A 72,089-nucleotide genomic window follows, 5' to 3' on the forward strand; every position below is an offset into this window, starting at 1 on the left:
GCATCTGCTACTTAAACAATTCTGCACGAATCAAACATCACTTTTTCATACCCAACTTCAATTTTCTCTCTAATAGCGGCGCATCCATAACCCTAATCGACCTAAATCAACCCAAAACTTCAAATTTCATCAATTTTCTTGCAAATCTTCATCATCTAACATGGGAAAAGTAAGAATCTATCACTTTAATTCATTCTTTAACATGATTTGAATGATTTTTACTCTTTTTCTCTTTATGCTTAATTCGTAGATTTTGCTTGATTAATGATGTTATTGGTCTATTTGTTGATGAATCTAGACTACATTATTGTTTATTAACATGATTTGCATGTTTAGTTACATCGATTCCAACTTTGAAATTCTAGGGTTCATCCAATTTGGGGGTTTTCGATTCTGAGCCAAATTGGAGTGTTAATTGATGTTGTTGATGCTTAATTGTTAATCTACCCTGATTATCTGGCTTTGAATCCATCTTTCATGCTTGTTTGAATTGAAATTGCAAATTAGGGTTCATAAGTTAGGGTTTTGACTTGGTTTGACCAATTTGAGCATGTGATTAGTGATAATGTGCTTGTTTGCGGTATATTTATGTTATAACATGAAGGATTGATGTGATTTGATGGTTACTCTATCTTAGTCAAATTTTGAACAAATTAAGCTTTGACTAGGGTTGACTTTTTGCAATTGGTTCATGTTGACCATGTTTGACTAAGATGAGCTTAATAGTTGAATATAATGCATGTTTAGCTTATGATGCTACATATTATTGACAATTAATTGCATAAGCTAAATATTGCAACCTTGTGTAAAGTTTGAAATTTCACCAAGTTGTTTGTCTTGTTTGATTTCACATATTGACCATGTCTTAATACAATTGTTTTACTCATGTTTGATATCCACGCACATGTTTTGCATTATGAAACTAATTGTGGATCCTTGAAATCAACTTGAAAATATTGATTGGAGTTTGAAATCGAATTGTTTTTGTGCTAACTTTTATTTCTCCACAATGTTTTTCTCTTGTTGTCTTGTTTTGTAGACTAACCAACCCACGAAGTCGCATGGTGGCTCAGCAAGTGGAGCAAAATTCTAAAAAAGTATTGGAGTAAAGGGTAGGGGCAAACTCCTTGCGGAAGAAGAGGTTGAGGATGAGTAAATGCCACAAATCACGGAGGATATCCAAAGGCTATCATCAGACCCGTGGTTATAACAAATTGTGCTGAACCCACGTTTTAGAGCAGGCTTAGAGCTTAGGCTCAAGGATAGTTTCTATCCGGGAAAATACATTGACTGGTCTCTTTTTGACGAATCCGGTCTAACTGTTGAGGTTGAGGGTCTTTTTGCGGCTCCATATAGGTACTTATCAATCAACCCTTGGGTTCTAATCTTTAGGTATAATGAGCCCATTTACACTGTCCCGACCTTAGAGTTCACATCTACCCTGATTGTCAATTTTAGGGTAGCAAAATTCACTGACCAAAATTACATGACCTTTAACTTGGGCGGGCAACAAAGACAGATGAGCATGCTCCAACTTATTAGAGCTCTGGGAATTTACACCGAATTTAGAAACACCGATGCACTTTGGGATTTCCTTTTGGCTTGTAAAATCCCCAACACCAACCCTCAAGAGTTTAATTACCCTGCAGCCTGGCACCAAATAAGTGATGGGGCCTTTTGCCCCTGTAAAACTGTAGCCAACACCCTTAAGACACATGAACTTTGGATAATAGCCCGCTTCATTGCGAACACGGTCAACTACCGTTTCCATAGCAATGATAAAATGTCTCATTTAGACATTTGGCTCACTTATCGAATTGCCAGTAGGAAGCATGTTCATGTCTCCCATGTGATTGCTGACTATCTTTACGATAAAACTGGGACTAAAGGGAAGAAAGGCACGGTGGGTGGTGTGTTTGTGACAAGGATAGCAAGGTATTTGGAAATTGATATCTCGAGGTTCACGGCCAATGAAATGGCCAAATTTGGGTATTCTGATTTTAAAGGTGGTAAGATTCTGAAAAGGGACATGAACAAATTTATGAGAAAGTGGTTTGATCTAAATGTCATTGGGAGAGATGAGGAAGAAGAAGACGAAAGGGTGAGACATGCGTATGAAACGGGTAATGTAGGAGCGAATAGTGGATCACAAGGTGCGGAAGGTAGTAGTGGTGCTCCGAGCGGTTATGACTTGGCTTGAGAATCAATTTAATCAAATCAATTTAAACCAAGCAAACCAAGCATACAAGGCAAGTTACCACTTCTCGGGGCTACGTGCGGTGTCGCAATGGCAAGTCCATTGTGGTCAATTAGGCCACGTGGACCCGAATGCACCCCAACCTTTTCCTCCAACATACAACTCGTATAATCTTGAGCAACCTAGAACCCAACCTTTCATTGACTATGACCCGAACGAAGCATATAGGAGAGTTGAGGAATTTGCGCATTTTGAACGTTTAAGGCAACAACAACAACAAGAGCCAAATGAGGGGAATAGGCCACCCAATTATGACGACTATGCAAATCCGGACCAATCTAGAAGCTCTTACTCTGGTGGGTATAGTTGGTGGTAATTCCTATGGTTGTGCTCTCGATCTCTCTTTGCTTGTGGTTTAATTAAAACATTTGTTGGTTAACTTGTGAAACTTTTATTTGATTTGTGGCATGTAATAACTAAGGGAGGTTGGTTTAGGAACGTTGGAACAATTCGATACTTTGTTGTGTGTGGCGAAAAAAATTTGGTTTATGTTTGATTGTGTTTATGCTGGTAGTAATTTGGATGTGGAAGGCTTGTAGTTCCCGGATGAAACAATTTGAATTTGAATATTGCATGTAATAACTTAAAACTATTTAGGTTTGTGATGTTTTAATTCATTGTTGATTGTGCGTATAATGTAGATTGTTTGAGGATTAATTCATTGGATTATACTTATGTGATGTTGATTATTGATATTTTATGCTTGGTTGTGGAAACATGGAACTTACATTTTACTTATGATATTGTCGGTTGAGTAATTTAGTTGCATATCTTATTGTGTTAGTGAATGTTTGTATGATTTTGTTGATATATTTGGAGCGTTATGACTTTATTGTGGGCGCACATACTCCTCGGAGTATGGCCTCACACATTTTGTACCTTGCAAGCATACTTCAATTGTAGGGAATGCCATATGCACTTGGCTCCTTCTTTTGGCTCATCAAGTGGTACAACGACATACAAGCGACTTTGGTGACTACATATTACTCGAATGGTAACAACAAAGATCGTTTGATCTTCGCCAGTTTTTACTTTCTTTCCTCTAAACTTCTCTATTTCAAAATGTCCCTCATTTTCACTTACTCTACCGCTTTAATGCAATGAGGGCATTGCATACGCTAAATGTAGGGGGGAGAGAGTTAAAATTTCGGGCCATTTTAAACTTTTTCTGGTAAATATATCACATATGCTACAAAGTTTGAAGCTTGCTATGTCGATCAATTTTTGGAACAAGTTTTTAACCAGTTGTAATCATATCATAAACATTAAATGGTTAAAACTTGTATGATTTTCAAAGTTTTAGGGAAAAGTAAAGTCTTTTCCATGTTCTTAAAAAACTTAAGGAAGTAAAGTCTTCCTTTTGTTTCATTCTTGCGATTCACTAAGTGAAAGTAAAGTCTTTAACTCATTTTACTTGGTGTAGGAGACTTCCTAATCTACACCATTTCATATTGACATTGGTTTTCTCATCATTTCATGATGTTTCAATCGATGTATCATACCGCGGGAAGAGGAGCCACCGAGCTTCACCGTGTGCTATCTTCTTGATGGAGAGCAATGGCTTCGTGCTAGTGTTGCTAGACAACACAACCCATAGTCAAAAGCTATGGCACCCCGTTGATCTTTCAACTAACGGAAAGGTAGTAACTACTTCCTACCTTTTCTTAAAATAAGCATAAAAGCTTGTTATGTGGGAAGTAGAACAACACTTGGAAGTAAAGTCTTCCAAGTATTCTCGTGTACCAAACTTGAAAGTAAAGTCTTTCAAGTCAAAGTTTTTGTTCCAAGCTTAGAAGTAAAGTCTCCCAAGTTAAACTTTATCATTTGAAAGGATGTTAAAGTCTTCCTAAGTGCTTCAAAATTTGGAATTGGCGGACTCTATTATTTAGCCACGTGGGGCCCTAATTCCACGAACCTCCGTCAATGCTTTCGCCCTACTATGAGAGAAACCATAGAGTTGTGATAGAAAGCTTGATGAGTGCCGGTTACCCCGTTCCTGGGTAACCAAATAAAGGCGGGGTATCCAGTCCCTTACCTTTGGCACACCCACCTTAACCCTATACTTGGAATTGACGATTATCAATTGAAATTAATGGCATATATTTGGAATTGACGAAAATAGGTGTTTTGGGGGCATGGAGGCGGAAGAGGGATAGCCATTGCGGGTTGATGAGGTGAGCATTCTTTGTGGGAAGCATACTCTTTGCACGATGCATTATTTCATGATTGGTGATGATGCGTACGATTTTCATGGCCCTTATTCATATTGGGTGCATCTTACATTTTTAAGTACACTTTGATGTTTGTTTGAGTAGGCTTATATTTGATGTGATTGATTTGGTTGATGAGTTTATGGCTATCCCGTAAATCCTACATATTTGGTCAAGATTAAGGAGGTCAAATTGAGTTTGTATAGATTTGATGCTTTGTAATTGATGTTGGATGACCTTCTCGTAGATGAAGCTGACTTTGACCAGGGACGTGATTGGTTCGGGTAGAGTTAGGCTTGAATTATGTTCATGATTTTGTTTGAGGATTGAAGATGTGAAGCTATGATATTGAAGAGGTTAATTGGATCTTGAGTTAAGCTTTTGATTAGTAGAAGAAGAGGATGATTGTGCTTGGTCCTAGCAAGTGCAAGCTTTTGGAGAACACTCTAGCCATCAAGTGCATATTCATGAAAGGTATCACCTTGAGCCTAAACTTTTTACGCTTAGGCATTGTTCACTTGTTCGTTCTCTATCTACAAAGCTTGTTTTGTAATTGTTTGCTTGAGGACAAGCAAAGATTCAAATGTAGGGGGTTTGATATCACTCAATTTATATATGTTTATCTCGCGATATCCGCCTCACTTTGCTCAGTTTTTGACTATCTCGGAGCCTATTTAGTATGTTATTGAGCTAATTGGCAAATTAACGGCTAAGGAGTTGATTTGGTGTAAAATTGACCAAATATTGGGCAAAATTAGCTAAGGAAATGACAAGTGCAGGAAACAGCTCAAAAAGCGCCGCTCCTGTATAGGAGCGCCGCTCCTGAAGGCCCAAAAGCGCCGCCTCATAAGTAAAAGCGGCGCTATTATACACAATTTGTCTCCATTTTTCATCAGTGAGCAGAAGCGCCGTTCTTCGAGTCAAAAGCGTCGCTCCTGATCAGCCAAAAGTGTCGCTCCTCAACAAAAGCGTCACCCTTGTTCAGAGCCAAAAGCGGCGTTCTAAAGGCAAAAGCACAGCTCCTGATGTAGCCAAAAGCGCCGCTCCTGAAGTAAAAGCGGTGCTCCTGACTTTGTTTCAGCCCAGATTTTCAGCACTATAAAAGGAACGAGATTAGGTCATTTTTCATATGCATCTTAGAGAGCACCTGCCTAAGTTCCGAATTTCACACATAAAACCCTAATTTCATCATCCATTGGAGATTAAGGGAGGATTCAAGGAAGTTTGTTCAAGATTCATCATCATTTAGCTTAGATCTTCATCTTCTTTACACTTTGAGTTGTAATCTTTACTTTACTTAATATATTTTGCATTGATTACTTGTAATAACTTGAAGATGATGATTGTTATTGTTTCTTTGATTATTATTAGCTTAATCTTAGACATGATTGGCTAAATCTTTTGTGTTTGCTTATCTATGAATCTCTAATGCTAGTGTTTGTCCCAAATCAATTGAATATTGTTGTTTGAATGAATTACATGATCATGTGTTGTTGTGTTAGCTAAAGATCTATTGCTATGAGTTTGTTTTAGGCTTGACTTTGATTACATATGTTGAGTAGCTCTCTTAGTGATTTGAGAAGTGAATCAATGTGTGCTTCAACACCTTAGGTGATCTAGACAACTAGATAGGGAATTGCAAGTGATTGTGTTCTTGATCTAGGTTGATTTTCAATTGGCCTTTAGTCAACATAGTAGTGATGATTATCTTAAATGATTTCGATATGGGAGTTTTAAGTGATTTTAACTCAAGCTCAATCTTAATGATCAAATCATGCTTAACTCGATCTTATGATACAAAGCTTATGTGGAGTATCATTTGATTTGAGGTCTAGAAGTGATTCTAAACATTTAATAGTTCAACAACTTATGAGATAACAAATAGGCAAAACGGGGCAAGTCAAGCTTAGAGAGAATTAGATAAGTGAACACGTCTTAGTTAATTTGATTTAAATCTTTAATACTTTGCTACTTGCTTCTTGCTACTAGTTAAATTGTTAATTTAGGTTTGTTTAATTGCACAAGTTTTAGTTGTTAGTTAATATCAATCGAAACCCCCCAATCAAACAAACCCTAGGACATTTAATAGTTTCAAATAACCAACTTACACCGCTTCCCTTGGGACGAACTTGATAAGAATACTTACATCATAGTGCTATAATAACCGGTTTCTAAGTGCTCGTTAGTTGTGTGTGTGCTTGATTGTAGTGTTTAAGTCAATTATAAATTTAGAGGGTAAAAGATGTATTGTTACGCACGCATCATGTAGTGATGTATCTTTGTGATTAGTGCAACTAGTCAAAGTGTTCTCAAACTAGTTCAATGGAGTTGTAACAAGGTTTCAATGGGCAAAATACTTCCATTAAAGATGAAGACAAGGGTTTAATGATTTGGGTAATGAAGTTTGGATGCTAGTGCTTTGTCAAGGGACAAAAATCTGCATTTACCTTATTAAGAAATCAATGACAATGGTCAAGGACATTGGACTTTCCTCTTTATCTAGCACATTTCAACCTCCATGCATATGTCCAAGATCAAAGGGGTAATGGAGTTAACTTCTAGGTGTATTAAGCATATTTTGAAGACTCTATATTAGGTAAAGAAGTCAAAAATTCAAAGAAAAAGGAGCTCAAACGGATTTGTTGAAATGCTGACAGAAGTTGTAAGGCTGGGTGCAAGGTCGACCGTGCTTAGAACGCAGTTTTTTCTGACAAGTTTTTTCTTGGAATATAAATACACCTCTTTGCCAAACTAAAAGACCACCTCTTTCCAACATTCTTTCAAAGTCATATCAACTAATCTCCCAAGTCTCAAGCACACATCTATGGAGAGATTATAAGAGAGAAAGAGAGATTCTACTTACACTGAGTAGAATTGAAATGTAAACTTTATGTTTATCATTTGTATCTTTAAGTTTACTTTGTAAGACACTTCCTTAGGGGGTCAAGGAAGTTAGATAGTTCTTATGATAGGAAACACCATCTTGCTTAATGATTCAACTTCCTTAAAGGGATGTAGGAAGTTGATCAATTCTTGAGAATTAAGTTGGTATGACCTATTGAAGAACTATGAGTGATTGTAAGCTTAGCTATAAGTTCACTTGTAAGCTATCTTCTAAAAGGGATCTAGAAGGTAGTTGTGATTTCACTAGGCTAGAGCATTAAGATCTTGTGGTAAGAGCATTTGGTGTTTGTGAATTCTTCAAAGGGACGTAAGGGTTCATAAGTAGCGGCTTATCGAGGAACTAGTGTTGTATCAGGGTACTCCACCGGGTTTGGGGTATCATAGTGAAGAAAAATCTCAATTCGTAGAATTGAGGAGTGGATTAAGGAGGATTAGTTAACATCCTCCTGAACCACTATAAATCCTCGTGTTTGTGCACTTACATTCTTTACATACTTGCATTAACAAACACGAACTCTTCCACGCTTAAAACTTATCTTTTAATGACTAATGATTACGAAAAAGTTTTAAGAAACCAGTAAGTAACTATTCACCCCTCCTCTAGTCACTTACAAGTTAGATAAAATTGTCAAAACCCTCAAGATAAATTGAAACTTAATATTTCCAAATATGTTAGATATTGCTACCGCATATGTTTTCAATACACACTTATTATTTGTGACTTGAAAAGTTAACTATTTGCTTCAACTTTTATTATTTTTAACCACAAGTTTTGTCATCATCCATTTTTTTTTAACATTTTGAGATCACTCATGGGATTAAATCACTCATGCGTATCGTCCATTCAACTCTATCTATACATCACAACAACTACCCATAGTCAGCAATATTACTTCTTTTTCACACTGTAAAGATTCCTTAAGTCCGATTCGTCTATTACCAAGTTGACGTCCTCGAGCTTAACGATTCATTTTTGTCTTCTTAATTTTGTATTAATGGTACAAGACTACAAGCTGATAGTTTTACTGCATACACAATGGTCCCCCTCCCCCTTCTTTGCTTAAACAAGTACACCCACTAAATAATCAGCCTTCTTTTGTTCCCATAGTGCCTAAATTATTTGCTTTTTACCAAATGACTAGATGAACATGAAGTGTACAAATATGAATGTCTTTATATTAAACCAAAAACCCTATTTCTCAAAAGATGTATATTTAATAAACCCTCATGTTGTTGGCATACTTATAACCACAAACTACTTGAACCCAAACCCAATAATGTGTCAGCAAGCCATTAGTTAATTAACCACCTTTATTGTCCATTACACATACAGACAAGTTGATTTGGAGAATCCATGTTTTTTTGTAATCTAAACATATTGGTATAGTTAAAACCTGCTATTAAGGCTTATAGGTATATATCAGAGTTGCAAAGTCACGTTCATGCATGATTTGGTAGTTACAAGATGCATGTTTCTTTTATCATTTTATCATATAACTCATGTTTGAATCATACTTCAAATACATGTTTATGTAATTACACTTGATATATATACTTACAAGTTTAATTAAAAAATAATACTACTGTTCTTTTGTAAGATATTGCTATATTGCTATTCCATGAACTATTTTGGCAAATCATACCCTTGTATCATATTCTACTCTATCCTCTATCAAATAACAAACTTGAACTTACAATAACTTATTTGATTATCAATTTATCATAAATCTCATATTTTCTTAGCAGTAATTACTGTATCATATTCTAGCCATATCTGGTTTCAATTGAATAATTTGGATAATAATATGTATATTAAAGCGAAAAAGTTATTTTTAAAGCATGTCTCTTAATGACACACTAGGGTTTATAATTTAATTTTAATAAGGTTTCAAACATTAAACAATTATATTTACGGAAACAATAACCCATAAAGAGACCTTGAAAAGCCCTAAAACAATTTGAAACTTGAAAGTTCTAGAGGCTCCCTCTCTTTCCATTACAAATTGCAAAGGAAAAAAAATAAAAAAAATAAATTTTTTTTCAATATTAAAAATATAAAAATACAAATTTTAAGAATATAATAGTTTAAATAATAGAAATAAAAGCAACACATATTCTATCAGTCTTAAAATAAGTATCCACTTTCCTAATTGAGTTTAAGCTATTGAGTGGTCATATACTTTTCATTTTAGTTCAGTGTAGGCCATAAACTCAAAAAATATTAATGTATGCTATATATTTTAAAAGAGTGTGTGCATATAAACCAACATAACTTGTTAACTTGTTTCGAAAAATCTTCATTGCCATATCAGTTTTTCGGTCATATTCTCCATTCAAATTCCGACAAAAAAATTCCAGTTATTAATAAGATCAACCCATATGTTTCAGATCGAAAGTAATTCTTACTCCGTATTTGATTTTAATTTTCTTACTCCGTATTTAATTCATACTCGTCAATTTTTATTTTTTTCAGTTTAGCACGAATCCGAAAAAAATAAATATGAGGAAAGTTTAAGAATCATCTAGTGAATGTTTCCTCAAAATCTCAGAGGAGGCTAACTCAAAGTTTTCATCAAGTTATGAGCATTTTTTGTTTCGCAAAATTATTACTGAAATCGACTTGTATCAGTAATTTGGTTATGTGTTTGTGAAAATCATCAATGGGTTTATATCTAAAATGATCTACCGCAACTAACTGCAAATTTTGATGAGTTTTAGTCAAGTTTTGAATTGTTTTTTATTTGCACTACCATAAGCCGCCATGGATGGATATGAAAATGACCACATTTTCTGTAGAAGATGACGGTTTAACAGGTAGCATGTTAGCTTTTGTATACATCGATACACTTTCTGAAAGTATGTAACATATATTGATATTTTTTGGGATATATAGCCTACATTGGAACAAATGAAAAGATATATGACTATTGAGTAGCATAAACCCTTCCTAATTACATATGTCTTAATTATCATTTTTGGTAATAGTAATAATTAGTCTTCTCGTTCGATGATTTTTTAGCATATTTTACGTTAAATGTTTTGCAATATATTTGAGAACTATTTTTACTATATATGGTTAATCTTTTATATGTTTTGTAATCGCAATAATATTATTCAATTCCTATAATTTCGCAATCTTAAAATTCATATTTCCAATAATTGTTCACAATTTTTTGCCTCCAAAATTAACATTTTTGATGAACGCTAAGCACTTGTCTCCCGGATTTTTTAAATCATATGGGTTTAAGCTACTCATATGGATTTAAGCTACTTAATAGCTATATACTTTCAATTTTTTTTCAATGTAGGCTATATACTCAGAAAAATATTATTGTAGGCTATGTATTACGAAAAGTGTGCTAATATAAACCAACTTAACTTGCTAACCTGATAAATAGGAGATTGGTTATACATGCTAACATTGTTAATTTTTCCGTTAAAGATGATTAAGATTCACTCCTATAGCAGTGATTAATGTTTTTTAGTAACAATCTTCATCCATAACAGCATCAAATTCGAATTTAATTACAGATCAGAGATGTGTTCTTCATTAAAAAGCTTGAAGATCAAAATTATAATTCAATCTGTTTCAGTTAATGAGACCAACACAGAATATTCTCAAAATCATCTAGTGAAAACTCGTGGATCCTCGGATTAACTTGAGCACATCCAGAATTCTCGAATTGACTTGTTGACCGAAAGTTCATGAAGTTTGACTTGAAGAATTTGAGCTCTATTTGGCAAGTTAAGATCTGAGATTTCACATATTGTTTCACGAGATGGATTAAAACGTTTCTGCATTTTTACATTTCCTCAAATCATTGTCTAATGATCTAGAGGCCAAAACAGACGAAAACTTTCGGTTAAGAATGATGATTAACAAAGTTGTGATGTGGTCCAGCGGTTGGTGGTCTGCCTCCTTTAGGGGAGGTCAGGGTTTTACTTGGCCGTGCCCTTGGATCGGTTTCAAGGTTTCCTCCCGGGCAGCGATGGGGGCGGGGTTATTATCGCTGCATCGGCATAGTCGAAACGAGAGATGATCGCAACGGGTGGTTTAGTCCCCCTCGGGTGATTTCAATCGCTATAAAAAAAAAGAATGATGATTAACGAAGCTTTAGTTTCTGATGATGATCATGTTTTAGTAATCAATTTGTGGTTTGAATCATTGAATAATAAACTTGAAAGTTATGTGAGATGCTTGGTATCTGATTCGATTTAACGGACTTTTTAACATCCGTTAACTTTAGGGACTTACAAAAGGAACAAACCACGGAGACTATAAGTGTAATGTTTTCAATTTTAAAAAATGACACATAATTAGTTTAACCGGTCAAGCAGGTAACCGGTCACCTTTTGTTTACATTAGCACACTTTTTTAAAGTATATAGCCTACAATAGTATTTTTTTGGTATATTTTTGACATTGGAACAAATAGAAACTATATAGCCATTGAGTAGTTTAAACCCTTTATTTTAAGGTAAAAATTACAATAAACATGATGACCATTGTTTTATTAGTATATAGTAAAATGTTGATGTGGCACAATCATGTTACTTATCACAATATAATACTGGTAACTTACTATTAGACCATTTGTTATGCAGCGTTATTGCCTTAAAATTCACCCCATCACGCCTTGATCGCGCTCCTATGCAGTCGGATGGACCCAAAATATGTATGGCGCGATGGTTGGATCACAGGAACATGGTACAGGTTTTCTTTGTTCTGATTAGCCAATGTAAAACTATCCGTTGCAATTTGAAGTTGAATATATCCGTTAGTATTTTTATTATTACTATTAAATGAAAAATGTTTTATTGATAATAATCCCTATAAATATAATACCACCCTTCACTTATTTTTTACAACACAATCACAATTCTACTATTTTATTTCTCATTTTCTCTACATAATATTTCATATTTCTTAACAATGTCTCAAAACCCAGATTCAAGTGAGGCCGGTTCCAGTAATCTATACAACTTCGGGTCACTAACTATGCCCGGTTCGAGTTCAAATTTCTCACAAAATGTTCGGGGTTTTCGACCAATTGGTGATGTCCGACAACAAAATCTTCTTCGTGAATTCAATAATGTGGCATTTTTTCTCAATTTCTACAACAACAACAACAACCATTTCAACAGCTATTTCAACAACAACAACAAAATTTTACAACTTTAAATAACGAAGAAGTTGAAGAAATTCATGGTGAAACGCAAGAACCACAAGTACGGGTCCGAACAAGTCATAGACGAAAAGGAAAAGAAGTTGCAAATTAAGAAATTGTGGACTCCTTCCGAAGAAATTTGGTTGGTGTCGTGTTGGATTGATTGTTTGGAAGATGGAGTTAAAGGTAATTCACAAAGAGGTTCGGCTTTTTAGCCTAGAGTTCGTAATTGGTTTAACAATAACGATAATGGTTGGTTACGAAATGACGATCAATTAAGTGGGAAATTGTGTCATATGGATAAGGCGTGCAAAGATTTCACAGCTTTATATAATGAATAAGACCATAATAAAGTAATTGTATTAGGAATTTTTAATTTAATTATTGTATTTTTTTTTTAGGACTTTTATTTGTAGTCGTTGAATTTTTTTTTAATTTAAGTGTGTTTTTTTGATTTTATTTATTATATATGTATTATTTTTATACATAAATAAACAAGTAAAAAAATAACTTAAACTAAAATGAAAAAGAAAATAAAAACGTGAGATCAATTACCTCATCACATACCCATCACGTCATACCAGTACAAACTTCATCACGCCATCACCTTTGCCAAATCAGCACTATACCTCACAAAAACACCCAATGGTCTTAAATACTAAATGTGCAGAAGCAAGTAAAAGGAGATCAACTTATCTACTTAACCATCGTAGTTACAGTAAACGTCCTATGATGAAAGCTACTTAACCATCATAGTAACAGTAAACATCCTATGATGAAAGTTACTCAACCGATCCCATTTAATATCGATGAAGCCTCACATACTGACATTCAAAGGCAACAAATACGTGGTATCTAATCAGATGACTGCAACAATACATAAGTCATAATCATAACAGATTTGATTCTATCTGTTAGGAATTTACAGGCCCATAAACGTTCACCAGTCAAAGATTGTCACAAACAATAAACGGAACAAAATTAACGTACGAAAGTAAATGGTACATGGTTAAATTCAATCGTTGTGATTGATTTAGTCCACGACCAACTAAAGAACATTTTTATTGATTTTTCGTGCTTAGTGTTATAGATTACATATAGGTCATATTTATAGTGCCAAACAGATAAGAAAACAAAAATCGAACAACTTTTTGCGCAATAATCAACGATGATTATTGACCAGTTTTGCTCATATATTTAATATGTTTTCAAATAATATATTATTTTCATAAGATATTACTATTGCTTTGCTTAGAAAGTTAATATCTTTTTCAAATAATAATATCGTTACTAAAGAATGCTACTAATTTATGTTTACAAAGAAAATATTTATTTAAAAATAATAGTCTTACTAAGGAATACTGACTTTATTCAAATTCATTCACGATTTATACCTTAAAACTTATAATCACACACAATTGTATCTAACTCTAAACTAAAAATCAATATCTTCCCTAAATATCAAATAAACATCAAATGAAAATTTGTTGTACATTCATTTTATAAAACAAATCACAATTATATTATACATCAACTTTATTGTTTTGAAACAAGTAAAAATCAAGGGACTATAGTGTCAAATACTACTTTCCATATTAAATCTTTTTAACAATTAATTTCACATCTTTAAAAATGTGAAATTTGTCTTTTTATATCTCAAAAAATTCAATCAAACCTAAAAAACCATCAAGCATTCAAACATATTGTAACACCCCAGCTTAACATGACCACAATATTGTCCGCTTTGCCCGCAGGCGCACGGCTTTTTCTTGGCGACCACACACGAGAAGCACTTTCCCAGGAGGTCACCCATCCTGGTAGTGCTCTCGCCCGAGCACGCTTAACTGCAGCGTACTCACACATCTGCTCTGCCTGTGGTCCCAAAACGCGTTGTGTCATTTAAGCGTGGGTATTACCTTATAATCCCATGATCACTCATGTCCGTGGGCGATGTGGGATTTTCCTAGGGTGTTACATTCACCTCCCCCCTTAGGGACTCATCGTCCTCGATAAGGTTTGCCCCATCACCCCCAACATGGGCGATGTGGGATTTGCCTAGGGTGTTACATTCACCCCCCCTTAGGGACTCATCGTCCTCGATGAGGTTTGCCCCATCACCCCCAACGACACATGAGTGGCTCTGATACCATTCTGTAACACCCCAGCTTAACATGATCACAATATTGTCCGCTTTGTCCGCAGGCGCACGGCTTTTTCTTGGCGACCACACACGAGAAGCACTTTCCCAGGAGGTCACCCATCCTGGTAGTGCTCTCGCCCGAGCACGCTTAACTGCAGCGTACTCACACATCTGCTCTGCCTGTGGTCCCAAAACGCGTTGTGTCATTTAAGCGTGGGTATTACCTTATAATCCCATGATCACTCATGTCCGTGGGCGATGTGGGATTTGCCTAGGGTGTTACACATATATTATTATTATTATTATTATTATTATTATTATTATTATTATTATTATTATTATTATTATTATTATTATTGTTATTGTTATTATTGTTGTTATTGTTATTGTTATTGTTATTGTTATTGTTATTGTTATTACTATTGTTATTATTATTATTATTACTATTATATTACTATTATATTATTATTATTATTATTATTATTATTATTATTATTATTATTATTATTATTATTATTATTATTATTATTGTTGTTGTTGTTGTTGTTTGGTGTATTGGTTGAATTTTAAGTTTATTGGTGAAATAGTTTGATGTATTTGGTTGTAATAGTCTAAGGTCTAATGTCATTTGTTGGTTTAGAGATCATATAATTTTTTTTAATCAGATATCGATACTCATTTATAACACTACTAAATCTTTTCATTTTTATTTTTGTTAAATTTGTTTTGGTCAAAACTACAAAAAAATTTGACCGCGCGTCGCTGCAGTTATATTCAACATGCGGTCGAATTTGGATATATATTGTTTGGTACCTAATATATCTAATAGGTTGAGTTATTGTTGTACTTGTATGTATATGTATGAAATATAACCCGAAATATTTAGTGTTTTTTTAACGATGTCCGTTTCGCGCGTAGTTAGTCCCGTTGTGCTCGTTATATTTTTTCGAGTTGAACGGTGATTTCGAAAAAATTTAACTCGCACCGAGCGAGAAGATAGGGCACGTTAATAATTCGGGTGGAGTTAGTTTATTTTATTTTAATAAAATTATATATTTACACTTTCTACCCCTGAAATAGTGTAAAGTTGAGGGGCCGTTGTGTAAGTTGGACCGAATTTGGGGGGCCGTTTGTAGTGTGAACGCAAACTCAAAACGAAAATCCGATAAAACTAAAACTGCATCTTTTGCCATGCATTTTAGTATATAGGGATAATAATAATAATAATAATTAATAGTCAAATGTTACTCACTACATCTACAATAACAACAAAATCCAATCTTACATAAGTGGAGTATGAGAAAAGTAAAATGTTGACAATCATTCCCCTTTCTAGAATAAAGAGAAGTCATTTCTCCACAAATACCCCAAGAGTAAAGAAAGTCCCCACTCTCAAAGTTCTATGGATAGAGAGATTGCTTCCGAATGTACCTCCGACCAATAAGTAGGTTAAAAAAAGTGTGAGACACTATGAAAATGGTAGAATCAAATTTTCATGAGTTTTAAACCTGCCTAAAGTTCAATTTAAGCTCTAAGCGACAGTCAAGTCGCTAATAAATCGACGTTTAATGTTGACTCGATTGATATAGTCATGTTACTCACCACATCTAGAGATGGTAATAATACCTGTATTCGATGGAAAAATCCGAAACTGAACACTTTTGAGGCCGGCTCAGGTCCATGTATATGAGTTTAGGGCAGGGTATGGGGATGGTTTAAATTTTTTTACGTGTTCGAGGACTGGGTTACATGCAAGCTGCATACCCGACCTAATGGGGATTTCAATTCCAATAGTAATAAAATTTAATAACAAAAAAATATAAACTACAATGTGGTATTGTATTCGATTTTTATAATTAGTCATTTAAGATTTTGTACTCATTTTAAGAGTATTATTATTAAAAAAAATATATAAAAAAAAATAGGTGAATGATGAATGATTACAACGGGATATCCGATATGCACAGAAAAATCTGTTAACTCGATTGTTAGTAAGTAAATGGGGATTTTCGTTTAATCGTGGAAAACCCCAAATTCGATGGTTAATAAGTAAAACGGGGATCTGAAAGGTATATGTCCTAATTTAGAACGTCCGGCCCAAACCATGCCACCCCTATCCGATCAAACCTGAATCATTTTCTGAAGTGTATATCTGTCTCGGGTCAATAAGAAAAAAAAAAAAGACCAATAGACCACGATGTTTGATTAAAAGATCATGAAGACTCCAGAAATGACGCCGTTTAATTACATAGTGGTCGACTTGTGTGTGTAATCGTCGAGGTGCATTCTCAAACGATTTCCAATTCCTGTAACCACAAATTAAAGTTCTCGTTTCAGAGTAAAACCATAAAAACCTTCTTATTTTATTTCAACTTTTTATTTTATTTTATTAAATTATTTATTGCTTAATTGTTATCGCTTAATTGCTTATGCTTATCAAGCTTGTTACTACTCATCATCCTTTAACTGTGTATATACTTGTGACTGTTGATTTAGAATTTTCTAGAACACTAGAATTATTCATTGAATTATTAAAGTATACGTTCTAGCATTATCTGAAATTAGTACTCTGTTATCTGAGCATGGATTATATCTTCTCTTGATCTGTTAGTAAATGATCAAGTGTTATTATATGTCAACTACTTTGCAAACTGGTCCACTTTGTACGGATTTATAATGTAAGACAATGATAAACCGTGAATATTATTAATCACATAAGCAACTATTTATAGCATACATGACCTAAACCTAATGAAACCCTAATGGACCCTAAGCCCATAATACATATTGGACTTGGGCCTAACATAATCCTCTAACACTCTCCCGCAGTCCGAACGGCGAAATCTCGAAAGTTCGGACTGGAACAAAACACTAAATATTAAATTAAAGAAATAAAATAAACACTTTTTTTTCATTTGTTGCATCGAATAGACTGATACTTGTAACAACCCAAACCGTAACCGACCAAACACGACGAAATTTCAAACAAAAAAAAATTTTGCTGGAAGACTGTTTGCGCGCCGCGCGCCCCAGCTTGCGCGCCGCGCAAAAGCTGGCTGTTGCCGGTTGCCTTTAATGCGAAAAAGATGAGCGACTTCCCGACACATTTAGCCAAAACGCTTTTAACCGTACATTAATATATGTAAAACTAGCACATAACTAAGGTTTGAGCGAGTTTTACAAAGTGGGGCCCACACGTGCCCAAATTACCCTTTAAGTATCAAAATACAAATTTTAGACCATAAGACTCTTAATACAAAACAAAGCCGAGCATGGCGATTGGGGATACACTACCCAATCCTAATAAATCCAAAAGCAAGCCTTCTACGCAAACTATGCAAGTCCTCTAATCCTCGCGCTTACCCGAGCCACCATCCGCATGCAATCTATAAAAAGAGTCAACAACGAGAGGGTAAGCTAACGCTTAGTGAATGATAATATACTACATACATATATATGCATAAAATTGACACGCCACATAGATAAACAAATACCGCATACCGGAGCGTCCAAGCCTAAAGGCAAGCTAATCTAAGTATACCGTACGATCACTAAGCAACAAGCTAATAATACCATCAATAAGGTAAGTTCACCAACGTCAATGTGAACAACGCCAATAACTACACCCGGAGGGTTAACTACATCACGACAATACAACATTAATCACGAATTAGCAATTCGACAATCATGCAACATATCGTGCATATACCAATAACCGCAAATCCACATTAGCTAGCAATACCAATAGCATATAGTTCATAATTAAATATGCCAATACATAATTCATACAACCATGGTTAACCAATTCGAACAAGGGAAACGGTACTTACAAGACCGTTGGAGTTCATAACATCCACTAGTGTTACTTACACACCGCGTAATCACTAATCCCCCGGGTGATGTCTTAAACACCGCGACTAACTCACCCTTACAACAATGTGGCGTCTTAAACACCGCGACGAATCCACACTTCATTCAATACAATGAGTGGTGTCTTGAACACCGCGACACTTCCACTCCCATGACATTGTGGTGTCTTAAACACCGCGACAATACCACAAGTCAATTACACAATGAGTAGTGTCTTAAACACCGCGACAATACTACTCGTTTCATAGAACGTGGTGTCTTAAACAACGCGACAATACCACATTCGTGCAACACAATTAAATACATTACATACATATACGCATAATTATTCCACTCACAACCACGTGTGATAACGTACACCCAAAATGTGTACTTTGCTAAAGGTAGTCAACCAAAACGCACAACCGTGCCAATTGGACCTATGCACAAGTCCATCAAATCCACCTATATGTGAAGTGAGCTCTATAGCCGAGAATCACTTCACCCGACCCGCACCCATCCTACACATACATATGCATATAGGATATTAACACTCACCTTGAAGTCTTGAAGAAAGCTTCCAAGTAAACCGCAACTCGCCAATGGAAAATACCTATTCCATTATCACAATTACAACAATACACTTAGAGTGGATTCACAAGTCAACCCAATTCGACACTTAGTGCAATTTGACCCAAATGCACTACCAAGTACAAACCGCGCCCAAACTAACCAATAATCACTCACACAAGTGAGAATGGTCCTATTATGCCAATTAAACCCGAACTCAAGTGTCAAACACGTGTCATACCCATTTTGATACTTAAACCCTAATTTTGACCCATAAAGGCCAAAATCTCATCCTTTACAAGTTTTGACACCAAAACACATTTAACTCGGTTCTATACTTCAACTTAATCCATTTTAAGTTTATAACCTCATTAAATCGCCAATCGGGTCATAATCACCACCAAACCCTAATTTGACCCAAAGTCAAAGTTAGTCAACCAAACAACCTCAAATGGGTTCCAATACTTCCATAATCGCTAACTAAAGTGATTAAACTAAATTTCAAGTTCTAAACATGGCCAATTTGTTCACCAACCCAAAATCCACCAACAATTTACAATAAACCCGATTACTAGCATCACTAAACCCATTTCATCACCTAAAAGGGTATTACAACAAATTAACTCAAAACCCTAACTTGAATATCAAATTAAATAGATGAAATTCGGAGTTTGAGCTTACCAATACTATCACCGCGTATCCGAGAACGAAAGGAACAACTTTAAAACCCGAGACTTTGATCGATTCGAGCTTCTTCTTCCCCAAAACCTCAAATCTCTCTCTAGACCTCTCTCTCTCTCTCTAAGAATGGATGAGGATGATGAATGGATGTGAAATGATCCAAAGTTGGATCTAAACCAACTGATAATGCCCACAAATCCGGCCCCATGTGAAATTACCCAATTGCCCCTCATTAAAACAATTAAAATAAAGAGGTTTCTGTCAGCGCCTATTTGCGCGGCGCGCGGCCTCATTGCGCGGCGCGCGGAATGCCAGCATCAGATCCTTTTGCTTTTAAATTAAATATAACGAAACCTCATTCCCAAAATGTCATTAATACACAATTACGCGAGATAAATATTCGGGTCTTACAACTCTCCCCCACTTAAACTCGATCACGTCCTCGTGATCCTCATCACTTAATCAAAAGGACCTCACTCAACGGTACTCATCATAAGTCCCAAATCCGACTCCCCTAGGCAATTCTTCCCAACGAATCGCCTTCAACAACTAAATCGTCACCCGTGATTTATCCAAATCACCATCCGAGCACTAAAACCATGCTCATTCCCTAACATCGGGGAAACTCAACCAAATCTCGTATCGAGGTATAAATCCCTTAGCGTACTATTACCGAGTACAACGCTAAAGCGACCAAGTCTCAACTTGAAGTCAACAATCCGAACGTTGAAGATCGAACCACATGAATCCTTACGGGTTACACTTACCACTAAACATCCTTTGTAGCGTGCAATATAACAAATATGCCACTATCCTAACATCATAAGCAGCGGCTAAAACCAAAAGCGCCCAAAACGACTAAGGCAACGCTAAACCTAAGGTGTACAAAATCGACTATTGTCACACCCGTAACAACATGTGAGCGAAACACGGCTATCACATCACTAATCACACAACATGGTCCTCACGATCCCACCATCGGCGTATAAACAACCGATAGTTCACTCAACACCGGATGAAGTCAGCGGACCCTGTCAACGGTCATGCTTCATCGATATATCACTACTCTCATGATGAAGTCAGCGGACCCCGAAGGTCATGCTCCACCAATATAACAAATCCTAACGGATACCACTAACCATTCACGCTATCGAGCAAGAACCACCTATATCAAACATAGGCACAAAACACTATTTCTCTAGAAGAGAATCCGATACGCACATCCCTTAACCGAGGGATTTCAGCTTTCTCGCCAAACACGTCCATTATCTCTCAACGAGATTTATCACATTACCACCTCGGTGATAATTTAAATCCAAACCATAAGTACAATTTTACCGAAATTGTACTCTACCCCAAATCGACCAAAACTAGGTCTCGACAAAATTTTCGGATCTACCAAAAACATCATCCGAAATATCATACTAAAACTCCCTCATGCGGGAGTGCGACTCCCCCACTTAGAACCATGTTCCTATATCACAATTCGTACAACCGTACTATGCTACCAAAGGTAGACTTTACCAACGATTGGGTACGCACGACCCATCACCACACCTTGCTCCAACCTTGAGCACACGAAGGATTTCAAACAATCCTTAGACACTTCGAACGAAAAGTGTACCACGATTTCACAAACCATACCCTCGCAATCATCCAATTGCTTAATTTGTCGAATTTCAACCTAGTCACTCATGTACTTAAGGGTTTCTCCCGGTACCCTACGTACAATGTAACTACAACACAATCGGAGTCGACATCACGCTAGTAGGTATAAAGCACCTAATGTCGCGTTATGAAGACTCCATTACCAACATACATCGAGATTTTAAACACTCGGTCTCAAGGGTTCCAATCACCCGACGAACCTCATGGTTCATCACTTCACATAAAAGCGAACACGCGCTTAACAACCGAAAACCAAAACTCATTTCCATGGCTTGGTAGAAACATTTTCCAAATACTAAGGAATGCTTGGTTGCACCAAGACTTACGCCCTTCGCCCGTCAATCAAACATCAACATAGGGTACTTCCATTAGGAACGTCACCCGTAACCACAATATGCATAACACATGGCATTTAACAACTCAAACTCAAACGACATCGAACATTCCCAAGACTTGTGACCCCTCATGCCACCATTGTAACATCTAGACGCGCTAGAATTCGATATACTCGTCCGCGTACCACCCGTGCTCACACTCGGACCCTTAGTCCTCTTACTCGGAGCACCATAAGAAACAACCCTTCTCTCCCTTGAAGGCTCACCCTTCTTCGATCGTGTATGCGACTCAAAACCCCTAGCCGAGTCGAATAATTCCGAAAACGATTTCGCTTGACCATTACTAATTTTACTTTTCAAGTCATCATTCAAAGTCCGATAGAAATCCCCCATTAACAAACGATCATTCCCCAAATATTCCGGACAAAAACGAGCCTTCGCCATAAAGGTCGTCTTGAGAGTACTTAAATACATAGATCCTTGTCGCAAATTTCGCAACTCATTACGCAATTCCCACAAGTCGGCCGAAATCCGGAACTCCTCAAAGAATTCCTCCTTAAATTCGTCCCACGTTAAGGCCATAAACGGTTCGCCACAACTCTAGCGTTAAACTCCGCGTCATTCGCCTCGATCTCGTTTCGCGTCGTCAATCTCAAAATGCAAAACGATTAGTCCTCGAACGTATAAAATCGCACGCACAGCACCGCCCCATCTTGCTAAACACTCGTCGTACATCACTCGATAGACACGATTTGCACCCGTAATAAGGTTTGCAAGTCCTTATTACGCACACACGCCGCATCGACTCGTTAGTACAACGACCGCCTCGCTCGATGATATATGCAACCACAACATAAACAAAGCACAACGCAAGAATCAATATCACAACACAATAGCATATTTATATTATCCGCATTACTAATATAAACGCTAGTCAACCTATAACAAGGCACTAACTAAACCTATTCCGACCCGTAATCCTACAAGTCCCGCAACAAATTAAGCACATACAAAAGTCTAAGTCTAGGCACCTATCTCAAGTCACCTAAATCCCTTAGACCATGCTCTGATACCACTTGTAACAACCCAAACCGTAACCGACCAAACACGATGAAATTTCAAACAAAAAAAAATTTTGCTGGAAGACTGTTTGCGCGCCGCGCGCCCCAGCTTGCGCGCCGCGCAAAAGCTGGCTGTTGCCGGTTGCCTTTAATGCGAAAAAGATGAGCGACTTCCCGACACATTTAGCCAAAACGCTTTTAACCGTACATTAATATATGTAAAACTAGCACATAACTAAGGTTTGAGCGAGTTTTACAAAGTGGGGCCCACACGTGCCCAAATTACCCTTTAAGTATCAAAATACAAATTTTAGACCATAAGACTCTTAATACAAAACAAAGCCGAGCATGGCGATTGGGGATACACTACCCAATCCTAATAAATCCAAAAGCAAGCCTTCTACGCAAACTATGCAAGTCCTCTAATCCTCGCGCTTACCCGAGCCACCATCCGCATGCAATCTATAAAAAGAGTCAACAACGAGAGGGTAAGCTAACGCTTAGTGAATGATAATATACTACATACATATATATGCATAAAATGGACACGCCACATAGATAAACAAATACCGCATACCGGAGCGTCCAAGCCTAAAGGCAAGCTAATCTAAGTATACCGTACGATCACTAAGCAACAAGCTAATAATACCATCAATAAGGTAAGTTCACCAACGTCAATGTGAACAACGCCAATAACTACACCCGGAGGGTTAACTACATCACGACAATACAACATTAATCACGAATTAGCAATTCGACAATCATGCAACATATCGTGCATATACCAATAACCGCAAATCCACATTAGCTAGCAATACCAATAGCATATAGTTCATAATTAAATATGCCAATACATAATTCATACAACCATGGTTAACCAATTCGAACAAGGGAAACGGTACTTACAAGACCGTTGGAGTTCATAACATCCACTAGTGTTACTTACACACCGCGTAATCACTAATCCCCCGGGTGATGTCTTAAACACCGCGACTAACTCACCCTTACAACAATGTGGCGTCTTAAACACCGCGACGAATCCACACTTCATTCAATACAATGAGTGGTGTCTTGAACACCGCGACACTTCCACTCCCATGACATTGTGGTGTCTTAAACACCGCGACAATACCACAAGTCAATTACACAATGAGTAGTGTCTTAAACACCGCGACAATACTACTCGTTTCATAGAACGTGGTGTCTTAAACAACGCGACAATACCACATTCGTGCAACACAATCAAATACATTACATACATATACGCATAATTATTCCACTCACAACCACGTGTGATAACGTACACCCAAAATGTGTACTTTGCTAAAGGTAGTCAACCAAAACGCACAACCGTGCCAATTGGACCTATGCACAAGTCCATCAAATCCACCTATATGTGAAGTGAGCTCTATAGCCGAGAATCACTTCACCCGACCCGCACCCATCCTACACATACATATGCATATAGGATATTAACACTCACCTTGAAGTCTTGAAGAAAGCTTCCAAGTAAACCGAAACTCGCCAATGGAAAATACCTATTCCATTATCACAATTACAACAATACACTTAGAGTGGATTCACAAGTCAACCCAATTCGACACTTAGTGCAATTTGACCCAAATGCACTACCAAGTACAAACCGCGCCCAAACTAACCAATAATCACTCACACAAGTGAGAATGGTCCTATTATGCCAATTAAACCCGAACTCAAGTGTCAAACACGTGTCATACCCATTTTGATACTTAAACCCTAATTTTGACCCATAAAGGCCAAAATCTCATCCTTTACAAGTTTTGACACCAAAACACATTTAACTCGGTTCTATACTTCAACTTAATCCATTTTAAGTTTATAACCTCATTAAATCGCCAATCGGGTCATAATCACCACCAAACCCTAATTTGACCCAAAGTCAAAGTTAGTCAACCAAACAACCTCAAATGGGTTCCAATACTTCCATAATCGCTAACTAAAGTGATTAAACTAAATTTCAAGTTCTAAACATGTCCAATTTGTTCACCAACCCAAAATCCACCAACAATTTACAATAAACCCGATTACTAGCATCACTAAACCCATTTCATCACCTAAAAGGGTATTACAACAAATTAACTCAAAACCCTAACTTGAATATCAAATTAAATAGATGAAATTCGGAGTTTGAGCTTACCAATACTATCACCGCGTAGCCGAGAACGAAAGGAACAACTTTAAAACCCGAGACTTTGATCGATTCGAGCTTCTTCTTCCCCAAAACCTCAAATCTCTCTCTAGACCTCTCTCTCTCTCTCTAAGAATGGATGAGGATGATGAATGGATGTGAAATGATCCAAAGTTGGATCTAAACCAACTGATAATGCCCACAAATCCGGCCCCATGTGAAATTACCCAATTGCCCCTCATTAAAACAATTAAAATAAAGAGGTTTCTGTCAGCGCCTATTTGCGCGGCGCGCGGCCTCATTGCGCGGCGCGCAGAATGCCAGCATCAGATCCTTTTGCTTTTAAATTAAATATAACGAAACCTCATTCCCAAAATGTCATTAATACACAATTACGCGAGATAAATATTCGGGTCTTACAATACTCATTGATAGTGTTGCAGAATTCTTGACGGCTTCTCCTTTTCCGTAGCGTTTTTTTTTTTTCTTTTACGCCGTGACTTGTTGTGCCTAAGGATCAAGTACCGCTTTGATATGCTACTTTGGTACAGAATAGAAACCCCTCTCCCTTTTATTGATTACATTAGTCACTATATATAGGCTTCATAACCCTAAAAACATAATGGACCCAAACCCACAATCAGGTTGGGCCTAACTTATTATCTAACACTCTCCCGCAGTCCGAACGGCGAAATCGCAAAAGTTCGGACTTGAGTTAAAAAAAACTAAGATATAAACAAAAGTGACATTTTTTTTGTTTGTTGCACCGAATAGAATGATATTCGCTGATTTGGTTGCATTGCTTGACTGCGTCCCTTTTTCGTAGCGCTCTTTTTTTTTTGTTACGCCGTGGCTTGCTTTGCTTAGCCTAAGGATTGAGCAGAATTTGAGCTTAGAACTTTTATCACCAATATAATCTTCTTCAACGCTGCAAAACAAGATAGTATTTTTTTTTTATTCCTCTTTTTTTCGGGGTTTGGAACCTAGTAAAGCTAGACGGCCCAGCTCCACGCCGATCAAAATTAAAAATTGAAAATAATAATAATAATAATAAACCTAATAAAAATAGACATTATTCAGCCGTAGGATTAGATAACACAGGTGGGAAGTAGATGATTGAATATTTTATGTGGCTTGATATAATGGAGATCTTTGAACGGCTACAAGTCTACAATTCATCTTTGGTGGTTTTTGAATTTTGTGTGAAATTGAAAACAAACAAAGAAAAAGTGAAGATAAAAGGAGGAATTAATTGATTTACAGAAAGTAATCGGTGTGGTTTGCTATTGTTGCGTCCGTTGTCGACTACGGCCACTAAAGAAAATAAGTAATAAAGAAAAAAAAATGATAACGAGAGAAGATGATAAAGTTGGATCCCTCCGTATCACCACCAAGTGATCTGAGGATAATGAACGCGAAATGAAAACGGGTCACATAGCTAGTGGCTCTGATACCATGTAAGACAATGATAAATCGTGAATATTATTAATCACATAAGCAACTATTTATAGAGTACATGACCTAAACCTAATGAAACCCTAATGGACCATAAGCCCATAATACATATTGGACTTGGCCCTAATATAATCCTCTAACAAATAAGTGTATCATTATGTGTGAAATTATGCTTGAAATAAACATTCATAGATAAGTACCTATGTTGATGGTTGTACTACTAGTGCCATTAATCTATAATCACCTTTGCTTGTGATTATTATGCTAGTACAACTGTATAAGTGCTTAATATTAAGTATGATTAGCTGAACCCCTTACGTTTTGTTATTTGTGCTTTCAGAATTTTCCACTGACCGGTAGTGATCCGATGAAGAAATAATTGACGTTGGAAGAAGGTTTGATTCCATGTCTTTTACACATTTTAAATTTACATAACTCTAGAATCCACCCAAAAATAAGTAAATCATTCGAACCCCTCTCAAGTATCAGTTTGACTCTATTTTTGCATAAAGGGATACCTATCTGACTATGTTTAGCATAAATGGATTCACTAAAGAATATATGTGTAATAACATATGTATCTTGGAGTGTTATATAAGTGTTTAAGCTATATGTAATCATAAAGTATAGCTAAATATGACAATTAACAATTGATTGGTGCTTAAGGTACCGGCTTCTTTCCATTATAATTATAATACTTGTTATTTGGTTAAGTGGATAACTTGAGCATGGTGCTTGAAACTCAAAGTAAGGACCTGTAGCTTGTAATACTACTCGTACTAAACATTACAACATATTACACATAGTACATAGTTTATTTTAACAAATTAGGAGTACATTTTGGGCAAGACTCTATGAGTTCCTCATAGTTTTGCATTTTGGGCCACAACGGTTCGTCCTTTTTATCATTATGACCCTTGGTTCGAACCTCCTCCCACCATTGCTTTAGCTCATTGTCATTTTGTATTTCTTCATTGTTCTTGTAGTAGACATAAATCTAATCCTTCACCCATGACGTTATGGAGAACCATATCTAAAGCCCGTCAACCGCAAAAGGATAGTCTTCTATGAGAAGACGAATACCATGTGGCGAGCTCATGTCGTCCATAGCCACTCCTCCGACCAAAGAAAATACGTACGGGTTAATTAAACGTACCAACACTACAACTAAGCTTGTAGTTTTTGATACTTTTTGAATGAGTTTTTCACGCTTAAAAGTGTAAATGTAAGTTAGAAGCATGAAAAAATATGATGTCAAAAATTTTGATGCGTTAAATATGTGGCGTCAAAATTTTGAAGTGTTATCAGCATTTTTACGCTTTTCGTTTTCGACGCTTTAAGTGTGAAAATAATTGTGACACTTATAGGTGTCAAAAACATGTCAAGCTATTCACGCTTTAAAGTGTCAAGTTATCTTTAAGATTTATATAATGTTTGTATTTGTATGTATAATTATATGACATCATATAAATAATTGGCTATTGTTAAGGAAATAAAGCAACAAAAAATGGTTATTACGATAAATTTTATTGTAATTATAATTTGAAAAAGATAACCCTTAATTGTAGTTTTTTTAGGAAATTGTAGTGAAGATCAAATTTATTAGATAAATGATATATTTGCAAATAATTTAATTAAGTTAATCTAACAGTGAAAAATATTGAATTTTTTTTCACCTAAAGGTCAGAATTTAATCATGGAGAATCTTTTATATAATGTTTTGTTAATATTGTTTTTGTTATAATATATCTAAAGATAGAGATAGAGATAGAGATTATTATTATTATTATTATTATTATTATTATTATTATTATTATTATTATTATTATTATTATTATTATTATTATTATTATTATTATTATTGTATTTATATTTAATGTTACTAAATTAAAAATGAAAAGGAAAACATGTATTGCCTTACTACAACAAATTGATATATGGTTGTGGTAAGCCAAAAAAAAAAAAAATAACAATTACAGAACCACCATCTTCTTCATCTTCCATTTACTCCTTCAGCAACCCATTTTTGAAAGCTTCCATTTACTCCTTCATCACCCCATTTTTGAAAGCAAAAAATACTCCGTAATCTGTAGTTGAAAGCAAAAAACAAAAGACATTCTTCTAGAGGAAAATGGCCAGCACGAAATGGAGAGAGAAACATGAGGGCGGCCGAGGGCGGCCGGAAGGCCATCGGCACCCTCAGATGGAGGCATTGAGAGAGTGGTTCAAGACGGGCCGATGGAAGTGGTCTTATCGTTTTAGAAAAAGTCTCTTACCCATTTCACAAATGTCATTTTTAGTCAATAACTAGTAAATGTGTGGCCCACTTCGTTGTTAAAAAAAGCCCAAATAAAAAAAAACATGAAAGGAAAAAATTTTAAAAAAAAATTGATGACCAAAGGGCCATTGGTCTGGCCAGTGACGTAGCCGGAATTTTTAATCAATGGTGTCACTAAAATATACTCCGTATATGAATAATATGGCTTTAGTATAAGGTAATTAATACAAAAACACACTATAAACTTGCCAGATAGAAACGAGTACAATTTTTTTTTTTTTGTGAAAGGCAAACATACACCCATACACGAATTTAAACACGAATATATACATGCCCACCCCGGGACTCGAACCCCCAACCTATAGGTTGAAGGGGTCACCTCGATACCGCTAGACTAATGACCCTTTGGTGAAACGAGTACAATTGAAAAACACCTTATAAACTCGTATGAATAATAGGAATACTAGAAATTTGTACCATACAAAGGGGGAATAAAAAACACATTATAAACTATGATTATTGAATTTTATTGAATTAAAAACCACATAAAATTAATAAATTAATAAATTATAAGATACTAGATAATGCACAATAACAAAAATAGAAAAATAAACATAATTACACTTAAAGATCGAAACTAATAAGCATGAAAATTTGAAAGGTTGATCGAAATTAATTTTAAAAAATTATGATTGTTATTCGTGGGTTCGGATCGGGAAAAGATTGTAAAATTGGTGATTTTAAAAAACTCCTCTTACAACTGATGTCGTTATGTTGCAAGAGACAAAATGCAAGTTGGTCGATAGGAATTGGGTTAGTTTCATTTGGGGGTCGGATGATTTTGACTTTATTCAAAAAAAAAAAAAAAATAGGCAAATCGGGTGGGTTGCTTCTTATATGGGATACTAAAGAATTCATGGCTGAAGAAAGTATGATAGATGACTTCTTTATTGCGGTTAAAGGGAGATGGAAAGGGCGGGATGTTGAGTCTATTATAGTCAATGTTTATGGACCTCACAAAGATACTAACAAATTAAAATTGTGGGCAAGTCTCGGAAATTTTGTAGGTAATCATGATGTAGTGTGGTTCCTTGGTGGAGATTTCAACGAAGTGCGAGATGTTTCGGGAAGGAAAAATTGCATTTACAATGATGGAAGATCAAGTTGGTTCAATGACTTCATTAATGAATTGCGGTTATTGGATATCCCGTTAGGTGGGAAACGTTTTACAAGAATATGCGATAATGGCCTCAAATTTAGTAAGCTCGATAGGTTCTTGGTGTCCGAAAAATCCATTCATGTTTGGGGAAACCTCTCCACCTTGGCCCTTGAAAGGAAACTTTCGAATCATTGTCCACTAATTCTAAGAGACAAGGAAATAGATTTTGGTCCGAAACCAACGAAGATTTTTGATGAGTGGTTAGACGCGGATGGCTCGGGTGACATTGTGAAAAAGGCGTGGGGTCTAAATGTTGAGGGCAGAAGATTAGATTGCATCATTCGTAAGAAACTGAAAAATGTGAAATGTGCTTTAAAAGAATGGAGTGCAAAGTCGTTAGGCAAACTTGATGATGAGATTAATGAGCTAAAGAACAGTGCTTCGAAATGGGAATCAATTGCGGAAATTAGGACCTTGAATGACAGTGAACGTGAGAATTGGTTAAATATTAGAAAAAAGTGGATTGAAAAGGAAAGGATTAAGACGAATATGGCGTAACAAAAATCTCGTGTCAAATGGAACTTGGAAGGGGATGAGAACACAAAGTATTTCCACTCCATCATAAAGAGAAGATATTCTAAACGCAACATACGTGGCTTGAACATTGATGGTTGTTGGTGTGAAGATCCGTTTATTATAAAAAACGAGGCCCATTCCCATTTCAGGAACCAATTTATGAAGCAGAATTCGCACCCTTTTCGTTTGAAAAGTGATTCTGAGCAGCAGTATTCGGCCATTAAGCCTATTACTGATCAGCAAGCTGCTGAGATCGAGCGTATGTTCACAGAATCTGAGGTTTTTGATGCTATCAAAGAATGTGGGGTGTCTAAAGCCCCGGGCCCGGACGGGTTTAAATTTAATTTCTTCAAGATGCATTGGGAATTAATCAAAGACGATCTTCTTAAGGCTCTTAATTGGTTTTGGGACAAGTGTGAAATCTCCGATGGATGTAATGCCTCCTTTATCACACTTGTCCCAAAGAAATCGGATCCTCTAGGTCTCAATGATTTTTGCCCGATAAGCTTGATAGGAAGTTATTATAAAATCCTAGCTAAGGTGCTTTCGAACCACATTAGGAAGGTAATCCCCAATATCATTGGTATCGAGAAAAACGCTTTCATTAAGGGTAGATACATACTAGACGGTGCACTCATTGCAAATGAGGTTATCGACTACCTTATAAAAAAAAGAAAGAAAAGTTAAGTTTTTAAAGTTGATTTTGAAAAGGCATTCGACAGTCTTATTTGGGAATTCTTGTTGGAGATGATGGAAAGAATGGGATTCGGTACTCAATGGAGAAGGTGGATCTATGCATGCCTCAAGTCTAGTTCCATCTCGGTCCTTGTAAATGGCTCACCGACATGTGAATTCTCTATTGAAAGGGGCGTTAGGCAAGGTGATCCTTTGTCTCCGTTCCTTTTCATTATCGCGACGGAAGGGCTAAATCTCCTATCCAAAAATGCAACAAAATGTGGTTTGTTTAAAGGTGTCGAAGTTGGGGCGGATAAAATGTTGGTGTCGCATCTACAATACGCGGACGACACAATTTTCTTAGATGATTGGAGCCGACAAAATATTTGTAACCTCATGAAACTATTAAATTGCTTCGAGAAGACGTCGGGTTTGAAGATTAATTTTCATAAGAGTGTGATTCATGGCCCTGGAGTTCATTCAATGGAAATTGAAACTATGGCTAGTCGCGTTGGTTGTAAAGTTGGTGATCTACCTTTCACATATCTTGGTATTCCTATTGGGCGAAATATGAACCGTATAGAAAATTGGTCCCCCGTGATTGAAAAATTCAATACAAAGTTAAGGAATTGGAAATCTAAAACGGTTTCATTTGGTGGAAGGTTAACGTTAGTTAAATCGGTTCTAAGTAGTTTACCGCTATACTATTTCTCGCTTTTTCGAGTTCCCGTGAGTGTCATTAAAACTCTTGAGGGTATTCGTAGAAAATTCTTTTGGGGCGGGTCGGGTGAGTGTAACAAATTATCTTGGATCAAATGGGAGGACTCTCTTTTACCGTACGGTGAAGGAGGTCTAAACATTGGATCCCTTCGGGCAAAAAATCTTGCGCTTTTAGGAAAGTGGATTTGGCGAGCCAAAAACGAGCCAAACTCACTTTGGGTAAAAGTTTTAAAAAGTATTCACGGTGACCGCGGGCTTCTTTCTCTCTCGGGCCTTAACCGGTCTTAAGAGAAAAGTGGCGTGTGGGCTAACATACTTCGTGCAGGTGTTGACATTGAGAAAGTGGTAATCAACTTCAGCAACTCTTTCATTAAAGCGATTGGTGATGGGAAAGGAACTAAATTTTGGGACGACCCTTGGCTCATGGACCAACCTTTGAAGTGTTTTTTCGGACGACTGTACAGGCTAGATGCTGACCAGGGAGCTGTGATCAGTGACAAAATCACGTGGACAGCAGCAGGTAGATGGCAGGCATGCTGGAACTGGACCAGACCCCCCCTCGGCACGTGTTAATGGTGAACTACAGGATCTTATTTCGCGTTTAAATGGGTATTCAAAACAGGATATCCGGGTAGATTCATGGCATTGGAAGCTCAGCTCAAACGGGCTGTTTACTACAAAAAATCTAACGAGACTTATTGATGATGCTATTCTTCAAGACAGTAAAACTCGACACCAAACATTGAGAAATAATCTTGTTCCTCTGAAAGTTGAAGTCTTCATGTGGAGGGTGTTAAATAGGCGGATCACGGTCCGTACCGAACTTGATAAAAGAGGTATAGACCTCGACTCCGTTAGATGCCCTCTATGTGATGACGACATCGAATCTATCGATCACTCAACGTTCTTTTGTCGTTTATCTATGGATATATGGGAACGGGTTTACAAGTGGTGGAACCTTGGTGGTGTTTCTAACCTAAGTTTAAACGAGGCATTCCAAGGTAAATGTAATCGCGCTCTTTCCTTGTCTGGTTCTCTTATTTGGCAAGCGTTGGAGTGGACTTGCGCGTATCTTATTTGGCATAACCTGAACCATAAAGTCTTTTCAAGCAAGTGTTGGAACGGATCCACGGCACTTATGGAAATTCAATTAAAATCGTTTGAATGGATTGCTTCACGTTTCAAAAAGGAGAAGATCGAGTGGCTAGAATGGTTGTCTAATCCGATTAAGTATTGTATTTAGTGATCTTGTATGTATAATTGTCTTATGTTGCTTCCTTAGCAACCATTTCAGTGTGTTGTGTTGTGTTGTCTTCCTACAGCCTCAGATTCGAGTATGTAACTGAGCTATAGCTTCGTGTTTTGTTTGGGCTCTTTGCCCGACTTTTCTTCGAGTTTATAATATCCTTGCTTTTCGGGAAAAAAAATTATGATTGTTGATAAAATAAAAGAAACTTAAATAGAAGAATCTTAAGTCCAAAGGGAAACGACAGTTGTTTACATATTATAGTGAACTTTGGGCTTCTAAACATAAAATATGTTGGGCTTATGGATAATCAAAGTTACTTGGGCTGGTGTCACTGTATAAGTCTATGGTGTCACTTAATTAAAATCTGAAGCATTTGCATGACTGGTGAGCTAATTTTCTTATTGGTTCGTACGGCTGAGTGGTGGCACAGACACCCACAAGCCAACAAGTGCTGGGTCTGGTGGTATTGTGGTAGTCATTTTCACCTCACTAAAGCGTTCATCCCTCGGGACATAAATATTTAAACTATTCAAAAATCAAAATCGAGATCCTGCTTTTCGTGTTTGGATCTATGAACAACCGAATGAAATTTGAATGTTATCTCACCATGTATCTTATAATAAAATAATAATTATAATTGTATCAATGAAAATACGTTTAAAATTAAGTAGATTCATATAAATTTTATTATATTGTATATAAAATATATAAAATAAACAATAATATTTAAAGTCAAATTTAAAGAAAAAGATTTAAAAGTCAAATAAAACACTTATTTTGGTACGGAGGAAGTATATGTTATGTAAAATTCAACAGACCTTAAAAATCAAACCTCATATAATACGTAATGATAATGTGAGTGGCTATACCTGTCTTTGATGGAGATCAGTCTGTGCGAGGATACGGGTGGTCACTAGACCCGCACAAATTAGGACGTACTCAAATTTGTTATTCGGCTCACTCAAATCATTGTACATGTACCATGTGCTAATCTTCACGCTTTCCGGTCCCATTTCCTCTTAACTGTAGTGACCCGAACTTTTCCATGTTTATATATATTAATTGAGATTGATATTTACATGATTAAATGTTTCCAACATGTTAAGCAATCATACTTGTTAAGACTTAATTAATTGTAATAGGTTTCATATAGACAATTGATTACCCAAGTTGACCGGCGATTCACGAACGTTAAAACTTGTAAAAACTATATGATGACATATATATGGATATATATATATATATATATATATATATATATATATATATATATATATATATATATATATATATATATAGTTAACATGATATTATGATAAGTAAACATATCATCAAGTATATTAACAATGAACTACATATGTAAAAACAAGACTACTAACTTAATGATTTTGAAACGAGACATATATGTAACGATTATAGTTGTAACGACATTTAATGTATATATATTATATTAAGATATATTAATACATCATGATATCATGATAATGTAATAATTTAACATCTTATTTGATATAATAAATATTGGGTTAACAACATTTAACAAGATCGTTAACTTAAAGGTTTCAAATCAACACTTACATGTAACGACTAACGATGACTTAACGACTCAGTTAAAATGTATATACATGTAGTGTTTTAATAAGTATTCATACACTTTTGAAAGACTTCAAGACACTTATCAAAATACTTCTACTTAACAAAAATGCTTACAATTACATCCTCGTTCAGTTTCATCAACAATTCTACTCGTATGCACCCGTATTCGTACTCGTACAATACACAGCTTTTAGATGTATGTACTATTGGTATATACACTCCAATGATCAGCTCTTAGCGGCCCATGTGAGTCACCTAACACATGTGAGAACCATCATTTGGCAACTAGCATGAAATATCTCATAAAATTACAAAAATATGAGTAATCATTCATGACTTATTTACATGAAAACAAAATTACATATCCTTTATATCTAATCCATACACCAACGAACAAAAACACCTACAAACACTTTCATTCTTCAATTTTCTTCATCTAATTGATCTCTCTCAAGTTCTATCTTCAAGTTCTAAGTGTTCTTCATAAATTCTACAAGTTCTAGTTCATAAAATCAAGAATACTTCCAAGTTTGCTAGCTTACTTCCAATCTTGTAGAGTGATCATCCAACCTCAAGAAATCTTTCTTATTTACAGTAAGATATCTTTCTAATACAAGGTAATACTCATATTCAAACTTTGATTCAATTTCTATAACTATAACAATCTTATTTCGAGTGAAAATCTTACTTGAACTGTTTTCGTGTCATGATTATGCTTCAAGGACTTTCAAGCCATCCAAGGATCCTTTGAAGCTAGATCCATTTTTTTCATTTCCAGTAGCTTTATCCAGAAAACTTAAGGTAGTAATGATGTTCATAACATCATTCGATTCATACATATAAAGCTATCTTATTCGAAGGTTTAAACTTGTAATCACTAGAACATAGTTTAGTTAATTTTAAACTTGTTCGCAAATAAAAGTTAATCCTTCTAACTTTACTTTTAAAATCAACTAAACACATGTTCTATATCTATATGATATGCTAACTTAATGATTTAAAACCTGGAAACACGAAAAACACCGTAAAACCGGATTTACGCCGTCGTAGTAACACCGCGGGCTGTTTTGGGTTAGTTAATTAAAAACTATGATAAACTTAGATTTAAAAGTTGTTATTCTGAGAAAATGATTTTTATTATGAACATGAAACTATATCCAAAAATTATGGTTAAACTCAAAGTGGAAGTATGTTTTCTAAAATGGTCATCTAGACGTCGTTCTTTCGACTGAAATGACTACCTTTAAAAAAACGACTTGTAACTTATTTTTCCGACTATAAACCTATACTTTTTCTATTTAGATTCATAAAATAGAGTTCAATATGAAACCATAGCAATTTGATTCACTCAAAACGGATTTAAAATGAAGAAGTTATGGGTAAAACAAGATTGGATAATTTTTCTCATTTTAGCTACGTGAAAATTGCTAACAAATCTATTCCAACTATAACTTAATCAAATTTTATTGTATATTATGTAATCTTGAGATACCATAGACACGTATACAATGTTTCGACCTATCATGTCGACACATCTATATATATTTCGGAACAACCATAGACACTCTATATGTGAATGTTGGAGTTAGCTATACAGGGTTGAAGTTGATTCCAAAATATATATAGTTTGAGTTGTGATCAATACTGAGATACGTATACACTGGGTCGTGGATTGATTCAAGATAATATTTATCGATTTATTTCTGTACATCTAACTATGGACAACTAGTTGTAGGTTACTAACGAGGACAGCTGACTTAATAAACTTAAAACATCAAAATATATTAAAAGTGTTGTAAATATATTTTGAACATACTTTGATATATATGTATATATTGTTATAGGTTCGTGAATCAACCAGTGGCCAAGTCTTACTTTCCGACGAAGTAAAAATCTGTGAAAGTGAGTTATAGTCCCACTTTTAAAATCTAATATTTTAGGGATGAGAATACATGCAGGTTTTATAAATGATTTACAAAATAGACACAAGTACGTGAAACTACATTATATGGTTGAATTATCGAAATCGAATATGCCCCTTTTTATTAAGTCTGGTAATCTAAGAATTAGGGAACAGACACCCTAATTGAAGCGAATCCTAAAGATAGATCTATTGGGCCTAACAAACCCCATCCAAAGTACCGGATGCTTTAGTACTTCGAAATTTATATCATATCCGAAGGGTGTCCCGGAATGATGGGGATATTCTTAAATATGCATCTTGTTAATGTCGGTTACCAGGTGTTCACCATATGAATGATTTTTATCTATATGTATGGGATGTGTATTGAAATATGAAATCTTGTGGTCTATTGTTACGATTTGATATATATAGGTTAAACCTATAACTCACCAACATTTTTGTTGACGTTTAAAGCATGTTTATTCTCAGGTGAATACTAAGAGCTTCCGCTGTTGCATACTAAAATAAGGACAAGATTTGGAGTCCATGTTTGTATGATATTGTGTAAAAACTGCATTCAAGAAACTGATTTCGATGTAACATATTTGTATTGTAAACCATTATGTAATGGTCGTGTGTAAACAGGATATTTTAGATTATCATTATTTGATAATCTACGTAAAGTTTTTTTTAAACCTTTATTTATGAAATAAAGGTTATGGTTTGTTTTAAAAATGAATGCAGTCTTTGAAAAACGTCTCATATAGAGGTCAAAACCTCGCAACGAAATTAATTAATATGGAACGTTTTTAATCAATAAGAACGGGACATTTCAGTTGGTATCCGAGCTTTGGTCTTAGAGAACCAGAAAATTTGCATTAGTGTGTTTTATCGAGTTTGTTAGGATGCATTAGTGAGTCTGGACTTCGACCGTGTTTTCTTTAAAAATGATTGCTTAACATTTTTGTTAGAAACTATATATTATTAACATGTATATATTATGTGATATATTAATCTCTTAACATGTTTGATATTGTGTGATAGATGTCTACCTCTAGCACAAATCCCATTGACTCACCTAATAATAACGAAGAGTCAAATATATATTGGACTGATTCACAAGTTCCCGAAGAGGAACCGGAAGAAGAATCAGAACCAGAAGAAGAATCAGAACCAGAAGAGGAGGAACCGGAGGAGGAAATAGAACCGGTGGGGGAAATAATAAAACGGTTAAGTAAAAGAAAATCCTCAACCAACCGACCAAGGTTAATTATGGTCAATGGTGTTTCCGCCAAGGAAGCAAAATATTAGGAGGATTACCAATTCTCCGATGAATCGGATTCCGACGAGAATTCCAATGATGTTATAGAAATTACCCCAACTGAATTTAAAAAGGCAAAAGAAAATAATAAGAGAAAGGGCATAAAAATAGAGAAATCTAATTCCAACCCCGATGAACTTTATATGTATCGTCAACCCCCGAAGCCCTTAAGTTGTAACAATGACCCGGGAACCTCTAAACCACCAGGTTTTTCTAAACCGTTGTGGAAAACGACAGCTCGTATTAGCGGAACATCATATATCCCTAGAAACTTGGCAAAACGAACCAAAACCGAAGAAGAAGAAACGAGCGAGTCGGAATAAGATAGTTGTATTCGTGCGGTGTAATATATGTAATATAGTGTGCTTATGCTTTATGATATATGTAAAAATTGCTTGTATTAATAAGTATTTTTTTTTATGAATCTAACTCTTGTCTATTTTACAGTATAAAAACACAAAATGGATAGACAACCCAATATTTTAAGAGACCTACCCGGAGACATGATTGATGAAATCTTGTCTAGAGTCGGTCAGAATTCTTCGGCACAAATATTTACGGCGAAATCAGTTTGTAAGACATTCGAAGAACGTTCCAAGAATGTCTTGGTTTATAAGAGACTTTCGTTTGAAAGATGGGGGATATCACATTGGGAAACCCATAAGTTACGATGTATTTACTTTGACGCATATATTGCGGGGAACCCAAATGCTATTTTACGCAATGGGTTAAGAAATTATTTTGACTCAATGTATCCGAATATAGGACTTCATGATTTAGAAAAAGCGGCTAACATGCAACATAAAGAAGCATGCTATGCTTACGGGTTAGTAATGTTCGCTTCTCACCAAAGTGAGAAAAAGAACATCGGGCTACAATTATTAAACAAAACGTTCCCACAAGTGACGGAGTCGGTAATTGGGGTAAGAAATGAGGTTTTTAGGTTATTACGAGACTGTTGGTCATTACGTAACCCTCGTCCCTTTGACGACGTTACAACACGCTGTCTTATCAACGGCCATAACGGTTATGTTCCACAAGACCAAGGATGGGAAGTAGTCCTAGTAAAACCAGAATGCATGACTTGTTTCTGGACGTATGAATTACGTGTCTTTATTGCCTTTGCTGAACGACTTGTGTACTAGCTAGAATTATCTTCACAACTATCTTGTATCAAAGTTATTGTGTGCTATATTTCATGCTTTATGTAAAATAAGTGGTATTGTAAGTTTGTAAAATATTGTATAAAAGTTTGAACGCGAAATATTATTATAATCAGTTTTTCATATAGAATTGTAGTAGTTGAATTGTATATTAGCTACTAAGTATGAACTTAACGGGTAGGTACTACCCGAATTTAAACTTATAAAACGCTAATATGAAGAAAAAGCTTTTATAAATGAGTTCATATTATGCTACGAAATACTATTAACTACTCTTAATATTCTGTATGATTAACTTGTTCCATTTGACTATTTTGAAGGAAATGGCACCGACTACTCGACACACCGTGAATATGAATGAAGAGGAATTCTGTACTTTTCTAGCTTCAAACATAGCCGCAGTACAGGCTGCGCAACATACCAACAATAACCTTGGATCTAGCAGTACAGGAAATCGTGTAGGATGCACCTACAAAGAATTCACTGCCTGCAAACCTTTGGAATTTGATGGAACCGAAGGACCGATCGGATTGAAATGGTGGACCGAGAAGGTCGAATCGGTGTTTGCCATAAGTAAGTGTACTGAAGAGGACAAAGTGAAGTACGCTACGCATACCTTCACAGGTTCTGCGTTAACATGGTGGAATACCTATCTAGACTAGTGGGACAAGGTGATGCGTACGCACTACCGTGGTCAGCATTCAAGCACTTGATGAACGAGAAGTATCGTCCCAGAACTGAGGTCAATAAGCTCAAGACAGAACTTAGAGGGTTACGAACCCAAGGATTTGATATTACCACATACGAAAGACGATTCACAGAATTGTGCCTATTGTGTCCGGGAGCGTTCAAAGATGAGGAAGAGAAGATCGATGCGTTTGTGAAAGGATTACCGGAAAGAATCCAAGAAGATATAAGTTCACACGAGCCCGTCTCGATACAACAGACATGTAGAATGGCTCACAAACTAGTGAACCAGATTGAGGAAAGAATTAAAGAACAGACGGCTGAAGAGGCCAATATGAAGCAAGTCAAAAGAAAGTGGGAGGAAAATGGTGATAAGAATCACCAATACAACAACAACAGCAATTACAACAATAATCGCAACAATTATCCCAACAATCGCAACATCAATCGCAACTACAACAAACGGCCCAACAACAACAACAACAACAACAGCAACTACAACAATCATCCCAACAACAATAACAACCGCAACAACAACAACAATCAGAAGCAGCTATGCCAAAGGTGTGAAAAGTATCACTCGGGGTTCTGCACCAAATTTTGCAACAAGTGTAAAAGAAATGGTCATAGCACGGCGAATTGTGAGGTCTACGGACCAGGGGTTAACAAAACGAAAGGAACAAATGGTGTCGGAACGAGTAATGGCGGAGCAAGTAGTGTCGGAGCAAGTTATGCCAATGTAGTTTGTTATAAATGTGGAAAACCGGGCCACATTATTAGAAATTGCCCGAACCAGGAGAACACGAATGGACAAGACCGCAGAAGAGTTTTCAATATTAATGCGGTAGAGGCACAGGAAGACCCGGAGCTTGTTACGGGTACGTTTCTTATTGACAATAAATCTGCTTACGTTTTATTTGATTCGGGTGCGGATAGAAGCTATATAAGTAGAGATTTTTGTGCTAAATTAAGTTGTCCATTGACGCCTTTGGATAGTAAATTTTTACTCGAATTAGCAAATGGTAAATTAATTTCAGCAGATAATATATGTCGGAATCGAGAAATTAAACTGGTTAGCGAAACATTTAAGATTGACTTGATACCAATAGAGTTAGGGAGTTTTGATGTGATAATCGGTATGGACTGGTTGAAAGAAGTGAAAGCAGATATCGTTTGTTACAAAAATGCAATTCGCATTATACGAGAAAAAGGAAAACCCTTAATGGTGTACGGAGAAAAGGGCAACACGAAGCTACATCTTATTAGTAATTTGAAGGCACAAAAACTAATAAGAAAAGGTTGCTATGCTGTTCTAGCACACGTCGAGAAAGTACAAACTGAAGAAAAGAGCATCAATGATGTTCCCGTCGCAAAAGAATTTCCCGATGTATTTTCGAAAGAATTACCGGGATTACCCCCACATCGATCCGTTGAATTTCAAATAGATCTTGTACCAGGAGCTGCAACAATAGCTCTTGCTCCTTATAGACTCGCACCCAGCGAGATGAAAGAACTGCAAAGCCAATTACAAGAACTTTTAGAGCGTGGTTTCATTCGACCAAGCACATCACCGTGGGGAGCTCCTGTTTTGTTTTTCAAGAAGAAAGATGGTACATTCAGGTTGTGTATCGACTACCGAGAGTTGAACAAACTTACCATCAAGAACCGCTACCCACTACCGAGAATCGATGACTTATTTGATTAACTACAAGGCTCGTCTGTTTATTCAAAGATTGACTTACGTTCCGGGTATCATCAAATGCGGGTGAAAGAAGATGATATTCCAAAGACTGCTTTCAGAACACGTTACGGTCATTACGAGTTTATGGTCATGCCGTTTGGTTTAACTAATGCACCAGCTGTGTTCATGGACCTTATGAACCGAGTGTGTGGACCATACCTTGACAAGTTTGTCATTGTTTTCATTGATGACATACTTATTTACTCAAAGAATGACCAAGAACACGGTGAACATTTGAGAAAGGTGTTAGAAGTATTGAGGAAGGAAGAATTGTACGCTAAGTTTTCAAAGTGTGCATTTTGGTTGGAAGAAGTTCAATTCCTCGGTCACATAGTGAACAAAGAAGGTATTAAGGTGGATCCGGCAAAGATAGAAACTGTTGAAAAGTGGGAAACCCCGAAAACTCCGAAACACATACGCCAGTTTTTAGGACTAGCTGGTTACTACCGAAGGTTCATCCAAGACTTTTCCAGAATAGCAAAACCCTTGACTGCATTAACGCATAAAGGGAAGAAATTTGAATGGAAGGATGAACAAGAGAAAGCGTTTCAGTTATTGAAGAAAAAGCTAACTACGGCACCTATATTGTCATTGCCTGAAGGGAATGATGATTTTGTGATTTATTGTGACGCATCAAAGCAAGGTCTCGGTTGTGTATTAATGCAACGAACGAAGGTGATTGCTTATGCGTCTAGACAATTGAAGATTCACGAGCAAAATTATACGATGCATGATTTGGAATTAGGCGCGGTTGTTTTTGCATTAAAGACTTGGAGGCACTACTTATATGGGGTCAAAAGTATTATATATACCGACCACAAAAGTCTTCAACACATATTTAATCAGAAACAACTGAATATGAGGCAGCGTAGGTGGATTGAATTGTTGAATGATTACGACTTTGAGATTTGTTACCACCCGGGGAAGGCAAATGTGGTAGCCGACGCCTTGAGCAGGAAGGACAGAGAACCCATTCGAGTAAAATCTATGAATATAATGATTCACAATAACCTTACTACTCAAATAAAGGAGGCGCAACAAGGAGTTTTAAAAGAGGGAAATTTAAAGGATGAAATACCCAAAGGATCGGAGAAGCATCTTAATATTCGGGAAGACGGAACCCGGTATAGGGCTGAAAGGATTTGGGTACCAAAATTTGGAGATATGAGAGAAATGGTACTTAGAGAAGCTCATAAAACCAGATACTCAATACATCCTGGAACGGGGAAGATGTACAAGGATCTCAAGAAACATTTTTGGTGGCCAGGTATGAAAGCCGATGTTGCTAAATACGTAGGAGAATGTTTGATGTGTTCTAAGGTCAAAGATGAGCATCAGAAACCATCAGGTCTACTTCAACAACCCGAAATCCCAGAATGGAAATGGGAAAACATTACCATGGATTTCATCACTAAATTGCCAAGGACTGCAAGTGGTTTTGATACTATTTGAGTAATAGTTGATCGTCTCACCAAATCAGCACACTTCCTGCCAATAAGAGAAGATGACAAGATGGAGAAGTTAGCACGACTGTATTTGAAGGAAGTCGTCTCCAGACATGGAATACCAATCTCTATTATCTCTGATAGGGATGGCAGATTTATTTCAAGATTCTGGCAGACATTACAGCAAGCATTAGGAACTTGTCTAGACATGAGTACTGCCAATCATCTACAAACTGATGGGCAGAGCGAAAGGACGATACAAATGCTTGAAGACATGCTACGAGCATGTGTTATTGATTTCAGAAACAGTTGGGATCGACATCTACCGTTAGCAGAATTTTCCTACAACAACAGCTACCATTCAAGCATTGAGATGGCGCCATTTGAAGCACTTTATGGAAGAAAGTGCAGGTCTTTGATTTGTTGGAGTGAAGTGGGGGATAGACAGATTACGGGTCCGGATATAATACAAGAAACTACCGAGAAGATCATCCAAATTCAACAACGGTTGAAAACCGCCCAAAGTCGACAAAAGAGCTACGCTGACATTAAAAGAAAAGATATAGAATTTGAAATTGGAGAGATGGTCATGCTTAAAGTTTCACCTTGGAAAGGCATTGTTCGATTTGGTAAACGAGGGAAATTAAATCCAAGATATATTGGACCATTCAAGATTATTGATCGTGTCGGACCAGTAGCTTACCGACTTGAGTTACCTCAACAACTCGGGGCTGTACATAACACTTTCCACGTCTCGAATTTGAAGAAATGTTTTGCTAAAGAAGATCTCACTATTCCGTTAGATGAAATCCAAATCAACGAAAAACTTCAATTTATCGAAGAACCCGTCGAAATAATGGATCGTGAGGTTAAAAGACTTAAGCAAAACAAGATACCAATTGTTAAGGTTCGATGGAATGCTCGTAGAGGACCCGAGTTCACCTGGGAGCGTGAAGATCATATGAATAAGAAATACCCGCATCTATTTCCAGAAGATTCGTCAACACCTTCAACAGCTTAAAATTTCGGGACGAAATTTATTTAACGGGTAGGTACTGTAGTGACCCGAACTTTTCCATGTTTATATATATTAATTGAGATTGATATTTACATGATTAAATGTTTCCAACATGTTAAGCAATCATACTTGTTAATACTTGATTAATTGTAATAGGTTTCATATAGACAATTGACTACCCAAGTTGACCGGCGATTCACGAACGTTAAAACTTGTAAAAACTATATGATGACATATATATGGATATATATATATAGTTAACATGATATTATGATAAGTAAACATATCATCAAGTATATTAACAATGAACTACATATGTAAAAACAAGACTACTAACTTAATGATTTTGAAACGAGACATATATGTAACGATTATCGTTGTAACGACATTTAATGTATATATATCATATTAAGATATATTAATACATCATGATATCATGATAATGTAATAATTTAACATCTTATTTGATATAATAAATATTGGGTTAACAACATTTAACAAGATCGTTAACTTAAAGGTTTCAAATCAACACTTACATGTAACGACTAACGATGACTTAACGACTCAGTTAAAATGTATATACATGTAGTGTTTTAATAAGTATTCATACACTTTTAAAAGACTTCAAGACACTTATCAAAATACTTCTACTTAACAAAAATGCTTACAATTACATCCTCGTTCAGTTTCATCAACAATTCTACTCGTATGCACCCGTATTCGTACTCGTACAATACACAGCTTTTAGATGTATGTACTATTGGTATATACACTCCAATGATCAGCTCTTAGCAGCCCATGTGAGTCACCTAACACATGTGGGAACCATCATTTGGCAACTAGCATGAAATATCTCATAAAATTACAAAAATATGAGTAATCATTCATGACTTATTTACATGAAAACAAAATTACATATCCTTTATATCTAATCCATACACCAACGACCAAAAACACCTACAAATACTTTCATTCTTCAATTTTATTCATCTAATTGATCTCTCTCAAGTTCTATCTTCAAGTTCTAAGTGTTCTTCATAAATTCTACAAGTTCTAGTTCATAAAATCAAGAATACTTCCAAGTTTGCTAGCTTACTTCCAATCTTGTAGAGTGATCATCCAACCTCAAGAAATCTTTCTTATTTACAGTAATATATCTTTCTAATACAAGGTAATACTCATATTCAAACTTTGATTCAATTTCTATAACTATAACAATCTTATTTCGAGTGAAAATCTTACTTGAACTGTTTTCGTGTCATGATTCTGCTTCAAGGACTTTCAAGCCATCCAAGGATCCTTTGAAGTTAGATCCATTTTTCTCATTTCCAGTAGCTTTATCCAGAAAACTTAAGGTAGTAATGATGTTCATAACATCATTCGATTCATACATATAAAGCTATCTTATTCGAAGGTTTAAACTTGTAATCACTAGAACATAGTTTAGTTAATTCTAAACTTGTTCGCAAATAAAAGTTAATCCTTCTAACTTGACTTTTAAAATCAACTAAACACATGTTCTATATCTATATGATATGCTAACTTAATAATTTAAAACCTGGAAACACAAAAAACACCGTAAAACCGAATTTACGCCGTCGTAGTAACACCGCGGGCTGTTTTGGGTTAGTTAATTAAAAACTATGATAAACTTAGATTTAAAAGTTGTTATTCTGAGAAAATGATTTTTGTTATGAACATGAAACTATATCCAAAAATTATGGTTAAACTCAAAGTGGAAGTATGTTTTCTAAAACGGTCATCTAGACGTCGTTCTTTCGACTGAAATGACTACCTTTAAAAAAACGACTTGTAACTTATTTTTCTGACTATAAACCTATACTTTTTCTATTTAGATTCATAAAATAGAGTTCAATATGAAACCATAGCAATTTGATTCACTCAAAACGGATTTAAAATGAAGAAGTTATGGGTAAAACAAGATTGGATAATTTTTCTCATTTTAGCTACGTGAAAATTGGTAACAAATCTATTCCAACCATAACTTAATCAACTTGTATTGTATATTATGTAATCTTGAGATACCATAGACACGTATACAATGTTTCAACCTATCATGTCGACACATCTATATGTGAATGTTGGAGTTAGCTATACAGGGTTGAGGTTGATTCCAAAATATATATAGTTTGAGTTGTGATCAATACTGAGATACGTATACACTGGGTCGTGGATTGATTCAAGATAATATTTATCAATTTATTTCTGTACATCTAACTGTGGACAACTAGTTATAGGTTACTAACGAGGACAGCTGACTTAATAAACTTAAAACATCAAAATATATTAAAAGTGTTGTAAATATATTTTGAACATACTTTGATATATATGTATATATTGTTATAGGTTCGTGAATCAACCAGTGGCCAAGTCTTACTTCCCGACGAAGTAAAAATCTGTGAAAGTGAGTTATAGTCCCACTTTTAAAATCTAATATTTTTGGGATGAGAATACATGCAGGTTTTATAAATGATTTACAAAATAGACACAAGTACGTGAAACTACATTATATGGTTGAATTATCGAAATCGAATATGCCCCTTTTTATTAAGTCTGGTAATCTAAGAATTAGGGAACAAACACCCTAATTGCGCGAATCCTAAAGATAGATCTATTGGGCCCAACAAACCCCATCCAAAGTACTGGATGCTTTAGTACTTCGAAATTTATATCATATCTGAAGGGTATCCCGGAATGATGGGGATATTCTTAAATATGCATCTTGTTAATGTCGGTTACCAGGTGTTCGCCATATGAATGATTTTTATCTCTATGTATGGGATGTGTATTGAAATATGAAATCTTGTGGTCTATTGTTACGATTTGATATATATAGGTTAAACCTATAACTCACCAACATTTTTATTGACGTTTAAAGCATGTTTATTCTCAGGTGAATACTAAGAGCTTCCGCTGTTGCATACTAAAATAAGGACAAGATTTGGAGTCCATGTTTGTATGATATTGTGTAAAAACTGCATTCAAGAAACTGATTTCGATGTAACATATTTGTATTGTAAACCATTATGTAATGGTCGTGTGTAAACAGGATATTTTAGATTATCATTATTTGATAATCTACGTAAAGTTTTTTTTTAAACCTTTATTTATGAAATAAAGGTTATGGTTTGTTTTAAAAATGAATGCAGTCTTTGAAAAATGTCTCATATAGAGGTCAAAACCTCGCAACGAAATCAATTAATATGGAACGTTTTTAATCAATAAGAACGGGACATTCCATTAACTCTGCAGTCTTCCTTCATATAATAACGTAACGCCTCAGGCGTTTCTCTTGGAAGATATGTCTAACAAAACCGAAAATCAAAAATTTCAAAATCGAAAACCGAATTTGAATTCGGTTCGATTTCAGTTAAAACAGAGACAAACATGATTTAATCAAAATAAACATAAAAGTTAAATTTGATTTTCAAATTTGGGTTTTTAAATTGATTTTTTGTCTATATAAATTATTAAATAAATATATTATTCGTCAAATTCGATTTTGAATTTGGTTTTCAGTTTAACAGAATTCAAAAAGGAAAAAACGAAAATCAGACCGAACCAAATTCAAATCTAAAAACAGAACCGAAAACCGAATTCAAATTCGGTTCGGTTCCTTTTCAGTTTGAATTCGGTTTGATTTTCGATTTAGATTATTTCAAATCAAATATTGGACACCCAACAATGGTGGAACTTTGTAACATCCCGCCTTTTTTCATTTACTTTCCGTTTATTCATTTTAAAGTCCGTTATATATTTATAACATCTCCCGTTGATACGCGATTTAAATTATCTCGTTTAGGTAATTCACGCACCCGAATGAAACTAGAGGGACTAAACTTGCCAAGAGGCCAAAGATTTGACTAGGTCTACTAGTCAAACCTTCAACCTCCTCCTCTCATTTCATCATCTCCATCTTTACTACTTCCTTCTTTTTCTCTCATCACCCCAAACAAAGAATCACCATCTATTTCAAATCGAGCAAGCAACAATCCAAACAAATTACATATTCGGAATCCTTGCAACTTCCTCTTCGATTCCATACCGATTTCATTACATTTGGGTAACTTTCTAAAATCACTAGATTTTGTGTTCTTGATGTTTTTAACTTATAAAGTTGTTAATTAGTGTCTATGGCTCAAGTCTAACATTAATATATGATTTATATGCTCGATCTCGTTGTTTTAGTGTAACTAGCATGAACATGAAAGGTGTGTGTTTGATTTTGAGTTTTGGATGATTTAATGTTGTTGTTATGATAAAGTGCAAGTATTAAATGTGTTCCTAGTATCACTAGCTTCAATTTGATGTGTAGGTTGCTTTAGAAAACTTCATAAACTTGATTATTGATTTTGGTGGATTTGGGTTAGGGTTTGATGAACTTGAAATGAACCTTTGATGCTTTGAATGACATGAGATGTTATTAGTAAGTGTTTAGTTGTATTGTATGTTTAATTATCTTCGAAACGGCATATCATTCGTATAAATTGGTTGCCCGAATCATTGAATTGCATTTATGAACTTGAATGCATTAAATGATGAGCATTGAATGTGATTTGGGTCGTTGCAAGTATTGAATTGTTTGTTGAAATGTGTTTAGTTGTTTTCCTCGTCAAAATACCTTCCCGGTGATATAAGATACATGTTTTGATTGTTTGCGGGTCATAAATTGAAATTGTTTGAGTTTTGGTTCTTGCATTTCTTTGTTGCAGCAAAACAGGGTCTGGATACAGATCTGGAAGCCGTCCAGATTATTGGAAGCCGTCCAGGCCTTCAATGCTGGACGCCGTCCAGCAAATCTGGACGCCGTCCAGATACACTACCAGATTCTGTTTAGTTTGGTCATTTTTACGAAAAATGTTTGCCATGCTATGGACCTCTGATTCACATGTAACTTGTTCTAACATGCTCATATATGATTAAAAACCTCAGAAAAATAGTCCGGGACCCGACCCGAACGTGTTGACTTTTCGTTGACTTTGACCTGACCAAAGTTGACTTTTAATCAAACTTAACCAAATGTTTGTGCAATTGTTCTAACATGCTTTTATACTTGTATCTTGCATGAGACGTGACAATTTGACTCACATGCTATAGTAATCGAGTCGTAACGAGCCATAGGACTAATTGAACATCTTTGACCTATCGTGTTACCGTTATTGATATAACCTATTTGTTTAGGTCAAGACTAGCATTCGTTCTTGCACACGTTTACTTGTTGAAGTACTTTTACATACGTGCACTCAAGGTGAGATCATAGTCCCACTTTTACTCTTTTTGAACTTACATTTGGGATGAGAAAACATAAACGTTTCTTTTACTAAGTGAACACAAGTACAGGAAAACAAACATTCTATATACGAGTTTAGAATAAAATCCTCAATTCGATTATCATTAGTTACACTTGCCGGGTGTAAGCGAGAACTTATGTTGTATGGGTCCATATGGGTTTGACAAACCCTCATTCAAACGGTTCGCTACCGTTTACGAATGGAATATATTTTCGAGAAACAGTGTATGTTCTAACACTATTGTGATGGGGTTCTATGGAAGGAATGTTAAGCATTGATAATTGGGTGCTCGTGAATATTAACTTTTTGAATGTATTACTATTATATCAATGTTACAAATCTTGTGGTTCACCTGTACTTACTTAAGCCTATGATTTCAGCAACGTTTTCTTTGACAGATTTCTATGTTTTTCTCAGGTCCTTGAACGTTTGTGATACATGCTTCCGCTCATTACTTTTGATACTTGCTTGGATGTCGAGTATACATGCATACGTGGAGCGTCTTTTGGCTACTTTCAAATTGTGTCGCATATGTTTCAATTGTACTTTAAACTTTGTTATGTAACTAGTTGTCGAACTACCTTGTAAACCTTGAAACATCTTTACTTTTGAAATGAATGCGACATACTTTTGGTCAAACGTTGTTTTAAAGACTTATGACCACGTAACGGGACCTAAGTAGACGGCGCCGTCAATGACGATTTTTTCGGGTCGCTACAGATGGTATCAGAGCGTTGGTTGTAGGGATTTAGAGTTCATTGGTGTCAACCCCGAGTCATAGGGTACATTAGTGAGTCTAGACTACAACCGGCATATAGACTTGAAGTAGGAATTACTTGACTACTTGTGCATTTATACTCGAACGTTTCTACTCATATCTACTCTTATTTCATCTTAATCTCACGATGTTTAATTTGATTGACGCGCCACCTTGACTTAGTGAAATAATGTCGAATGCACATATGAATTAGGGTAATATAATTTCCGGGATTATATTACGGTAACTCATATGAACGTTCCGACATTATGACACAAAGAATTTAAGGCGAGTCAAGGAAAATTTTTCTCTCTATCCTAATTCCATATCATGATTAGTATTATTAAAAATACTAATCAACGGTATTCTTGTGTTTTGAAGGAACAATGCCTCCTCGTCATGTGCCACGCCATGAGACACCCGAACAAGCTCTACAACGAATGATAGCCACCACCGTGGATGCGGCCATGGCCGGTCACTCCTCCAACAACAACAATAACAACAACCACAACAACAATAATCAAGGGGCTGGTAACTCAAGCGAAGGGTGCTCCTACAAAGCCTTCATGGGGTGCAAACCTCATTCCTTTGATGGGACCGGGGGACCGGTTACTCTCACTCGATGGTTCGAACAAACGGAGGCCGTCTTTAGCATAAGCGGTTGTCGGGACTAAGATAAGGTCAAATACTCCACTCACACTTTCGCTGGTATCGCCCTCACATGGTGGAACACCTATGTACAATCGGTGGGTACCGATGAAGCTCACGCCCTCTCTTGGGCCGACTTAAGGGAAAAGATGATCATCGAATATTTCCCTCGTGAAGAAACCAGAAGGCTAGAACAAGAGCTAAGAACTTTAAAGGCGGTTGGAAACGATCTCAAGGCCTATAATCAACGATTTTCCGAACTAGCCTTGATGTGCCCAAACCTTGTGAACCCCGAATCTTTAAGGGTTGAACTTTACATGGATGGTCTTCCAAAGAGCATCAAACACGGGGTAATGTCATCCAAACCCACTAATCATCAAAAAGCTTTGAACATGGCCCGCAAGTTGATAGAAACGGTGGACAAAATCGTAGTGTCGGCACCTAAAGTCGAGGATAAGTCGGGTAACAACAAAAAAAATGGGAAGCCCCCCAATCAAGCAACAACAACTTTCCAAGAAGCCTTTCACCTCCGACGGCAAGAAGGGTTATGTCGGAAGCCTACCTCTTTGCAACAAATGCAACAAGCACCACTTTGGTGAATGTGGCAAGCTAATTTGCCATCGGTGCCAAGGAGTTGGTCATAAGGCCAATGAATGTAAAAGTGCCGCCTCTATCGCTCGAAAGGGGCCCAATGCACCAAAGACGGGCACTTGTTACGAATGTGGCCAAACGGGCCATTATAGAAATGCATGCCTGAAGAAGAAATATAACCCCAATATGCGCGGCCGAGCTTTCAACATCAACACCGAGGAAGCCCGAGATGATAATGAATTAGTCACGGGTACGTTTCTTCTCAACAACACTTATGTTACTTGTTTATTTGATTCGGGTGCCGATAAATGCTTTGTATCCAAGACTTTGACTCATTCTTTTAGCACTCCCCTACTTCCATTAGATACCACTTATACCATTGAAGTGGCCAACAGGAAACTATTGAGTGCCGACACATATTACCGTGGGTGTACGTTAAACATTTTGGGTAATGAGTTTGAAATTGACTTGATACCCATGGAAATAGGAAGCTTCGATGTAATAATCGGTATGAATTGATTAGCCAAAACGAAATCTCACATCCTTTGTGATCTTAACGCAATCCGAATTCCTATCGAGACTGGTGAACCTTTGATTGTTTATGGCGATAAGAGTTGCACCGGAATCAACCTTGTTTCGTGGCTTAAAGTTAGAAAACTACTCCGTAAGGGTTGTTTTACGATCCTTTCCCACGTTAAGAAAGTTGAGTCCGATGTGAAGCATATCGATGATGTGCCAATTGTTAGTGACTTTTCCGATGTATTTCCCGACGAATTACCGGGTCTTCCACCTCATCGACCGGTAGAATTCCAAATCGATCTTATTCTTGGAGCCGCACCCGTAGCACGTGCACCATATAGACTTGCTCCATCCGAAATGCAAGAATTGCAAAGTCAAATCCAAGTTTTATCCAACCTAGCCATTCACCATGGGGCGCTCCGATTTTGTTTGTTAAAAAGAAAGACGGATCCCTACGAATGTGCAGCGATTATCGTGAACTAAATAATTTGACGGTTAAGAACCGATATCCTCTTCCTCACATCGATGAACTCTTTGATCAACTACAAGGATCTCGTATATATTCTAAAATCGATCTCCGCTCGAGTTATCATCAATTAAGGGTTAAGGGGGAAGATGTCTCCAAAACCACTTTCCGGACTCGTTATGCTAGTTATGAATTTCTTGTTATGCCATTTGGTCTCACTAACGCACCGGTGGTATTCATGGATCTTATGAACCGCGTTTGCAAACCTTATCTCGATAAATTCGTTATTGTGTTCATCGATGACATCTTGGTCTATTGTAAAAGCCAAGAAGAGCACGAACAACATCTCTGACTTGTGCTTGAACTCTTGAGACAAGAACGACTCTATGCCAAATTCTCCAAGTGTGAATTTTAGTTGAAGGAAGTTCAATTTCTTGGTCATGTTGTAAGTGATCAAGGTATTAAAGTCGATCCCACGAAAATTGAAGCCATTAGTAAATGGGAGACTCCTACTACTCCTACTCACATTCGTCAATTTTTGGATCTCGCCGGATACTACCGTAGATTCATCAAGGATTTCTCTTTGGTTGCTCGACCTCTAACCGCGTTAACTCACAAGGGAAAGAAATTCATTTGGGCAACCGAACAAGAATCCGCATTTCAAATCTTGAAGACAAAGCTAACCACCGCTCCTATCTTGTCACTTCCCGAAGGCAATGATGATTTTGTTGTATATTGCGATGCCTCGAAACATGGTTTTGGGTGCGTATTGATGCAACGAAAGAAAGTCATTGCTTATGCCTCCCGACAACTCAAAATTCACGAACGGAACTATACAACACATGATCTCGAACTCGGAGCTGTTGTTTTCGCACTTAAAATGTGGAGACACTATCTTTATGGAACCAAAAGTACCATCTTCACCGATCACAAAATCCTTCAACACATCTTCAATCAAAAGCAACTAAACATGAGACAACGACAGTGGATTGAAACTTTAAATGATTACGATTGTGAGCTTCGTTACCATCCCGGGAAGGCAAACATAGTAGCCGATGCCTTAAGTCGAAAGGAAAGAGCGGTGCCTCTTCGTGTTCGAGCATTAAACATCACCATTCACACCAACCTCAATAGTCAAATTCGTGTAGCCCAAGACGAGGCTCTCAAGGATGAAAACATCTCTCTCGAACACTTGAACGTCCTCACCTCTCGATTCGAAGTTAAAGAAACCGGACTCCGATATTTCGTCGGAAGAATTTGGGTGCCTAGTTATGGGGACTTGCGAAGCCTTATTTTAGACGAAGCCCATAAGTCAAGATATTCGATTCACCCCGGTGCCAATAAGATGTACCACGACCTCAAATAACAATATTGGTGGCCGAACATTAAAATGGACGTTGCTACTTATGTTGGAAAATGCCTAACTTGCTCCAAAGTCAAAGCCGAACATCAAAGACCGTCCGGACTACTTCAACAACCCGAAATTCCGCAATGGAAGTGGGAAAGGATAACGATGGATTTTATCACCAAATTACCAAAGACGGTTGGCGGTTATGATATTATTTGGGTTATTGTTGATCGTCTCACCAAAACCGCACACTTCCTAGCCATGAAGGAAACCGACAACATGGAGAAACTCGCACAACTTTACATTAAAGAAATCGTAGCCCGACTTGGTGTACCCTTATCGATTATCTCCGACCGAGATGGCCGATTTGTTTCTAGATTTTGGCGTACCTTACAAGAAGCGTTGGGGACGCGTTTAGACATGAGCACCGCATATCATCCACAAACCGACGGACAAAGCGAATGCACAATTCAAACCTTGGAAGACATGCTACGAGCTTGCGTTGTCGACTTTGGAAAAGCTTGGGATAAGCACTTGCCTCTCACCGAATTCTCCTACAACAATAGTTATCACGCAAGTATTAACGCTGCACCATTTGAAGCTTTATATGGCCGAAAATGTCGTTCACCTCTTTGTTGGGCCGAAGTAGGCGAGACACAAATCACCGGACCCGAACTCATTCATGAAACAACCAAGAAGATCGTTCAAATCCGAGATAGGCTTAGGACGGCCCGAAGTCGTCAAAAGAGCTATACCGACAAACGACGCAACGACTTTGAATTTCAAGTCGGTGACCGCGTAATATTAAAAGTCTCGCCTTGGAAAGGTGTAATTCGTTTCGAGAAACGCGGGAAGCTAAATCCGCGGTATATTGGTCCTTTCGAAATCTTGGAGCGTGTTGGAACCGTTGCTTATCGTTTAGATCTTCCGTCTCAATTGAGCTCCGTTCATCCTACTTTCCATGTATCCAACTTGAAAAAGTCTCTTGCCAAACCCGATATCATCTTTACTCTCGAGGAGCTTACTATTGATGACAAACTTCGTTTCGTGGAGGAACCGGTTGAAATTGTGGACACCTCCATCAAAACGTTAAAACAAAGCCGAATTCTAATTGTCAAGGTCCGTTGGAATGCCAAAAGGGGACCCGAGTTTACTTGGGAAAGACAAGATCAAATACAAAGGAAGTATCCTCATCTATTCGCGAATTCAGAAACGCAAAATCTCGAGGAAGAAACAACGACTGCTACACCTACTTAAATTTCGGGACGAAATTTCTTTTAAGGAGTAGGTAATGTAACATCCCACCTTTTTCTGTTTACTTTCCGTTTATTCATTTTAAAGTCCGTTATATATTTATAACATCTCCCGTTGATACGCGTTTTAAATTATCTCGTTTAGGTAATTCACGCACCAGAATGAAACTAGAGGGACTAAACTTGCCAAGAGGCCAAAGATTTGACTAGGTCTACTAGTCAAACCTTCAACCTCCTCCTCCCATTTCATCATCTCCATCTTTACTACTTCCTTCTTTTTCTCTCATCACCCCAAACAAAGAATCACCATCTATTTCAAATCGAGCAAGCAACAATCCAAACAAATTACATATTCGGAATCCTTGCAACTTCCTCTTCGATTCCATACCGATTTCATTACATTTGGGTAACTTTCTAAAATCACTAGATTTTGTGTTCTTGATGTTTTTAACTTATAAAGTTGTTAATTAGTGTCTATGGCTCAAGTCTAACATGAATATATGATTTATATGCTCGATCTCGTTGTTTTAGTGTAACTAGCATGAACATGAAAGGTGTGTGTTTGATTTTGAGTTTTGGATGATTTAATGTTGTTGTTATGATAAAGTGCAAGTATTAAATGTGTTCCTAGTATCACTGGCTTCAATTTGATGTGTAGGTTGCTTTAGAAAACTTCATAAACTTGATTATTGATTTTGGTGGATTTGGATTAGGGTTTGATGAACTTGAAATGAACCTTTGATGCTTTGAATGACATGAGATGTTATTAGTAAGTGTTTAGTTGTATTGTATGTTTAATTATCTTCGAAACGGCATATCATTCGTATAAATTGGTTGCCCGAATCATTGAATTGCATTTATGAACTTGAATGCATTAAATGATGAGCATTGAATGTGATTTGGGTTGTTGCAAGTATTGAATTGTTTGTTGAAATGTGTTTAGTTGTTTTCCTCGTCAAAATACCTTCCCGGTGATATAAGATACATGTTTTGATTGTTTGCGGGTCATAAATTGAAATTGTTTGAGTTTTGGTTCTTGCATTTCTTTGTTGCAGCAAAACAGGGTCTGGATACAGATCTGGAAGCCGTCCAGATTATTGGAAGCCGTCCAGGCCTTCAATGCTGGACGCCGTCCAGCAAATCTGGACGCCGTCCAGATACACTACCAGATTCTGTTTAGTTTGGTCATTTTTACGAAAAATGTTTGCCATGCTATGGACCTCCGATTCACATGTAACTTGTTCTAACATGCTCATATATGATTAAAAACCTCAGAAAAATTGTCTGGGACCCGACCCGAATGTGTTGACTTTGACCCGACCAAAGTTGGCTTTTAATCATACTTAACCAAATGTTTGTGCAATCGTTCTAACATGCTTTTATACTTGTATCTTGCATGAGACGTGACAGTTTGACTCACATGCTATAGTAATCGAGTCGTAACGAGCCATAGGACTAATTGAACATCTTTGACCTATCGTGTTACCGTTATTGATACAACCTATTTGTTTAGGTCAAGACTAGCATTCGTTCTTGCACACGTTTACTTGTTGAAGTACTTTTACATACGTGCACTCAAGGTGAGATCATAGTCCCACTTTTACTCTTTTTGAACTTACATTTGGGATGAGAAAACATAAACGTTTCTTTTACTAAGTGAACACAAGTACAGGAAAACAAACATTCTACATACGAGTTTAGAACAAAATCCTCAATTCGATTATCATTAGTTACACTTGCCGGGTGTAAGCGAGAACTTATGTTGTATGGATCCATATGGGTTTGACAAACCCTCATTCGAACGGTTCGCTACCGTTTACTAATGGAATATATTTTCGAGAAACAGTGTATGTTCTAACACTATCGTGATGGGGTTCTATGGAAAGAATATTAAGCATTGATAATTGGGTGCTCGTGAATATTAACTTTTGGAATGTATTACTATTATATCAATGTTACAAATCTTGTGATTCACTTGTACTTACTTAAACCTATGATTTCACCAACGTTTTCGTTGATAGATTTCTATGTTTTTCTCAGGTCCTTGAACGTTTGTGATACATGCTTCCGCTCATTACTTTTGATACTTGCTTGGATGTCGAGTATACATGCATACGTGGAGCGTCTTTTGACTACTTTCAAATTGTGTCGCATATGTTTCAATTGTACTTTAAACTTTGTTATGTAACTAGTTGTCGAACTACCTTGTAATCCTTGAAACATCTTTACTTTTGAATTGAATGCGACATACTTTTGGTCAAACGTTGTTTTAAAGACTTATGACCACGTAACGGGACCTAAGTAGACGGTGCCGTCAATGACGATTTTGTCGGGTCGCTACAAACTTGACAAAAGAGGTCTTGATTTGGGGACGGTTCAGTGCCCTGTTTGCGATGATGGGTTGGGAACTGTTGAACATTCGATATTGCTATGTAAGGTGGCATACGACATTTGGGTTCGTGCTTTTAATTGGTGGGGGTTCGGGCCACCATCCAACCTTAGCTTGAAAGAATGTTTCAAGGGCATTGGTTACTCGTTTTCTTCTCCCGAGGGTAAACAACTCTGGCAAGCAACAAAGTGGGTTACGGGTTACTTGATTTGGAAAAGTAGAAACGCCGCCACTTTCACTAAATCAAAGCTCTCTAATCTTATGATATTCAAGGAAATCCACCTGAAATCTTTCGAATGGATTATGAATAGAAATAAGAAATTTAAACTGGAGTGGGAACAATGGATTTCGAACCGAGCTCTTTTGATTCGATTGTGACTCGAAGATCGGCATTGGCTAATAGTCATTTTGCGTTATTATTTCTGTTGCGTGTCCTTCCCATACGTGTCGTCATCTATAGGGTGAAATGAGTCTTGCTCGGGATACTTTGTCGCTGAATTGCCGACACTGTATTCTATCCTATGCTCTGCTTATTGTCAAGTCTACTTCTATACTTGATGATCGTGTGGGGGGCTACACAGTCTCCTCCGATTCTTTCTCTCGTGTTTCTTGCTCCCTAGGCTTGTTAATGTTAATTATATTCTAAGCTTTTATATGTTCATGTTGTAATCTTTGCTCTTCGTTTTTTGGAGCGCTGCTCCCTTGTAATTTTCCATTAATATTAATAAAATTCCTTTACTGCCTTTAAAAAAAATAATATTGGACACCCCTACATGAATTCATATCGAAAAAGGGAAGCATAAAACAAGAGCCACCATTGGGCCTTGAAGACGTAATGGGCTGTATCTCCCAAGGACCCAATAAAAGACCCAATAAAAGAAAATTTTGATCTTCTACTTTCAACATTAATCAACTAAAATTGGGAGTGCCGCTCGTTAAATAATCGACGTTCACGTTTTCTAAATTATCCTTATTCTTCTAAGTTATCCTGAAAAGGAAAATCATTATACTTTTTTTTTCTTTTTTTTAAGCAATGTAGCATAAGTTGAAGTGATAAGAGAAAAATTGAAACGTTGATAATGGAAGGTGATACTAACATATACTGTAACATTTTGATCCATATATACTGATTTATAATTATAATTGTATAGATAAAAATATAGATTCATCGGAAAGAATGCAACAATAGCCATTAAGATATGAGTCTCATTTTGTTTTTTTTTTCTTTTAACTTCGGCAATATGGTAATATTCAGGTACTATGACTTTTTAAATTTTTTTTTTTTTTTTTTTTTACTTAGAAGAATGAAGGTTATCAGTTTCTGTTGGCATCATTCTCTGGTTTTGTTATGATGGAGTCAGTCTCATGCCCGTTTTGCGAAATTGATCACCCACAAACATCAGATCACTTATTTACATCTTGTAGATTCACAACGCCAATTTGGAGAAGCTGAATATATCAAGCACGGTCCCTGCAGGTGTTAATAATTCGATCAGCGAGGTGAATTTTAATATGGGGTCGGACAAATCCAACAAAGTTGCAAAAAGATATATTTTACTTTGGTTGATTAAGAAATAACGCAATAAATTGATCCTTAGCCCAAATGATAAAAGGAGGCTGGTGATAAAGGAAGACGTAATGGCTCAACTTCAACTGTTATCGCACCTATGGTTATCAAACAGAAACAATATGATCAATGGCGATTTCGACATGTGGAAGAAAGACCCGGGCGGCTTAGTGATGCATTGAAATCTATATCACGAAAGGAGCAAGAAGGTTCAAGGTGATAGTGGTTCTTGGAAACAAATCCTAAAAGATGGTGAATTGAAATAGGTGAATTGAAGTTTAGGTGTCCATTTAGTTGGGACATGTGGGAGATTTGTTGAGGTGTGGAGACATTTAAACAAAAGCTGGAAAAAAAAAAGTGTCACTCAAAACTGTTTAAAACACTTGAAGGGTGTTAAGCCGGAGGGAATGGATCAAGGCGAGTGGGAATTGTTGGATAGGCGAGCCCTAGGAGTTGTTCGGCTTTCTCTGGCCAAGAACGTCGCTTACAACATTGTGGGTGAAACCACAACGGAGGGATTGATTACGGCTTTATCTAACATGTATGAAAAGCCATCCGCTTTGAACAAGGTTTTCCTAGTTAGGCAATTGGTGAACACTAGAATGATGGAGGGATCCTCGGTGGCGGATCATGTGAACGAATTTAATTTGATTTTAACCCGGTTAAAATCGGTTGATATTAAATTTGATGATGAGCTACAAGCGTTATTTTTACTATCTTCATTGCCCGATAGTTGGTCAAGTTTAGTGACGGCGGTTAGTGGTTCATCCGGAACTACTAAACTCACTTTTGAAGGAATCCGTGATTTGATTCTTAGCGAAGGTATTCGTAGGAAAGATTCGAATAGGAGTTCGGGTTCGGTTCTAAGTGTTAGTCGGGGAAAAGCTAAGTCGCGAAGTATGTCAAGGAGCAAGAGTGTGGTGTGTTGGAATTGTCAACAAGTAGGTCACTATAGGTCGAAGTGCCCGAGTTTAGTGTCGGGTGGGAGTTCAACGAATGCGGTGATCGAAGATGCGTTGTTGTGCCAAGAAGAGGTTCTTGACGAATCTTGGGTTTTAGATTCGGGTGCCTCGTTTCATGCTACCCCATACATGAACGAGATGGTAAATTTCAAGTCGTATTCAGGTAAGGTTCGAGTCGCGAACGGGAGTATACTTGATGTTGCGGGTATTGGTGATCTAATGGTTAAACATACTTGGATCTTGAAGAACGTGAGGTTCATTCCAAAGCTCAAGAGTAGGTTAATCTCGGTTGGGCAGTTGGATAATGATAAGTGTCATGTCCTATTTGGAGATCAAAGGTGGAAGGTGTTTAATGGAGGTCATGTGGTTGCTCGCGGGTATAAGAGGGGAGCCAAGTATATGGTTGAAGAAGGGCTAGGTGATTTTGGTGGTGTTAAAATTCCTAGTATGCTAATGCTTTCCGGGTTTGTTGAGGGATCTTGTTTGAGTGGGAGCTCAAGGGAAGTCGAAGCTAGTGAAGATTCAGGACGAATTGGTTATACTAGAGCTTTCGTTACTTCAGGTAGATCTTCTTCAATGGCAACTTTGTTGCAATCGGCCGAAAAAGATGAACAAGAGATTTTCATGAGAGTCACTGTTAAAGAAACATCTGTACAGTGGGAGTTGGCTCGTGGTGGAAAATCGGGTTTGTCAAAAGACGTGTGCGCGTATGTAGTCGGTGTTCCAATGGTGAAAGCAAAGGCGGTTATGTGGAAGATCAAGGGAGTGAATGCATTCTCACACGGTTGCCTTGATGGCATTGTCCACATGTTTGATCTACCGGGTAGTTTATTCTATGTTGAAAAGATAAATCGGGTGGATGTTATTGTGTACGGGTGGATCGCTTGGGCGATGGGGTTAATTGAGTCGGGTCGGACTCAAACGACCCATTATCTCCTAGTGTAAGGAGATATGTGTCAAATCCAAAGAGTTGTTGTTGTTTGTGTTTTATTTTCCCAAGCAAGTAACATGGTGATCAAATTATAGCTCAACGGAAGGAGGTGTAATTAGTAGGTCAAAGTTGTTATTGTGGGATAATAATGTTTGAAGTCTAACAAGTAGCATTGAAGACCTTATATCGAAAGTCTACTCATCCGTGAGTTGAGGTGCATGTTCTAAACGGTAATTGGAGGACCCAAATGGCGTTTGGCGGTGTGTAAATGGTATTTAATGTTCTTGGTTAGATTAGGCGAGTTTACGAAGATTGAGTTTGTTAAAAGTCTCCAAGTGGGAGATTTGTTGAGGTGTGGAGACATTTAAACAAAAGCTGGAAAAAAAAAAGTGTCACTAAAAACTGTTTAAACACTTGCACGGATTTTGCAGATTTCGGTAAGCGTGAAACAGAGCAAAACAGTGCAAAAACAGAGAAAAATGATGGTGCGCGGTGATGGTGCGCGCCGCGCACCCTGCGCGCACTAGGTGAAACTTAATCAGAAGGTTTGCTCGAAGAATCAAGAGTGCACGGCGCGCACGTTTAAGTGTGCACGGCGCGCACGTTGTCTGGCAGTGAGCTGTCAGCATGTTGATCAACTTTTGCACATGGGATCCGTATTTGGTTGTCCAAGTTGTCACTTTAGGTGCATGTGGGCTACTTTACACCTTGTTTTAGAGCTGTGATCATGCTAATACAAGGGTGTAAAGAGGATCAAGATGGCTAGTTGATGATTACTTGAAGCATGCTTATGTATTCTTGTTCTCCTATAAATGTTCCTGATTATAACTCATTGTAAACCCACCACCACGAAATTTAATCAATAAGAACACTCTTTGGTTGGCCGTGGACTAAAGCAATCACAAACGATTGCATATAACCACGTTAAATTCCCGTGTTTTTATCATTCTTGCTTGTGTTACGATTATCACTATATTTTTCGTTTGTTGGAAGTGGGTTAAATAACTTGGGTTATCTTGTCTTGTTTGGGCTCACCTAATCGGGTTTCCTAACAGGTGTAATAGTTACTTATATTGGTGCGCTCCTTGTGTATGTATGTTGTATCGGATATCATGGTGAATATTAATGAAACATTTAGCTTTTAAAAAAAATTGTAATTCAACTCAATTATGATTTTAATTTTAATGAGTGAGATTAAGCCCGCATTTCGATGCGGCAAATAATTATAATATGTTTGTAATATTATAATTATAATGTGTTATATAAGGTAATTAAAAAACATAATCTTAAAATTATGGGAGGTGATATTTGCACTTCAATATTTGATAAATTCACTTATTTTTATGTATTATCAGTTGTACTGTACAAACAACAGTTGGATAAAAAAAATGGATATATCAAAAATATAAGTATATATATATATATATATATATATATATATATATATATATATATATATATATATATATATATATATATATATATATATATATATATATATAATAACAATAATAATAGATGATGATATCATTATGACACCAACATGATGTCATCATTTTACTATTCATCTCCTATGGATAAAAAGTACTCCTTCCGACTTTCGTTTCATAAAAGTGTCCGGTTTAACTTTTTATTGGATTCAAGATATATTAATGATTTGTTTAATTTGCCCTTCTTTTAATGTTGTTATACAAATAACTAATAAATTAATTGTTACATTTAATATTAAATTTTCATTTATAAAAGCGACATAGTTGAAACTTTAATGATTTTTTTAGTTATCTAGGGTAAAGGATAATAATTTTGGGACAAATAAAAATGGTAATGTGAACAGTTTTTGTGACACGGGGAAAGTATATATAAATAAATATAAATGTCCTTTCTTATACTGATTCTAATAATTCATTTAATTATCTCTTGAATGAATGGTTAAGCTCTCAATGCTGAATCATTTAACATTTAAAACGTTTGTTTCTGAGCTTTAAATGACATATGATGGAGAATTGTTCAAGCTGAATTATTCAGAGTTAAAGGGTGTGTTTGGATGAAACTAGCTGGAGCTGGAGCTGGAGCTTATGGGCTGGAGCTGGAGCTTATTTTTAAAGCTGATAGCTGGAGTTTATTATTTTTTATAAGTGTTTGGTAAACTAGCTGAAGCTTAGTTTCCAGTTCATAAGCTCTATTTTTTTCATAAGCTACTAGAAATAGCTTATTTTTCCAGAGCTTATGATTTTCATAAGCTCCACCTTTTATGTCTACCAAACGAAGCTTATGATTTGAAACTTATTAAAATCATAAGCTCAAGCTCTTATAAGCTCTCATAAGCTCCAATAAGCTAGTGTGCCAAACATACTCAAAATCTCTGTTGACCATTAGGCACCTAAATTTTATGTAATTTCATCTTTAAATTATATCAAGAACACTTATTAAACATATATATTGTTTTTACATTTATTCAAAAGGTTCAAAAGGTAATTTTACATCATCTATATTGTTCATTCAAAATTCTATCACATAGTTTATTATTTTTAGAACCAACTTCATGCGGAAACTTTCAATCATCGGATTATGAATCATTAATCATTTAGTTTCATCAAACGCTCTCTAAGGTCCTTCGTAGAAAAAAGACACTTTTAGTTCATTCGTTAGATGATTAATTTCAATTGGATGATTAATTACAATGGATCGACCTCTTTTCTGGTTCAAATTAAAAAAGGGGAGATTTATTGCATTGTTTTGGCTACTTGTGATTAATTTGGCGCTTTAGACATGATAATATTATGGCATATTTAACTTTAGAGTAAGGGATATGTTCGATAACTTCCAGGTTACTTGTTTCTCTTTGTTAAAATCAAGAACTAAATTTTAATGTAATTGGAACTCTTGGATAAACAAACCCTTGTAAATTTCTAGCTTCCTGGTGGTGTTTTAATATATTTCAGTTGTTAAAAAAGTTGTATTTACTGAGTTGTTCAATGAAGCACACCACCCGGGTTCAATCCTTGACTATGCCAAATTGTTCAAAAAAGGAGTGTGACAAGTGCACATAATGCACAATTCACCCGGTACCAGGTCTCGCGCTGGGGGACTTGATTACCCGAGGTTTTACCTTTTATGGGGGAGTCAACGTGCTCGTTCGTATGAGGGTTTCCTTGCTTACAAAAAAAAAAAAAAAAAAAAAAAGTTGTATTTAGTTGGTTATGGTTTGTTCAATGTTTTGATATTTAGTTTAGTGTTGTATATCAATTGTTATTTCAAAATATCGTTGCAACATCAATCAGTCGATGGTTTGAGTCAGTTGTAATGAAATTTGATCTTCGGATATCATATAATGTAATTTCACGTTTTTCGAAGGAAAAAATTTCAAACTTCTACTTGAATATTAACTTTTAATGTATTTCATTTTATCATGAAACATAATTAATGGAGGGTGATGGTAGGGCAACAATGGGGTGCCGAGGTGGTGTATAATTTTACCAGTTTTTAGTCGGTGGAGGCTGCCAGAATTTGTTCTCGTATTTTGGATACTTTTATTGTTTGCCGAAACTTAGCCACCTTTTGTATCATTTGTTCTCAATTTTCCCTCGTTTCTTCACTGGTGCATCTCCTTCTTCCTCCCGTCCTCATTTTTGTCAAATGTTTCTACATTTTCGTACTGTACTTTTCCATCCTGCTAGATGTCAGTCTCTTTTTGGTGGAGATTAATGGTGTTTTTGCCGATCTTTTACGATATTCACGGGCCTTCAGATATTTAGGGAGGTTGGTCAACATCATGTGGCGTTTGGTGTTTGTGGTTGGTGGATGTTTGATTTTAGTTTCAAGATCGGTGTTCCTGGGTTTCTTGGAGATAGTTCTTGGTTATGGTGATGACTTTTGTGATGCCCCGTACAAAACCATCGTTTACGAATCATCAACAACAGGATCATTACAAGGTTGAGTACTATATGCTGTAATAAAAGAAGTTGCATTCATGATAAAAAAAAAGGTGACGTCATAACCGACATCAAATGTTTTACACCAACAGCATGCTTCTACGAATAGCAAGCATGAATAAATGTATGTGACCCTTAGGTCGTTACAAAACATAGTTTCAAATGTATTAAAGTTTGAATGCAAGATAAAGTAGTTCATGCGGTGATAACACTAGAGCAGCGGGTGTCTACGGCAAGACTAGCACGACAGCGGAAGCAAATAACCTTAAGCACCTGAGAAAAACATGCTTAAAAATGTCAACACAAAGGTTGGTGAGCTATAGTTTAAGTATAACAGTATGTAAGGTAGGCCACGAGATTTCAGTGCTACAAAGAGCGTTTCAAAACAGTATGATAAAGTATATGTTAACCGTGGGCACTTGGTAACTAACTTAACGATTATACCCCCTGAAAGTACACTTGGTAAGTGCGTATGTTTACGAAGTATTAAACACTCGTTAAATGCTAGCGCTACTAGCCCGAGTGGGGATGTCAAACCATATGGATCCATATCTAAGATTCGCGTTCACGGTTCAAAAACCAATGATTAAACGTTACCGAGCTAAAGGGAATGTTTCTGCCGTTGTATAACCCACACATATATAAGTTTAAGTACTCGTGCCTAGTATGTAAAACATAAAATCCGCATGTATTCTCAGTTCCCAAAATAAGTTAAAGTAAAAAGGGAATGCTATAACTCACAATGATAAAGTAGCGGTAAAGTCGAGTCGGGAAAAGTGTGCAAGTAATCGGTCCGAAAGTCCTCATGCTAAGTCAAATAGTAAAAAATCAGTAAATCGTCCGAATAGGTTTAAAAGTATGTAAATAAGGTCTTAAGGGTCCTCATCATTCATCATCAAACAAAAGGCGTAAAGTAAGTTTCGTTCGTGAAAAGAGTTTAAAACAAAGGCTGATTTTGATCTGTCACCACGGCCTCTACCCTTACTGAATTAAGGTGAGACCAATGGACATGGCTCCGTATATGAGTCCTTTAAGTGTGGTAAAATTTAAAGAAGCAAACTCGTCTTCGTTTGACCGTGGTGACGGTCTAAGTGCGAGTAGGTCAGAAATTTCTGCACAACGTTAAAAGGACATAGTGACGATCGGAGGGCCATAAATCCTAAACCGTAACTCGGATTAAGACGAGTCCTATATGAAAAGTTATCTACTCGAACAGAGCTATTTGAAAATCATAATCACAACAGCCCAGGTCTACTGGTATGTTACAGAAACCATAAAACAGTAGGTAGAAGACATAAAGCAGAAAAATAATGGGTTCCGGTGAGTTTGGTGCTTGATGTTCATCATGGTTCTCATCCTTGATGCCTATAGCTTCAAGTGTACAACTCAATGATGTGTTTACATCATCTTTACCAAGGTTTGACCATCATAACCCTTGTGTAAGTCTAAGACGTGAAGCACAACTCAATTAAGTGTTGCAAGTGTTTTGATGAACCAAAGTTACATCAAAGTCTTAGATTTAACACATACATGAAATATAAAAGTAATACCAACTAAGTTTTGACAATTATGACACAAGTGTGAGTCTAAGACATGTAGATCAACTCACTTAAGAGTTGTATGAAGTTGATGAACCAAAGTTACATCAAGGTCTTAGATCTAACACTTACATGAACTTTAAAAGTAAAAACAAGTTACAAACTTGAAAGTAAACTAACTAATCAAGATCTTAAGATTTAGAACATAGTTCTTAGTTAGATCTTGAAGATCCAAGACCCAAAAGTATTGATCTAAGGTTATTAAGTTAAATCCAACACAAGTATGTAAAGTTATAAATAAAGAGTTACACTTCCATGTTCTTGAATCTTTAAAGTTAACTTTAAATTTCAAGAAAGTATGAGATCAAGACTAACTTGTAGTACTTGACCAACAATAACAACAAACATGAAATTAAAGTGTATAAAATGAAGAAGTAAACTAAGTAAACAAGTAATTTGTTCATGGTTGTTCATACTTTAAAGATTCAAACCAAAGTTTGATCTTTAAGAAAGTAAACTTTAAAGTTTACTTCATGAATCACAAGTATGATTTTAATCAACACATAAACTTACAATCTTTTGATACTTTAAGTGTAGAACATAAACTAGAGAGTTTATGTTCTTGTTTGTTCTTGTAGATACAAGAAAAATGAAGAATAAACTACCAAGTTTGATTCTTGAAAACATGTAAGTAAAGAAAGATAACAACTAGTAAGTAAGTAACAATAATCAAGTAAACAACTACAACTAACAAAAGATTATAACAATCAAAGAATGATGATGATAAAGAGCTCTTAGGCTACGGTTTTGATTAAAGAAAAGAAGAAGAAGAACAAGTTCAAGTTGCTTACAAGATGAGAGAAAAGTGAGAAAGAAAGTTGCAAGTTTGAGAGTGTTTGTAATTGTGAGAGAAACAAGTGATGAAGTGATAAGGTAAATGAAACCAAAATGCCCATCTAGCCCTCTAAGGCCGACGGCCTGCTGCAAAAGAAAGGGGGAGGAGTTGTTTGATGGTTACTAGCATGTAAAGCTCATAAAAGGTGGTTAATGGATGGGGTTTCATGGGGATTATGAGCTAACAAGATTCCAATTGCACAAACTAACTAGTTTCCATCCTAAGTGATACTTACAAGTGTTAGTGGGCTAACTAAGTCCATTAATATGTAGGGTGGGCTTCTGAAGTCCACTAATACTAATAAAGGCCCAAGTTCAATTAAAAGCCTATGTATGTTAGTTAACAAGTTTATCCAATTAAAAGCCCAAGTAACTAACTAACAACAATAGTTAATTAAAATGATTAATAAAATTAATCATGAATGTAAATAATACTTGAAAATATTATTCGTGCAAGTTTAGTGTGTCACAAAGACATTTCGGGAAATTAAAGTCAAGTACGTTTAGTCATGGCAACATGTAAATGTAATAACATACATTCGTTTAAACACACGTATTAATAATAACAATTATTAATAAATAAACGTTGGAAAATGCAGGGTCGTTACATTACCCATCTGTTAAAGAAAATTTCGTCCCGAAATTTAAGCTGAGGTAGATGGAGGAGTCGGGAAAAGGTGAGGATACTTCCGCATCATTTGATCCTCTCGCTCCCAAGTAAACTCAGGTCCTCGTTTGGCATTCCATCGCACTCGGACGATCGGAATCTTGTTGCGTTTCAAAGTTTTGATCTCACGATCCATAATTTCAACAGGTTCTTCCATAAAGTGAAGTTTGTCGTCAATCGTAAGTTCCTCAAGTGGTATGATAAGTTCAGGTGCAGCAAGACACTTCTTCAAGTTTGACACGTGGAAGGTAGGATGAACTGAGCTCAATTGTGCTGGAAGATCCAAACGGTAAGCAACGGGTCCAACACGTTCCAAGATTTCAAAAGGACCAATGTATCGCGGGTTTAACTTTCCGCGTTTTCCAAAACGGATCACACCTTTCCAAGGTGCAACCTTCAACATTACACGGTCATCAACGTTGAATTCAAAGTCTTTACGTTTAAGATCAGCATAACTCTTTTGGCGATCACGGGCAGTCTTAAGTCTAGCTTGAATCTGAGCAATCTTCTCCGTGGTTTCGTGGACTACCTCGGGTCCGGTGATTTGCTTTTCGCCTACTTCGGCCCAACAAATAGGAGATCAGCACTTACGGCCATACAATGCTTCAAAAGGCGCGGCATTAATGCTAGAGTGATAACTGTTGTTGTAAGAAAATTCGGCGAGTGGCAAATGCCTTTCCCAGGCCTTTCCGAAATCAATGACACATGCACCCAACATGTCCTCCAAGGTCTGAATCACTCATTCACTTTGTCCGTCAGTCTGTGGATGATACGCAGTACTCATGTCGAGACGGGTTCCCATGGCTTCTTGCAAAGAACGCCAAAATCTGGAAGCAAAACGGGGATCGCGATCTGAGATGATCGATAAAGGTACACCATGACGAGATACAACCTCTTTGATGTATAGTTGAGCAATTCTTTCCATTGTATCAGTTTCCTTCATCGCTAGGAAGTGTGCAGATTTGGTAAGACGGTCAACGATAACCCAAATAGTATCGTATCCGCCCACCGTCTTTGGTAGCTTGGTGATGAAATCCATCGTGATCCTTTCCCACTTCCATTGTGGGATTTCTGGCTGTTGAAGTAACCCAGAAGGTCTCTGATGATCGGCTTTAACCTTCGAGCAAGTCAAACACTTACCAACATAAGTCGCAACGTCCTTCTTAAGATTCGGCCACCAATACTATTCTTTAAGGTCGTGGTACATTTTTCCCGCTCCAGGGTGAATCGAATATCTCGATTTGTATGTTTCATCAAGTATAAGATTCCGTAGATCTCCATAAAGAGGTACCCAAATTCTTCCGGCATAACATCGGAGTCCAGACTCCCTAACTTTGAATCGAGAGACAAGTATGTTCAAATGTTCGTGAGATATGTTCTCCTTCTTGAGAGCCTCTTCTTGGGCTACTCTGATCTGGCTGTTGAGGTTCGAATGGATGGTGATGTTCAGAGCCCTAAAACGAAGAGGTGTCGTCCTCTCCTTTCGGCTCAAAGCATCAGCTACAACACTGGCCTTACCAGGATGATAACGAAGTTCACAATCGTAGTCGTTGAGCATCTCGATCCATCGACGCTGTCTCATATTTAGTTGCTTCTGATCAAAGATGTGCTGGAGACTCTTGTGGTCGGTGAAGATAGTACTCTTAGTTCCATACAAATAATGTCTCCACAATTTGAGCGCAAAGACAACGGCTCCAAGTTCGAGATCATGGGTAGTGTAGTTCCGCTCGTGAATCTTCAATTGGCGGGAGGCATAGGCAATAACTTTTGATCGTTGCATCAGTACACAACCAAAACCACTTTTCGAAGCATCGCAATAAATAACAAAGTCGTCACTGCCCTCAGGAAGTGATAAGATAGGTGCGGTGGTTAACTTCTTCTTCAAAGTTTGAAATGCTGATTCGTGTGCGGGTTCCCAAATGAACTTCTTACCCTTATGAGTTAGTGCGGTGAAAGGACGCGCAATCAGAGAAAATCCTTCAATGAACCTTCGGTAGTAACCGGCGAGACCTAGGAATTGGCGAATATGCGTCGGAGTAGTTGGGGTTTCCCACTTGCCGATAGCTTCAATCTTGGTGGGATCTACTTTGATACCCTGGTCGCTCACAACATGACCCAGAAATTGAACTTCCTTCAACCAAAATTCACACTTGGAGAATTTGTCATAAAGTTGCTCTTGTCTCAAGAGTTCAAGCACTAGTCGGAGGTGTTGCTCATATTCTTCTTCGCTCTTAGAGTAGATGAGAATATCATCTATGAAGACGATAACGAACTTATCCAAGTACAGCTTGCAGACACGATTCATGAGGTCCATGAACACGGCAGGTGCATTTGTTAAACCGAATGGCATCACGAGAAACTCATAATGACCATAACGAGTCCTGAATGCAGTTTTCATCACGTCACTTTCCTTCACCCTCAACTGGTGATAACCGGATCGTAAATCGATCTTTGAGTAGACACTCGATCCTTGTAGTTGATCAAAAAGATCATCAATTCGTGGAAGAGGATACCGATTCTTGATAGTCAATTTGTTGAGTTCATGGTAGTCGATACACATACGGAAGGATCCATCCTTCTTCTTCACAAACAACACAGGTGCACCCCAAGGCGAGAAACTTGGTTGGATAAATCCACGGTCTAACAGCTCTTGTAGTTGACTCTGTAATTCTTGCATCTCGGAAGGTGCGAGTCTATAAGGTGCGCGAGCTATAGGTGCAGCTCCTGGCACTAAGTCGATCTGAAACTCTACGGCTCTCGGCGGCGGTAATCCAGGCAATTCTTCAGGGAAGACATCGGAAAATTCCTTCACAATTTGAACATCGTTCACGCTCTTCACCTCAGTTTCTACCGCTTTCACATGTGCTAGGACGGCAAAACGTCCCTTCTTCATAATCTTTTGCGCTTTCACGCAACTAATGAGGTTCAACTTCGAGGTACATCTCTCTCCGTAGATGATTAGTGGCTCACCGTCTCCTTGTGGTATACGAAGAGCTTTATCTCCACAAATAATATCGGCCCTTATCTTACTCAACCAATCCATACCGACGATCACGTCAAAACTTCCCAATTTGATAGGTATCAAATCAATTTCGAAATCTGCACCAGCTATGTTGATAATAGCTCCTCGACTAATATGGTCAACTTTCTCAAGTTTTCCATTGGCGACCTCGACAAGCATACTTTCTTTTAACGGAACTAACGACCAATTAATCTTATCGCAAAAATGTCTACATACATAACTCCTATCCGCACCAGTATCAAACAAGACAGAAGCTAAAAGATTGTTGATTTTGAATATACCTGTCACCAAGTCGGGGTTTTCGCGTGCGTCCCTTGCATTAACATTGAAAGCTCTAGCGCGGGGTGGTCTGCCATCTTTTCGCTTATTTGGACACGCATTTCGGAAATGGCCCATCTGCCCGCATTCGTAACACTTCTTCGGCCCTGTGGGGTTCGGCTTCCCATTCAAAGTGGTGACCTTGCAGTCTTTTCCAACATGCCCAGACCGTTGGAACTTCTCGCAGACAACATTGAAATACCCAGTGTGGTGTTTGTAACACCTCTTGCATTGAGGTAGGGATCTCTTGTAGTTCGGGTTGGAGTTGGTGTTGTTGTTGCGGTTGGGGTTTCCACCGTTGTTGTTTCCTCTGAAACCCTCATGTCATTTTGCCGGGTTCTGTTCATAGTTCCTTCCCCTGTTGTTATTGTTGTTGTTGTTGTGGTTATCCCATTTGCGCTTCTCACTAGTACCCGCTTCAGACTTAGTTTTCTCCGGTTCATCGATGGTTATTTGATTCATTAAAGTATGCGCCATGCGCATCGCTTCGGGAACATTTGGTGGTTTGGATGAGGTGACGTTTCCCTTAATGCTCTTAGGGAGTCCCCAGAAGTATCTCTCCATTCGCTTGAATTCTGGGGTGACCATTGTCGGACACATCAGGGCTAATTCCAAAAATCTCCTGTTGTAACTATCAAGGTCGTTCCCAACGGCCTTTAACTGCATGAATTCCATTTCCATCTTTTGTATTTCGGTTCTTGGACAATACTCATCAATCATAGCCGCTTTGAATTCCTCCTATGGCGTAGCATACGCCTCATCGATACCTTTTGCTTGAGCTAACGTGTTCCACCATGTTAGTGCGCCGTCAGATAGCGTGTAAGATGCAAACTTGGTTTTGCTGTCCTCCAAACAGTTGCTAACTCGGAATACTGATTCAAGTTTCTCGAACCATCTGGTGAGACCAACCGGTCCCTCGGTTCCACTAAAGTTATGTGGTTTGCAGCCCTAGAATTCCTTGTAAGTACACCCATTTCGAA

At 36.8% G+C, this 72,089-nt stretch overlaps 1 protein-coding gene across 1 annotated transcript; it reads left to right on the forward strand.

The window, feature by feature from the left end:
• Positions 1 to 29,430: 29,430 nt before the first annotated feature.
• On the forward strand, positions 29,431 to 30,459 carry LOC139901703 (uncharacterized). Its single transcript, XM_071884382.1, has one exon. The coding sequence runs from the start codon at positions 29,431 to 29,433 to the stop codon at positions 30,457 to 30,459; it is 1,029 nt and encodes a 342-aa protein (XP_071740483.1).
• Positions 30,460 to 72,089: the final 41,630 nt, after the last annotated feature.

Source organism: Rutidosis leptorrhynchoides, chromosome 3, assembly GCF_046630445.1.
Source record: "Rutidosis leptorrhynchoides isolate AG116_Rl617_1_P2 chromosome 3, CSIRO_AGI_Rlap_v1, whole genome shotgun sequence".
Taxonomy (NCBI): domain Eukaryota; kingdom Viridiplantae; phylum Streptophyta; class Magnoliopsida; order Asterales; family Asteraceae; genus Rutidosis; species Rutidosis leptorrhynchoides.

Bases quoted from the DNA above. Each gene is read 5' to 3' on its own strand.
- LOC139901703 (XM_071884382.1), top strand. From the start codon at position 29,431: ATGATTGTTATTCGTGGGTTCGGATCGGGAAAAGATTGTAAAATTGGT.